General features: G+C 33.1%; 1 long non-coding RNA gene across 1 annotated transcript; it reads left to right on the top strand.

The window, feature by feature from the left end:
• Positions 1 to 34,880: 34,880 nt before the first annotated feature.
• On the top strand, positions 34,881 to 42,863 carry LOC127721887 (uncharacterized). The gene is made up of 3 exons (XR_007991508.1): positions 34,881 to 35,052; positions 35,602 to 35,956; positions 42,338 to 42,863. It is a non-coding gene; the product is annotated as an uncharacterized LOC127721887 (long non-coding RNA).
• The last annotated feature ends 28,769 nt before the right edge of the window (positions 42,864 to 71,632 follow it).

Here is a 71,632-nt window from a genome sequence, read left to right as displayed (position 1 = left end):
AAAATGGCTAAATAATAGTTTAAAACAGAAGTTATTTGACCAATTTCAACAAAACTGGCGTTCAGATATATGTAATTCGTCAAAAGGTTTATCGTACAGATTATATAAGGATAAGTTTGAATTCGAAAAATATTTAGATATATTACCAGATAGAGATAGGGTTATATTTTGTAGATTTAGAACTGGTAATCATAGATTACCAATTGAAACTGGTAGATGGATAGGTTTAGATAGAGAAAGGAGATATTGTAATTTATGTCAATGTCAAGAATTAGGTGACGAATTTCACTTTCTTCTGAATTGTAGATCCCTAGACGACTCAAGAAAACTGTTTTTGGATAATTGTTATTGTAACAGAGTAAATGTAATTAAATTTTGTAAATTATATTACAAACAACACATAGAAATAAGTTAAAAAATATATGTAAATTTATAAAGGTTATAAATTCATTAGCAGGTCTTCCTGGTTAGCCTTTGTCTATCTGTTTTTCTATTATAATAACTAAATGATCTTGTATAGTAATTGTAACATTCATATCTTGTCATGTGCACAATTTATTTTGTATACTATGTATTATTATTTCATTCTTTGTACCAATGTGTATACAATGGTTTTAAAGAATAAAATTGTCTTGTCTTGTCTTGACACCTTTAATAGTCCTGCATGGACTTTAATTATATATATCTTCTTTATTATTAAAAATAAGTGGACCCCTCTTTTAAAAAAGTTGTTCCAAATATGATGAATTTTCCCCCCTTTTAGGTTAAAAAATATACGTTTTTTCTGTTTTCTTTTCTACAACAGTAAAATGAGGGACAGTCTTTCATTTAAGGGATTATTCATTTGGAGGATTGTTCCCAACCTGATAATGTATTTAGAGTTAATACAATTACAGGTCATAGTACGGCCTTCAACACAGAGCTTTGGCCCAGACCAAACAGCAAGCTATAAAGGACCCCAAAATTACTAGTGTAAAACAATTCAAACATGTCAAACAGGAAAACCAACGATCTAATCTATATACAAACGGAGAAATAACTATGGACCACATCAACAAACCACAACTACTGAACAACAGGCTCCTGACTCAGGATAGGTGCATAGACATTCGGTCCGAGTACACAGTTATTTCATAGTGCATTTCTTTTAGACAATAAATGAAAATTAAAAAAATCCCACCTGCGCTTTCTCAATAATATTTTTACAGTGTGTTGCACTACTTATGGGACAAATTATATCAAAATTATAGAAAACTTCATCGGCTCTAACTAAAAATATGGACAATTTCATGTTAAGGGGGTCTTCAAATCTTTTGACAGCTTCCGAAGTGCTAATTTTTAACATTTTTCAGCTGGACCAAATCACTACTTTACTTTAAAATTCATGACCCAAATTTTTTTACAGTGTCATTTCACCCCCCTACTTACTATTTGAGTCATAAAACATGGAGAAATAAATTTGGAAGGGGTATAAAAAAAATCGACAAGTAACACACTGTCCATACTAGGGACTATATTCGTGGACAACGAAAATCAAAGGACGATAACTGTGTACCCGGAACCTAATAGGGTAGAAAAAGTTGACCAATCTTAATGAAACTTAGTATGACCAAAGCTTATTAAATTATAAGACTGCTTACAAAGTTTCATGGCAATAGGATTTATATTATAGACAATATGACTAATTCTATATTCAACTTTGCGTGTTAAATTTAGACGTTAAAATTGAAAATTTTCAACTATCAACATTTGGGGCTTAAAAAATTAAAATATTGCAAAAGAATACTTTTGAAATGCCTTAATATATAATATATTATGTATTAAAAGCAATAGAGTACTCATTTGATTTATCAGACTTATCTTAATTATTAAAAAGTCAAATTTATATGAGCCTGTGGCTAAAAATGGAGGTTTTCCAATGAAGGGGAGCCTTACATGAAGATGTAATATTTTCCAGCAATTTTAAATTTGTAAAGCTTTTTGGTTATAAATAATCCTTACGTATGTATTTAATGTACTTTAAATGGAAAGAAAACTTACAAATAACATATCACATTAGTTTAAAAGGGTCTTAGGCCAAGAAAGACTGAAAATAATTTAGGGTCAATTTAGGCCGTATCACATATTTACAAAATGTACATTTAAAAATGCATATTGAAGCTATAGGAAATAAAATTTTGTGTCTGTTCTATCATTTCTATACTCAGGTGACATGATACAATAAATCTAAGCACAAAAAGACTCTTGCATTCAACTTTTTTTGCAGACAGTATGGTCTGATACAAAGATTTTTCACTTTTTAGTGAAAAACATGCATGCAATTTTAGTCTCAACAGGCTTATATTTGAACCACTTGCTATCCTACAGAAGAAAAGAAAGATATTATGTGACATAAAACAGGTACAAAAGACATTGTTAAGTGCTTTTTATACAAATTAAGTGAGGTCTTTATAATGGACTTCAACTTTTATGTTCCAAGCTCCTCACATTTAACTTGATCCAAACAGGGCGTTAGACGAGGATCATATATACAACACATTTTGCACATATTGTCCGAGATAATCTTCTTTTCTGTAGATTCAGAGTTCACAAATGAGTAATACAACTGGATTGAAGCATAGAAACACAAATATTGACACTAAAAACCTGTCAGATAGAAAGTCAGAATGCCACTTATTCATCAAAATTGAAAAAGCTATGAAATGCTTATTTTGACCATAAAATACCAAAATTGGTAATTTTTGCAGAAATTCTATCATATAAAAGTTTAAATCCTTTAGTTTTATGCTATTTGATAAATTGACACCATCAAATCATTCAGGGAAGCTGCCAAAGTACAGATTCTATATTTCCTGATTTCACCTCTTAGGTCAGAGTACACAGTTATTTCATAGTGCATTTCTTTTAGACAATAAATGAAAATTAAAAAAATCCCACCTGCGCTTTCTCAATAATATTTTTACAGTGTGTTGTACTACTTTTGGGACAAATTATAACAAAATTATAGAAAACTTCATCGGCTCTAACTCAAAATATGGACAATTTCATGTTAAGGGGGTCTTCAAATTTTTTGACAGCTTCCTAAGTGCTAATTTTAACATTTTTCAGCTGGACCAAATCACTACTTTACTTTAAAATTCATGACCCAAATTTTTTTACAGTGTCATTTCACCCCCCTACTTACTATTTGAGTCATAAAACATGGAGAAATAAATTTGGAAGGGGTATAAAAAAAATCGACAAGTAACACACTGTCCATACTAGGGACTATATTCGTGGACAATGAAAATCACAGGACGATAACTGTGTACCCGGACCATTCAGTGGGTTTGGATAGTTTTGTTCCGCCTGCAAACAATGTTGCAGTTGAAGGCAACACTTCTTTCAGAAGTTCTGCATACTTTATTCTAAAAACGAAAATCAGCATGATTTTGCAGGGGAATGTAAGTAAGGGGGAAGGAAACCAATATTAATATCTTTTTACAACAACAAAAAACGGCAGGGGAAATAGACACGATTACTTTTCCGCATGCGGGAAGCGGGAATATTAAAAAAAAAAAAAAATGTTTAGAAAAAATTATGTGCGGGCGGGTCCGTTGAACAAGGAATTAAATTGGTGTGGCCTTACTATGTGATTATGTGCCTGGCTAAATTGTATCACCATTTTGTGTTTCTCTAGAAACTTACCATTATTGCAAGCATGCATGATAATTAGTTAAATCAATTTCTGGTTAAAAACAATATTGGCAACATATTGACAAGCATATTTTTAAATACTATTTAACAGCTAAAGGATAATCTTGATAATGCTAGGACTCAGCAGGACCAGGACGCGTCCCATGGATGCACAGGTTAATGATATGATGCATCTAAAAAAAATTGTGCGTCCAGGATTCATTTAAGCACCTCAATAAGTAAAATGCTTAATCATTATTTTATCTAAGCGTATTAAGGGGAGGTAACTCAGAAATTCTACAATTTTTAAAGGAATCTACAAGCAATTTTCTATTTAATGTTATTGTCGAAAAAAACGTACGATGTCCCACTTTTTCTTTTGATATTCAAAAAGCACTTTATAAGAGCTATAACCTCGTATATTATTTAAAATTTTTAGCAAAGTATGATTATTTTTTTTTCATTTTTCATTTATATACTTCCATACCGCCTTTAACATAGCTTGTAATATATTTTTTGTAATTGTTTGAACTCCCAAATTTCTGTTTGAAGACAAATATTTCAATTTTTATTTTCATTATAGATATCTACAGAAGAAACGAGAAAGATGTTGTGTACATGTTATTATTTTGTACAAGTTATTACTTCTGCAAAAACTTTGAACGAGCAATTACTTGTAGGATGCCATCATACAAGTTATTACTTCTACAAATATAATTGTACAGGTAATTACTAATTACCTGTACAATTGTTGTTAAGAAAAAGATAATAAGTTGTACATGTTGTACAACCACTATTTTTGAGGTATATTTAAGTAAAAATGTTCATTAGGCTTAAATCTATCTGCCCTGAAATTTTCAGACGAATGAGACATCTTGTTGTTGGGTTGTAAAGGACAGAAAGATACACGCGTACAATTGCATGTACAACAGGGATAGCAAATAGTCCCTTGAGGGCAAGGGTCCTGATAAAGTGAGTATAAAATAACAAGATATTTAAGCCAGATATGTACATAGAAAATAACAATACAAACACAAGTAAAACATAAGAGTTTGATATGTTCTGTATAGTTTTTTATAGGCCCTTCACCATCTTTGTGAACGTTTCAAACAAAATTCATGACTCACATGTAGTTTCTACTTCCTCTGGAAATTTCATGGCTGTAGATCTATTATAAAGATCCAGAGCCCTTTATTTTTCCTAAAATAGATTGTATGCAGTGATCCCCTGATTATGCAAAATTTATGGCAATGACCAATTGATGGAAATATCTTAGAAATGTTCTTTGGTGGACTACATGTGATTTCTAAAAAAAAAAGCAGTCAATGGTACGTTGTACAGCATCTTAACCGAGGTCACCCAATCAGCTTAAATCATAATAATCATCTTAAATTCGTAAATCTTAAAGTCACCGACCATTTATCTTTTTTGAGGGAGGGGGGGGGGCATGTTTTTTTCTTAATTCTTAAAAAAAAAAAAATTAATAAATAAAGCCCCAAAAAAGTATTTAATATGAATGCTGTGTACCTGTTGAATGAATACTGTTTCTTAACAAATATTACTTAAACTATTTAAAACCTTTTTTTGCTTTGCATTTAAAAGAAAAAAATAGACTCTAGAAAAAAACTATGCATCCCCCCCTCCTTATAATAGACGAATGGTTGATGCCTTGGTATTCCCGTTTTCTGCTGCAGAAAACGGTAATATAAGATATTCTATGTGCTGGTTATTTCAAGCTATAGGGACATCCTGGACCACAACAAACTTGGACCGTTGCAAACTGTGACTACTTCTTTATTGAATTTGATTGGCTGTTTGTTCTTGTGTAATATAAAAGAAAGGATATGTGGTTTGCTTGCCAATAAAATGAATAAGACAACTACCACCAAAGTTCAAATGAAGTGGATGTAAGCAATTATAGGCAACCGTACGGCCTTCAACAATGAGAAAACTCCATACCGTATAATGCTATAAATGGTCCCGACATGAAAAATATGGAACAATTCAATTGAGAAAAATAACAGCTTAATTTATAACAAAACAATTGACGTGGCAGGGTATTTATAATACATCCCTCATTACAACAAAAACACAAAGTACAGATCTGAGAGTACTCGCAGTTACTGATACTAGTTCAAAGCCAATAACAACGAATAAAAAAATCATGTGTCTATAGCTAAGACATTGTGGGTCTTTCTTGTCCCGCGTTAGTCTTTGTCAAATGATTTCCCTTCTTCTGGACTAACGCTTGGTTTGTCTGCCATTCATTGGTTAAGTCAAGAAAATTGTTGAGGCAATCTGACTGTGCATAACACTAATGTATAGATTTTTTTGTAATTTTGGAGTAAACTGGGGAAATGGGGAATATGTCAAAGAGACAACAACCTTACCAAAGAGCAGATAACAATTGAAGGCCACCGAAAATACATAATTGAATAATATACCTCTATACACAAATTTTAATTACGTATATACAGATTTTGAATTAAGTATATAAAAAGTATTCAAACTATACCCATCATATAATACATATATACGGAATTATTTCTGTACATATGTAATTACATATACGTTATAATACACTTTATCGCTAATCCCGCTTGACCCGAGAATCAGTCCCGCTCGAACTTTTGACGTCATACAACAATCACTTTTCCATTGTGGCGTCAGATATTTTCTATTATGACGTCAAAATTTTACGGGAACTTGTGTGATGTCCAGTAATGGCGGACAAATAGCGATAAGGTGTATACAGACAGACATTTTTTGTTTTACCCTGATGCTGCGCAATAATTATTTCTTAGTGTTGGACTAATGGGTTGTCAGATTATTGGGCTGTCGAAGCAATGGGTTGTCGGATTATTGGGTTGTCGGACTTGGGTTGTTGGACTAATGGGCTGTCAGAAGAATGGGGTTCGGACTAATGAGCTATCGGGCTAATGGGCTGTCGGAATAATGGCGTGTAACAGTAACATAATAGCATAGGCATTGTGATCTAATGTACGGGAAATAATATGAAAACAACACGAAATAATTCCATGTCTGTTCTGAACGTACCTTGAGTCGTCAACCCGCTCAAAATGCACTATAGTTTCACAAACATCTTAGTATTCTATATTATTCGCGTTCTTACCATTCGATCTGCTTTCATTTTGTACAAAATAACATGTCTTAAGGATCCACTATTTTTAACTTTTCCGTCTGCATAAACTTTCAAAAGCTTAGATGGGTATAATATGAAGACTCGGTGACGGGGAATCTTAATTTTTATCCGTATCTGTTCTGTATACAGATGAGACAGACTGTATCTCGATTTCGGGCCCTTACAAATGTTCGACTTTGAGCGTTCGTAACGAAGATCAATCCCAAAAAAAATCGTTTCGTGTACATGAAATTTATACTGTGTTATTCTAATTTTCTTAATTTTTATCTTGAACAAATCTACTGTCTGTGAACGTATCACTATGTTTTCCAGCAGAAGGATACACATATTTTAACCTGAGACTACTATAACACATAGTTAGATATACTGTTCCCAGCTCTGCTGCACATTTTTTCGGTTGACAGTTTATAATGATATTCAAGATAATAACCAAAAACTGCAAAATTTGCTTAAAATTACCAATTTAGTGGCAGCAACCCAATTGTTGTTAGATTCATCTGAAAATTTCAGGGCTAATAGAACTTGACTATCCCTTAAAATAGATAAGCTCTAAATGCTTTAATTTTTTAGATATAAGCGAAAAAACTGCATTTTCCCCATATGTTCTATGTTTTAGCCATGGCGGCCATGTTTTTGACGAAACAGAAAATAAAACACAAACTTTATTCTTGATACCCTACGGATATTCCGCTTAAGTGTGGTTTGAATTCGCCTTTTCAGAATCTTAAGGACCATTGTTCGTACACCAAAATGAAAATAACGTTACGTCATTGGTTGAATTTCCATAGTTTAGAACATCTTAAACCAATCACAACGTTTTGATGTACGCTTTTGAAAATATTACCCAGAATGCATGAGATTCTGAAACGGCGAATTGGTACAGTAGTTTCAGAGAAAGTTGTTTGGAATATGTTACACCGGACGGACGACGACGGACGCCAAATGTTGGCAAAAGCACACCTTTTCAAAGGAAAGGTGATTTAAAAAAACGAAATAAAATAACAGCATAGTATCTCTTCTGATTAATGTACCACTTTAATTTTCGTCTTTAGCGCAATATTGGATTTGAAACTTTGGCTAGAAAGTAAATATTCAATATTTATATCATTTATGATTAAGAAACTGTTTCCATCCTCAGTACTGTAAAGCGACCCGACTGTATATCTTATTTTTATTACCACATTTCAACATCTATTTCATTGCACTCTTATCACCAATGATTTATCTTGACAGCTTAATGTTTTCTTTCTCACCATGCTCACAAATACAAATTATGAATACGTGTAATGCCATACTTGCAATTATTTTAAACAAATGGTTAATAAAATTGAATTCTAGTTCATTTCGATAATCACTTAAGAACCTTTTGTTGTATTGTCGCTAATGAAATTGGCCGGAATATATTACAGGAAACTGTACACAAATAAGTCACACATTATACTTGCATGCCTTATATTTTGATTAGTAATTGTGTACTTAAAATGCTAACGCATACATGAAACCTTTTTCATTTTCATACTACACTACTGAAATTACATGAAATCTTCTCGAAAATACTAAACTTTTTGTACATATTCTGTATGCAAACTTCGAAAGTTGCTTGGTTATCATAAAATCCACATATCACATTAAATCATATCAAATACTCACATTTTTTAATGATAACGCTTCCGTTTAACAAATAAACTATATAAATGATAGCTAATTCCTTGTTTTGTGTAGCAAAATATCGATATAATCGACGAATGCAATAAATATATATTCAAATTACCAAATTTTACAAAATGGCAGAACATACAAATATTTAAAAATAATTTGTGTCAAATTCGAGGCTCCAAATTCTGGAAAAACCTATGACGCGCCTGACAACAAGTGTGAAAATACAGTAAAATTGTGCTAATTGAACATTTCCTATCATTTAAAATCTTTCCAAATGAAATACAATATTTTGATAAATATTTTACTTGAAGAAAATTATTAATTAAAGTATCAAAATGTTTCAAAAACTGGAATTAAGAACGCAACAATGAAATTTAAGGGGAAAAGGGGGAGGGTCATTTCTGTAGCCGAGAAAAGACTTATTATTTCAAATTCGTCCGTATTATTATGTCAATTTTTTTTTTACCATATATACTGACTTAATAATCATCAATATCGTTGATATTTTAAAGCATGTATTTCAACAAAAAATACTGATCCAATTTTTTGTCATTATCATTATGATTTAATACCTTCATCAATGTTCATTGCGTCTTTTTATACCGTTTATTCAAAGCGACTCATTCAATTTCCTTTCAGGCTTGCTATAAAAAAAAATGCATCAAAAACCAACGAAAATGGTCCATAATCTGTTATCATTTAACTTGAAATTTTAAATTGGCGAAAGGAAGGGAGGGTATATGTGTGTCAGAATTTGAGGTTACTATAACCACATAGAACCGTTAAAATTAGTTGGCTTTATTTGCAGTCAATATGTTACCTAACAAACTGTAAAAACATTAGCTGAGCTTTGATTCGACATAGTTACAACGTAACTACGAGTGTAGCAAATGAGATGCATAGTTTAGTACAAATTCTCAAGTACAGAACGTAAATTAAACTATATTAACCTACATGTATTTCTCACTTTACAAGTATATAATGTTGATATGAGTCCCTGTATAAAAAATATCGGACACCGGTATATATACATATAACACAGGCGGATTTAAGGGGAGCAGGCCCCTCTTTTTTGTGGGAAAATTTAGTTAGTTATTTAGGGAATCACTGAAGCATGACTGGAGCGACCCCCTCTTATGCAGTCAGTGGGCTTCCACTTAAAACAATTTCTGGACCCTCCACTGTATATTAAGCAAAACATGCTGTCCGACGTGTTTCTGTTGCTTTATATTTGTCATGAATTTCTATTCAGGATTTAATGCAAACAAAACATATATCGTTCTGGACATATATAAAAAGAAAGGGGACGAAAGAAACCCAGCGATAAAAAAAAACATGTCAAGGAAAAAAATGCACAACACATTTGTCAAAAGAAAAACATCAAAAGGATAAACAACAGTAAAAACTTTATACTAAGAATTTTATTTTGAAAGATCCCAGGTTGGAGGAGGGTTTTGCACCAACAAGCCACATTCTGCATGAGCCTGTCCCAAATCAGGAGTCTATAATTCAGTCGTTGTCGTTTGTTAATGTATATCATATCCGTTTTCGTTCATTGCATTATTTTATCAGACCGTTATTTTTCTCGTTTGATTGTTTTACATTTGTCATTTCGGGGCCTTTTATAACTGATATGTGGTTTGGGTTTCGCTCATTGTTGAAGGTATTGTACGGTGACCTATAGTTGTAAACTTATATGACATTCGAAATCTGGTGGAGAGGTGTCTCATATGCAGTCATACCACATCTTCTTATTTTTATATAACAGCATCAAATCCATTGTGTAGTGGTTAGCGCATCGGACTACAAACAAAAAAGGTTCCTGGTTCGATCTCCGTTCCGGGGAGAAAATTTTAGGGGCTGAATTTTCCGCTCTCCCTTGACACCATTTGCGAGAATGGTCTTGAGAAATGATGATAGTCCGTCGGAAGGGGACTATCAATGGCTGACCCGTGTTAAGAGAGAGCAATATATTTTGCACTTAAAAGACACCCTTGTAGATATCGAAAAAGAACAGGCTAATGCCGATACAAGGCAGCACTCGCACCAGCAAAGTGGAAAGGGATTAATATAAGTTGTAATAACTTGTTTCCCATTCCACTATAAATAAATATGTTTAAACTAAATCCGTAGATGAACTCTGATGCTCCGGATGAGTGACTTGTTCATGCTCTAATAATGGTACCCGTCGTTTAAACATGGTTAATAGTACGTACACAGGTTAAGTGGTACTTTTCCCATAGCATTAGAATAACAAGTTTACTCATGTAATGATTATATGAGTGCGAATATCACATGAAAATGTAAACTCTGACACTGGAGACGTAAACTCATTGGTTGCTGATGTTAAGTACATCGTACGAATAATATTTGAATAGAAAAAAGCTAACCCATTTAATAAGTATATGCGTCTATTGTTCAAAGCCTATTTTGGGAACTGAAGGTTGACAGTTTTTAAATTGCTTGATACAGTGCTCGACTTTGTCTCTTCGGCATTGGATTAAAAATTAAAAATTCGCCGCACTGGTTTCAAATTTCCATTGTTACGTTCCTCTGGGAATACACGATAAAAGTTGCCATAAAGAAATGTTACCATAAAAACGCAGCTAAGTGTATCTAAAGGGGTCGCATCAAAAGTTACCATTCAGTGAAATTTTCCTCTTGGAAACACAAAAATATTTCCCAGGAAAACACTTAATAAAATTAACTATTTAGTGAAATGTTCCTCTGGGGAACACATTAAATGACTAAATGATCAATATGATATCCCTCTTAGCAGTAAATATTTAATAACTTAAGACTTGCCAATTTTGGGGGAGAATATTACAAAAGAGAAATCATTGACTAGTCTATAACTCTCGGGTAAGTCATAATTCTTATACTGTATATGTAGTCTTCATTACAATGTTCTCCTGAGGAACACTTCACTCAATGGTAACTTTTGTCATGTGTTCACAGGATACCATTTCAATAAATGATAGATGTGTCCATAGACGAATATAACGCTATGTGTTCCCCAGAGGAACATTTCAGTAAGGTTAACAGGGGGAATTTCACGAAATAGTACAATAGTCATGCAATATTACTTATGCAACTAGTAGGTTCACCCACTACACACAATCAGCTAAATTAAAGCCGTAAGAAAAAAAAAATGTTGTTTAAAGACTAACAATGTCGGTGATGTGATAATAACATGTTTAATTCAACCCTGATTCGGGTTTTGCTACAGCATATTCTACCTTCAAAACCGTAGAAGCGTTGTTTAGGCTCTTAACATAGTTAGATAGTTGCTGTAGAACACAAACTCAGTCAGTGCCAATAAAAAAATAAAACGATGTGGTATTATTGCTAATGAGTCAAATCTCCATACGAGACCGAATGACATTAAAAATTAACAACTATATTTATATAGGTCATCGTACGGCCTTAAACAACGAGCAAATCTCATACCGCATAATCAGCTATAAAAGGCCCCGAAATGGACAATTGTAAAACAATTCAACCGAGAAGACTTACGGCCTAATTTATGTAAAACTAATTAACGAAAAAAAATATGATACACAGAAACAAACGACAACGGCTGAATTATAGGCCCCTGGCTTGGGACAGGGACATATAGAATGTGGCGAGGTAAAACATGTTAGCGGGCACCCAACCCTCCCCTTACCTGCCAGAGTGTTGTTACTGTACAACATAAGATCAAACTACAAAAATCAGTTGAAAAAGGCTAAACTCATCAGATGGATACAAATAGGAATACAATCTACCAACGACACGGAGTGGACATGGCAGGGTACTCATACATCCCACAACAAAAATGCAAATATGATCGGGTTGTTGTCTCTTTGACACATTCCCCATTTCCATTCTCAATTTTAGATAAACTGTTTCTGAAAAGAGGTTGATCATTTCCAAAAATATACAGTTGAAATTTGTAAGCTTCTTGAGATAGTCAAACCAAATCAATGCAAGTCTTAAGCGTTTAGCCTCTTGCATAAGTGTATTTATATATAAACATTTATTTTTATATCTACTTGATTGCTTAATGTCCAGTTGCAAATATATCATATAGAATTACGGAGATGTGATATTATTGCCAATAAGATATCTATCCGCCTAAGTGTAAAATCAGTGTATGTAAGAAATTATAGGCAACGTTACGGCCTTCAAAAATGACAAAAAAATCCTACACCGTATAGTCGGCTATACATGGCCCCTACATGAGAAATGTGAAACAATTCAATTGAGAAATCTAACGGCTATTTAATAACATAACAATTAACGAAAACAAAATATGACAGACATGAACCAACGACAACCAGTAAACTACTGGTTTCTGACTTGGGGCAAGCGCATAAGGAATGTGGCGGGTTGAACATGTTTGTGAAAGCTCACCCCTCCCCACGCCTCCCTAGCCTGAGACAAGGGTGTTACAGCAAAAAATATGAACAAACTATCCAAATCAGCTGAAAAGGGCTTAATCACCTGTCCTAAGTCAGGAATCTGATGTTCAGTAGTTGTCGTTTGTTGATGTGGTTCATAAGTGTTTCTCGTTTCTCGTTTTTTATATAGATTAGACCTTTGGTTTCCCCGTTTGAATGGTTTTACACTAGTAAGTTTTGGAGCCCTTTATAGTTTGCTGTTCGGTGTGAATCAAGGCTCCGTGTTGAAGACCGTACTTTGACCTATAATGGTTTACTTTTATAAATTTTGACTTGAATGGAGAGTTGTCTCATTGGCACTCATACCACATCTTCTTATATCTATTAGCTAAACAGATCGATACAAAGCAACAAAAAAAAAACATCTATCAAAACACAGACCAGACGTGGCAGGGTATTTATACATTCCTATATATAAAAAAAAAACACACAATGCAGTGACAAATAATTCATGCATATTTAGAGAAACATTCTAATTACATTAAGTTACTTTTGTACTGTAAAAATCATTTACTAAGTGACTCCTTTTGTACTAATATACTCTGGTGGTGCATGTCTAATGTATATGAGGGTATTGTCTGTTTGTCCGTCCGTCGTCAACATGTCGGACAATAACTCAAAAACGCTTTAACAAATTAACATGCAACCTTTGCGAATTGTTTATATTCATTAATGTAAGTTCCCTTTCGATTTTTATAAATCTTAGATTAAACGTTTACGAGTTACGGGGTTTTGTTTATTAAATTTTTCATATATTTCAAGTAATTAATAATATTGGACTTTTGCTACTTTTCACAAACAATAATAACCATGAACTGAATTCGAATTTGCTCCTTGGTTGACTAGTTCCGTGTTTTACAAGAAAACGAAGCACGTTGATATATGAAGAATTTCACAAGGAAAACAAGGAAAATAATTTGCAGACATATTCATCTAACCATGGACTCATTATCAAAGGAAAGGTTCCACAGAAAATTAACGTCCTATCAAAATTATGAACATAGACTAACTTACCTAAGGAAAAGTTCGAGGGACACACTTTACTACCAACCGTATTATCTAAGTTCCTTTTGGTGCAGGATCGAACAATTAGAAAAACTTTTCCATCACCAGTGCTGTTTCTTTCTCTGCATGCTTATCTATTAATATTATTACATTTTGGGTTCTTATAAACGCAAAACATAATCATTTCTTTCTTTTGCATCAAAAGCACACCGTAAGAATAGATATTAAATACATTTGAAGGAAGATATTCGGTGAAATTATTCATTTCCGGAATAAAAAAAAATATTATTCTATGTAATACGGATTACACTAAGCAGGAATTGCTTATCCTACTGAAGGCACCTAGTTCATCCCTAGATTTGTTGTAAATGGATTCCTATTGCTTATGTTCTACTTTTTGGAGGAAGAGTACCACATAGCACCCTATTCTACTAAGTGAACACAATAACATATTACAGTTTATTCCGTGGAGGCATATGTACAAAACAATATCGACTGGATATTTCGCGATCCGTCAAGTTACATGGATCCAATAAATTTGTCCTAACAATTTCGGGTTTGTACCGACGGTTAAAGCATTTGGTTATGCCTTGGTTTTAGTTAGACAAGACAAAAATATCCAATCTTCTTTCTTACGACGCCTTATTATACAGAATAATGACTCATCAATGGTTATTTCACGCAAGGGTTACATAATTGGTGTCACTAGTGGATTGGGAACTACTGATCCTACAGGAATATCAGAAATCCTCTTCATGAGTTTTTGGTGGGGTTCGTGTCGCTCAATTATTATTTTTCTCTGTTATTTTTGGTGTTTTTTGGTTTTTTTTTTGGTTTTTTTTTGCCTAGCTACACGAATTTTTAATAGTTTGATATAAAATGGCCTGGGCATGATCCCAAAAAAAGAATGTGTCACTAAGAAAATGTGAAAAATATCAAATAATAATAATTATGATATTATTGACGGATACAAATAGAAATTTATTTTTACAAAGAGAAATAAATGCTGCCGGGCATGCAAATAATCACACTCTTAAAATCTAATGGTCGAGCTCCTATCATGTGCCTATGGTGTATGGTCAAGTCATTTTGTGACGAAAAACATAAAGAGGTGGATTTAGGGGGAGGTGAACCGCCCCCCCCCCCCCCCCCTCTTATGGAGCTGCATATATTGTGAATGCATAGACTTTTTATTTGTCCCACTCCAAATGTTGCCTAGTTTGCCCCTTCAAAATCCTGGATCCGCATCTGACTTAAATGTAAAGTTTAATCAAGACGCCTACACTTCGTGACTTGAAATTTTACATAAATTTTACACATGACGTTTAACGCTCTTTTTTTAGTTGGGAAGATCGCGAAATTCCAAGAGTTTGGAGAACCTTTTCACGTGACAAACACCAAGGTTGGAGAATAAAAACAGAAATAATAATATCATCTATCCGAATAACGTTAAACTTAGTTTTAGAACATAAGGCATATAAAATTATTTGTAAGATTTTCATCTCCGTCTGTCATGATTTATTTTATTATACGTTTATTCAATATTAGAGAAAAACATGTATACTAGAAATGTCAATGCAAAGTGATGCCAATTTTTATACATCTTTCACTAGTAAACATGCATAAACGTCGTAATAATTCATGTTCATGAGCTGTATACAGTACATGGTATGCAATGAGCACATCTTATAACACACAAAAAAAAAAAAAAACAAAGAACAAAACAAACAAAAAACAACGTTTGTTGCATATATTATATTTGTTTTTCGTTTATTGTTTTGTACTTAAATCAGGCCGTTTGTTTTCTCGTTTGAATTGTTTTACATATTTGTCATTTCGATGTCTTTTATACGGTAAGGTTTTGCTCATTATTGGCGACCGTACAGTGGCCGATAGCCGCTAACCTTCTACCTCATTCTGGTCTCTGATGGAGAGTTGTCTCATTGACAATCATACTACATCTTCTCATTTTTATATTACCAGTAAGTTACAGTTTAGAGATTTTTTACTGGGATTTCTAAGCGAGTACTACTGACACCAAAGACAATTTGCATTAAAAGATGTGAGATAACAACCAACAACCGTGCACTGGAATAGCAAGCACCACACAGGCACTTAGTAAACGGGACAGGTTAGAACTAAATGTTAGACTATAAAATGCCAAAATTGCTATTTGGTTTTCGAGTATACCACAAAATGGTAAAAAAAAAAGGCTGATGACACTTTAAAACTCATAAGTCGAAGAGAAACTCACAGTACCATGGCAATAAACGAAAAAAAAAAAAAAAAAAAAACAAATTCACAAACCACTACATAGTAAACTTAAGACTGAGCAACACGAATCCTACCCCACACCCTTTCCCCTCAAAAAAAATCCTGCTTGATCCTATGTGCTACGGAAGGTTAGCAGATCATAAACATTTACGAATCGGACAATTATGCAAATCTGTTTAACCCTGTCGCATTTTTTATGTGCTTGTCCCTAATCAGGAGATTTCATCAGTTGTTGTCCATCGTAGCTCTCTGTCATAATTGTTTTTCTTTTGTTTTTTCTGCATACATGTTTACATATATTCGATCGTTTTTGAATAATATAAAATGATTTTTATTTCATTTCATTTCATTTCATTTCATTTCATTTCATTTCGTCCATTTTTCGTTTCGTTTCGTTCATTGTTTCTATTTCGTTTCTCATTTTAGCACAACTCAGTATCGTTTCGTTTCGTTCATTGTGTTTCTGTTTCATTTCTCACAATACATTTTTGATGCCGTTTTCTGTTTCGTTTCGTTTCGTTTTGTTTGGTATCTTTCAGCTGTCTTTTTACATTTATGCTTTTTAATGTTGAAGTCATCTGTTCATGGACTTGACGCATGATTGAGGAAAAACATTTGCTCTACTGATTTGTCCTTTCTGTAAATTTAGTGCCAATGTGAGATCTTTGATAGTCTTTGTAAGAATTTAATATATATCTATATACTAGTAGGTATACATTGATCTTGTTTAGACGAGAGGATTTAGAGTGAACATGTCTCGAACAGATTTTACATATGCATTACTGGACCTTACATCACCAGCCTTTAATTTTACGAAAAGCGCTAAAGATTACATCTCAATTAATTGCTGGAATCAATATCAAACGTAGAATTTTATGTCTCACTCAATTACTGAACGCCTCAACACAAGGCTATTTAGTACGGACCTGTTGGTCTCGTAAAATATTTCACATTTCAAGCTCTTGACTTAACATCTAAAGTACTGGAATAAACATGTCCTTGACTTTACATCTTAAATTATGACATCTCCAGCGCTAGATTATACATCGCCAATATTTGACTTTTAATGTCAAACACCGGAATTCTAATCTCACTTGACTTTACATCTCTTGCGCAAGACTTTTTTATTTCTAGAACTTGAATTTACATCTCAAACGATGGCGATGTAGTTGACCTATCTAACGCTTGACGTTTCATTTCCATCACTGTGCTTTTTCATCTTTTATGTTAGCCTTCACATCTCAAGCCCTGACGGGGGTGTAGACATGTGACAATTTATAGATTCCTCCAATTAAAGTTTATTTACTAAAATAGGGCGTCCATTACGCCATGTTGTATGCATCAATATGAATATGAAGCTACGCTCGGTCGGAATAGGGAAGGGTGAGTGTCACGCTCTCAACCTTTGCATTCGGTCTCTATAAGGGATGATCTGTGTCAATTCTAAAATACTGTCCCTATCCAACATACCTGGATTTCCAGATTCAGTCATCATTTCACAGCTTCATCCTACGTATTGTATTAATTTATTTTCGTCCTTCAAATGTATTTAATATTTGCCACTGGACGTTTAGAAAACAAATTTCAATCAATCATGCAATCCCTTTGGTCTGCTTGACTGTGTAGTTCTTCAATACAGTTGGGTTGAATTGCAGATATTAAGAAGCATCGGTTTGATTTATTTGCATCTATTCTATACTATAAGGAAAATTAAGTAAGGAGTCGTATTGTTTTATGCACACTTTTAATTACAATGCTAGACTTTACATCTAAAGTGCCGAATTGTCCATCTCAAGTCCTAGATTTTTTATCTCCAACATTGTACTATTTTTTTCTTGCGCAAGACTTCATAAGTAACGCAAGCGTGGGATTGTATACAGTCAGAGCTGGGCTTTGCATCTGAAGCTCTACCCTTTACATTAGGAGATTTATACGGATACGCTTCACTGTGTTGTCCTTCGGTAAAAGTCGATGTCAATAACAGGTCTTTAATTGGAAGTGTAGGTTAAATGTATTCGCATCATTTCTAAACAAGAGGCGGTGTAAAGTGGAATATTTCAGATCAGTGTTTGACTTAACAAATTTAGCGCTGGACTTTAAATTTCAAGTGCTGCACTTAACATCTTTAAGGCTTCACTTTTCATCCCAAAACACTGGACTTCTTCTCAATAGCTTTCATTTCTCATTTTTTGCCTTCAAATTATTGACAAGGTTGTAGAAAATGGTCAACAAAAGACTTCGCCAGTTCCTGCCAGCTTCTTCTGGTTGACAATTACCTTGAAGAACATATCCATTGTTAGATTTGTATCCTCCCTAAATATTCCTGAAATATTTCCTGCTGGATGTTCAACGAAAAGCGATTTGTTTTTAAACAATAAATCCCTTATGCTGTAATTAATAAATGTCAGACATTAGTTTTCATTATGCCGACAGTATTAGTGTCAAAATCACCAATAACTCAAAATTTAAAGCTACTTTTTATATTTAGAAATTGATAACGAATAGCAAATTTCTTCATTATCGATTCCCAAGACTTTACCAACGAAATGTTAGCAATAGATGATAGAGAGAATTTACAAGAAGCAAAACTGATCAGCAGGACAAGATCTACAAATAAGTCAGCATGTCGAAAACCTTCAGTCGATTCCTTATAATTACCGTCAAAACTATAGTATACAAAATGAAAGTAAATAACAAAAAAAAAAAAAGGATCGGCAAAATATGATTTGCAAACAAGTCATACGTAACCAAAGTCATCGATTAACTTCTTATAGTAGTTATTTTATTTGTGCTCTGATTTTACCAAGTTTTGCCTTTTCGTTAAAAATCATTCGAAATATCATATAATTTTGTGTTAAAATTCCAGGTGAGCGACATAAGGTCTTTGAAGCGTCTTCTTCAATATGTGCTGAATAGTTATACTTAGAAATTAAATGTTGAAGCTAGATCTTTTGGTTTTTGGTCATTCTTTGGTTTTTGATATAAAATATGAAGATATGGCATGTTTGTCAATGAGACATTAGTTACTATAGGCAGAGTTCAAATTACGTTGGTTTAAGCAACTGCATTTAACTAAACTGCCTCTAACGATATATACAAAAGGTCCCCCGGCGAAACGAAAATTGTGAACCAATTCAAATGAAAAATAAAAACACACAAAAAAAAAAAAACCAAAAAAACAACAGCCTGGTTTATGGCAACAAAATAAACGAAAAACAGATATAATAGACAGAAACCATGAAAAGTCAACTTAAACATAAAATAAAAGGCTGTGGACTACAAACAGGCACTTACAAGATGTGGCGGGGTTAAACAAGGTGGGTCCTTCGTTTCTGTATTCTTTATTTTTATGACATTTTTCTCTATTCTCATACTATTGTCCGTAATTATATATTCTTTATATTTTCGCACCTCATTATTCTCTATTCTTTTTTCCTTTATCCATTCTCTCTATTCTTTACATTTTTTGTCCATTATTCTCTATTATGTAAACACCCATCTACACCCTCGTTTGTATTTAAATTTGAGTTAATGGAGAGAGAGAGAGAGAGAGAGAGAGAGAGAGAGAGAGAGAGAGAGAGAAAGAGAGATAGAGAGTATTACAACACTTTATAAATGCAAATGCTTTATGGATTTAAATCCACCCGGAACACTCAAAACCGTACATTTGAAATCAACCATGTAAAGTCTTCTTTTTGTTAACTCGAGAGAGAGAGAGAGTATTACCATACTTTATAAATGCAAATGCTTTATGGATTTACCTCCACCAGGAACACTCAAAACCGTACATTTGAAATCCACCATGTATAAAGTCTTCTTTTTGTTAACGTTTATTATTTCCGAGGCCCTCTTGCGTTATAACTCTCATTGCATTACTGTGTCAATGTCAAAGAACTGTTGTGGGATGCCAGCAGCGTGTTTGCTTGTGCTGTGCAATCGGTTAAAATTTCGATCGGTGATGGATTATTTGTAAAACGAGAAGAAAAGACACCTACAGTAAATATAGTTTCATAAAACAGAGAAATAAAACAAGAATGGCAATAACAATGTTCAGAAAATAGTTTGGTGTTATATTTATATGCAAATTTAACAAATGTTATCGCTGGTATTAAAATTTCATTCCAATGGCTATTCGTACACAATCCAGATTGGTTAATTTTCTTAATGTCCAGTGGCAAATGTTTTATGTAATTTTAATACAAGTTCATGCTTACGGCAAATTTCTTCCGTTTAACCGAAGTTTCAACACCAATAAAGTCTGCATATATAGAACCAATTATCATTGATTGATTAATCTCACTAACGAAGCTTCGAACAAACTTTTAAATTCACTAATTTTCAATCATATTTTCAACTCGACAACTTTTAGTGACAGTTTCTGATACTAAACTACGTTAACGATGAGAGACTGCACTACTGGGGACTGTTCTATACATTTTCTTTTTATAGGCTGCCTAGTATATTTTCCCATAGAACACACCGTGTACGAATTAACCAAAACTTGCAAGGTTCTGGATTGCTTTATGTGCATATGGTCATCGTATTTCTTAGATACTTGAGTGGTGGTGTAGTTTTTTCTGTTTCTGTTTATTTGACATACTAATAAAAAAGGGTAGTTTAAATACCACGCAAACAACTTGAACGATTCTATGAAATAAAGTTTCTATTACGGCAGTAATGGACCTTCATTTGTGGGACTATTGGGCTGTCGGACCAATGGGACGTCGGACTAGTGGGTGTCTGTATATCAGGGCGACCCCCGTAATGTGTTTTTCTCATTGTTGAGTGACGTACGGTACCTATGTTTGCTTTTATCTTCGTCGTTTGAATTCTGGTCAATAGTTGTCTCATTGGCAACAAGAGTGCACACGCTGAAATGTCTCGCCTTCTTTACTAATCATTGATATTATGTTGATAGTCCTAAATATAAAGCTTTATTACAACTGTCACATAAACTTAACATTAACCAAGTAAACTACCATGAAAATGAGGTCAAGGTCAGATGAACCATGCTAGGCAGGCATGTACAGCTAACAATTCTTCCATACAACAAATATAGTTGACCTATTGCTTATAGTTTAAGAAAAACAGACCAAAACACAAAAACTTAACACTGAGCAATGAACCTTGAAAATGAGGTCAAGGTCAAATAAAACCTGCGTGACAGACATATAGATCATTAAATATTTCCATACACCAAATATAGTTGAACTATTGCATATAGTATTAGAAAAAAAGACCAAAACTCAAAAACTTAACTTTGACCACTGAACCATGAAAATGAGGTCAAGGTCAGATGACACCTGCCAGCTAGACATGTACACCTTACAATCATTCCATACACCAAATATAGTAGACCTATTGCATACAGTATAATAAAAACGGACCAAAACACAAAAACTTAACTATAACCACTTAACCATGAAAATGAGGTCAAGGTCAGATGACACCTGCCAGTTGGACATGTACACCTTACAGTCCTTCCATACACCGAATATACTAGACCTATTGCTTATAGTATCTGAGATATGGACTTGACCACCAAAACTTAACCTTCTTCACTGATCCATGAAATGAGGTCGAGGTCAAGTGAAAACTGTCTGACGGGCATGAGGACCTTGCAAGGTACGCACAAACAAAAAATTTAACATTACAAAAAATCTTAACTTTTTTTCAAGTAGTCACTGAACCATGAAAATGAGGTCAAGGACATTAGACATGTGACTGACGGAAACTTCGTAACATGAGGCATCCATATACAACGTATGAAGCATCCAGATTTTCCACCTTCTAAAATATAAAGCTTTTAAGAAGTGAGCTAACGCCGCCGCCGCCACCGCCGCCGGATCACTATCCCTATGTCGAGCTTTCTGCGACAAAAGTCGCAGGCTCGACAATCATATAACATCTCCTTATATTTCTATACTAATAACGAAAAAATGTACATCGTCTATTGAATTATATACTAGAGGCTCTAAAGAAAAGAATATTTGCCAGTGGCGGATCCAGAAATTTTCATAAGAGGGAGCCCACTGACTGCCTAAGAGAGGGCCCGCTCCAGTCATGCTTCAGTGATTCCCTATATAATCAACCAAATTTTTCCCACAAAAAAGGGGGGGGGGGCGCTGCCCCCCCCCCCTTTCCCCCATAAATCCGCATCTGTTTGCTGCTCACCTATGTATATGCGAATAATCAACAATGGACCCTCTCTAACATTGTAGACAAGAAGATAATTCATGACTTATTTCTTGATCTTTTAATGCTGATCTTTTTGTCTGGTTTGTTTTTCTTGATCTCCTTTAGGTTTTGCTCAAATCTTCAGATGCCTTTCCTTTAAGATCATCCATGTTTCAAAACACTGCATGAAAGATTCACAAAGTAGATATGGTCTTAAAAAGAAACAATAGCCTCAGAATGTATGTAAATTTCAAATGCATAAAAAAAAAACATGCATCTGTGATTGCTGCTTTCAGTGTAAAAGTGTTATGTTGGTTGTTTAAAAGCAAGTCCACTTGTCAGTAAAATGCAAAATGAATATTAAATACTCTTTAAATTTTATTTTTTGATCTTAAACATGATAAGGATTAGCTTCTGTCTAAGTTTTATAAAAATCTAGGAAGATTACATACTGATTATGTAAAAAAAGTGTGATGCCACAAAGAATAAAGAAATAAAGAATAAAAGAATAAAAGTTCCAATGTCCACCACGTTGCACGTATTTTATATTTCCAAGAGGCATTACTCTTAAAAAAGTCGATGGCCCACTAGTATATAATTTGTCCGAGATATTGTTGATATTAACCTATAAAATTGAGAATGGAAACGGGGAATGTGTCAAAGAGACAACAACCCGACCAATAGAGCAGACAACAGCCGAAGGCCACCAATGGGTCTTCAATGCACCCGGAGGCGTCCTTCAGCTGGCCCCTAAACAAATATGTATACTAGTTCAGTGATAATGGACGTCATACTAAACTCCAAATTATACACAAGAAACTAAAATTAAAAATGATACAAGACTAATAAAGGCCAGAGGCTCCTGACTTGGGACAGGCGCAAAAATGCGGCGGGGTTAAACATGTTTTTGAGATCTCAACCCCCCCCCCCCCCCTATAATTATTATACCTCTAGCCAATGTAGAAAAACAAACGTACAAAAGTACGCACAGTAAAACTCTGTTTAAGAGAAGTCCGAGTCCGATGTCAGAATAAGAAACAAAAGAAAATAAACAAAATTACAATATACATAAATAACAACAGACTACTAGCAGTTACTGACATGCCAGCTCCAGACCTCAATTAAACTGATTGAAAGATTATGTCTTCATCATATGAATATCATATACTATAGAATGAGTTTTATAAAAATCTGGCAAAAATTGTACTTGTGAGAGCGCCTCCATTTTCCATAAAATTCAATATTTCCAAGCCGGGGCATTACTTTTGAAAATAAGTGGGGAATGTGGCCATGAGACACAGATGATTCTCCCGCTGGCATATAACGTTAAAATGGGACATAACTCAATAACTATAAGTGAGGTTACGCAAATTTGAACTTCATCTGAGTTTTGTGGTAATAAGCAGTGTGTATACGTTTCATAACATTTAATTGAGGCAATTTTGTTTTTCATTTGTAAAGGGCATAACGCTGGAACAGTAAAAGTGACGCCACCAAAATTCGAACTTGATCTGTGTTTTGTGGTAATAAGCATTCTGCATGAGTTTCATAACATTTGGTTGAGGCAAAGAGACAGAAACAAATATTTCAGCAATTTTACTATTTGTAAACGGGCATAACTCTAGAACGGTAAAAAAAAAAAAAATACACCACCAAAATTCAAACTTGGTCTGTGGTTTGTGGTGATAAGCATTGTGTATACGTTTCATTACATTAAGTTGATCCAAACTAGAGTCACAGAACGGAAATGAAAAATTTGTAATTTTTCCATTTGTAAAGGGGCATAACTCTAGGATCTGTGTTTGTGATAATAAGCATTGAGTATAAGTTTCATAACCTTTGGTACAGGCAAACTAAAGTTGGAGAACGGAAACCAATTTTGGGACATACTTCCAAGGGGCATAACTCTTAAAATAAAGTGTTTCGCCGAGCGCAGCCTCATACGGCCAATGAGGTCAAACCCTGAACAGTTGGTGCAAGTTTGCACACTATATTGAAGCTTGATTATAACTGTCTGAATTTGGATTGTGATCAAATTTTCGACATAATATAGGTTTCTGACACAAAATAAATGTGGTGAAAGATCTTAAAAATTTGAAATGGGTTAAAATATTTGCATTAATTTTCAATTGAAGATTTCTTGCTATTGCGCAATACTGTGATATTGTGCAATACTGTGCTATTGCAAAATACTGTGATATTGTCCAATATTGGGCTACTGCCCAATACTGTGCTATTGCGCAATACTGTGCAATTGGATATTTCTTGCTATTGCATAATATTGTGCAATTGAAGATTTCTTGCTATTGCGCAATTCTGTACCTTTGGAGATTTCTTGCTATTGCGCAATACTGTGCAATTGAAGATTTCTTGCTATTGCGCAATACTGTCTAATTGAAGATTTCTTGCTATTTTGTAATATGTATTGTGCTATTGTTCAATACTGTGCAATTGAAGATTTCTTGCTATTGCCTAATACTGAGCAATTGAAGATTTCTTGCTATTCAGCAATACTGTGCAGTTGAAGATTTCTTGCTTTTGCACAATACTGTGCAATTGAGGATTTCTTGCAATTGCGCAATACTGTGCTATAGCGCAATACTTCATACAATAGTTTACACATCATGTTTGGTGTGTATCTTCTGCCATATCAGTATTTTTTGCTTCAATATAAAAATCAGAAATAATCAATGTAAAAATTGTGAAAATTTTTAAGAAAAAAAATAGATAATTGTGAAACCGCCTCCCCCCCCCCCCCAAAAAAAAATAGTTTTTAACCCCGTTTTAGTAATTACCCCCAAACTCAATCCCAGCCTACCTTTTGTGGTATGGTACCTTGCAGAACAATTTCAGAGAGATCCATACACTTAAACACAAGTTATTGTCTGGAAACTGGAAACTAGAAAAATGCTTGGTTTTTTACCCCTTTTGGCCCCTAATTCCTGAACATTTGGGGCAATTACCCCATAACTCAATCCCAGCCTCCCCCTTGTGATATGGAACCTTGTAATACAATATCAGAGAGATCCATACACTTACAAGAAAGTTATTGTCCTGCGAAACAACAAAAATGCTTGTTTTTGGCCCCTATTTTCTAACTTTTGGTATCATAACTCCCAAAACCAATCCCAACCTTCCCTTTGTGGTATTGAACCTTCCGGTAAAATTTCATAGAGATCCATTCGCTTAAACTAAAGTTATTGTCCTGAAAACAAATGTGTCTTCGGACAATGCCTACGATGACGACAACATCATACCATTATAGGACAGAAAAAAAATTATACGGTCGTATAAAAAGTTGATCATCCATCATTATAGAACTTGTCCAAGATATTGCTGATATTAGCTAATAGTATTTAGTTTTATAAAAATAATTGGCAAGATTTGAACCTGTGAGAGTGCTAGCGAGGTCATTTTCCATAAATATAATATTTCCAAGGAACATAACTCTTTTTAAAAAAAGTCGATTGTTTACCATTATTGAACTTGATCCAAGATACTGCTGATATTAAACTATAGTATAAGTTTTATAAAAATCTGGCAAGAATTGTACTTGTGATAGTGCTAACAAGACCAGACAAACAGACTGACAGACACAAGGATGGACACCCAGTATTTCCATGTCCCCTGCAATGCATTATGCAGGGGATAAAAATCTATGAAACCTTGAAGTCAAAACTACTTTGATATCCTTCCACTCTCATGGTTTGATATTCCACTAAGATGCAACAGTTGGTTTACATCCAGATAGATGTTTTGATTCATAAACTTTTAATCAACCAGAAAACATTTATCTAGCAAAGTAATCTAATTAAATGAAATATTTTATTTCACTCCATGTATTGATATGCACCCAGAACTGGAATTGGAATGCAAGACTGGTACCTAAAATCCTATAGGTTTCTGACACAAAATAAATGTGGTCAAAGATCTTACAAATCTATTGCGCAATACTGTGCAATTGAAGATTTCTTCTTGAACCTTTTCAAAAATTTGAAATTTGAAAAAAAAAAAAAAAAAAATATGAACCCCTTAAAAATTGGAAAAAAATCCCCCCTGCAATCTTTTTGAATCCCCCCTTGGAGCAATTATCACCCAAACTCAATCCCAGCCTTTCCTTTGTAGTATGGAACCTTGTAGTACAATTTTAGAGAGATCCATACACTTAAGCACAAGTTATTGTCTGGAAACTAGAAAAATGCTTGTTATTTGGCCCTTTTTTTGGCCCTAATTCTTGCATTTTTGGGGCAATTACCCCCAAACTCAATCCCAGCCTTCCCTTTGTGATATGGAACCTTGTGGTACAATGTCAGAGAGATCCATACACTTACACACAAGTTATTGTCCGGAAACTATACAAAAATGCTTGTTTTTGGCCCTTAATTCCTAAACTGTTGGCACCATAACCCCCAAAATGAATCCAAACCTTCTACTTGTGGTATTAAACATTGTGGTACAATTTCAAAGCAATCAAAATACTTATGCACTAGTTAAAATCCTGCAACTAGAAAAATGCTTTTTTTTTGCCCTTTTTGGGCCCCTAATTCCTAATTGGGATCATCATCCCCAAAATCAATCCCAATCTTCCTTTTGTGGTATTGAACCTTCTTAAAAAATTTCATAGATCCATTAACTTAAACTAAAGTTATTGTCCGGAAACCAAATGTGTCTTCGGACGATGACGCAGACGATGAAGACGACATCATAGCATTATATGAACCCAAAAAAAAATTTTGTGGTCGTATAAAAACTAGAGGCTCCAAGTAGCCTGTGTCGCTCACATGATATTTTTGTTTACGATTGATGTATGAAACAATGCAACAATTATACTTTTTTAAAAAGAATCTGTGTGGATCAAAATCTAATCTTTCGTTTGATTTTAACTGCTTTCAACCCATTTATCATTTAAAAAAAATGAATTTGTCTATAAAGTTAAAAGATTACAAAAATTTAGAAAAAATTGTTAAAAATTGACTTTAAAGGGCAATAACTCCTTAAGGGGGTCAATTGACCATTTTGGTCATGTTTGACTTATTTGTAGATCTTACTTTGCTGAACATTATTGCTGTTTACAGTTTATCTCTATCTATAATAATATTCAAGATAATAACCAAAAACTGCAAAATTTCTTTAAAATTACCAGGGGGAGCTATCCAACAACAAGCTGACTGATTTGTCTGAAAATTTTCAGGGCAGATAGATCTTGACATGATGAACAATTTTACCCCTGTCAGATTGTTCTATATGCTTTGGTTTCAGAGATATAAGCCAAAATCTACATTTTACCCCTATGTTCTATTTTTAGCCATGGTGGCCATCTTGGTTGGCGGGCCTGGTCATCGGACACATTTTAAACTAGATACCCCAATGATGATTGTGGCAAAGTTTGTTTAAATTTGGCCCACTAGTTTCAGAGAAGATTTTTGTAAAAGTTAACGGACGAGGACGACGGACGCCAAGTGATGAGAAAAGCATTGGCCACGTGAGCTATAAAATTATATTTCAAAATGCTATCTCTTTATAACACTGATGTTTCAGAGAGGTTTGATACAACAGACTGAGCATAAATTGTTGATAATGCTGTTAACAGAATGATGGATTGCTATGTCAACTCACATTGCCTCGACAAATATAAGACAACCACAGTAGTAAAACAAACACAATATATAAATAAATGGGGAATGTGTCAATTGGACACAGACGATACCCCCGCTTGCATATCATATAAAAATTATAAAGGGACATAATTGAAGAACGGTAAAAGTGACGATACCCAAATTTGTACTTGATCTGAGTTTTGTGATAGCTATAAACTAAAGTTAGAGAATGGAAACGAAAAAATTTAGCAATTTTCTATTCTTAAAGGGGCATAACTCTAGAATGGTAAAAGTGACAACACCAAAATTCACACTTGATCTGTATTTTGTGGTAATAAGCATTGTATATAAGTTTCATAGCATTTGGTTGAGGCAAACTAAAGTAAGAGAAGGAAACGAAAAATTAAGCAATTTTTCTATTTGTAAAGGGACATAACTCTTGAACGGTTAAAGTGAGACCACCAAAATTCAAACCTGATCTGTGTTTTGTGGTAATATGCATTGTGTATAAGTTTCATAACATTTGGTTGAGGCAAACTAAAGTTAGAGAAGGGAAACCAACTTTTAGACATACTGATGGACGTACAGACAAGGGTAAAACTTAATGCCCCCTCCACTATGGTGGGGGCATAAAAACATATACAAATGTATACATATGTTACTGAATACTGGAACACTATTTTATGTGTTTTCAAGTTACTCTTTGGGTTACAAATTTCTTCTTCATAAAGATCATTACTGGCACATAGCTTTATAACTTCAGTTCATCTACCATCTTGTTGTAAAATGCATACCAATGGAATGAGAAAAGTGCAGAAGATTTAATTAAACTGTCTGTCACATTGCTCAACCCAGTGAATTTGCAGGCAATTTTCATATTGTTGATTCATTTGATAATACTTTATCCTGTTCCTGAAAACAAACAAAAATCGTACAGAACAATACAAAACAAAAACCTTAAAAGTTAAAATATAATTTCTGTACTATTGCTACTACTTTTAAATTTATAAGTTCACACACTTTTATATTAGTAAAATATCAACAAGACCAAAACCAGGTCTGGACATGCTGCATGCAATTGATTGAGGTAACATATATACACGATATATACTGATGTGTAACTGGTCATACATGTAAGGAGACAAAAACAGTTTGACGAAAATTTTCCATGTACAATGAGTATTGTAAAATTTCAAACTACATGTATCAGCAAACAGGAAGTGAATCATGTCTGCTGTAAAAATCAATTGTTTGCTCACTACGACTCAACATTATCAAGCAGCAGACCAAATTTTAAACTATTTTCCTTAATACAGTCAGGGGTACTACTTGTACAAGTAATTTTTATTTACTTGAAGAAGTAAATATTAATATACTTATATAAGTAAATTTGTAGGATACTTATACAAGTGTATTTTATTTACTTGTATAGGTAAAAAAAAATTGGGCTTAGTTATGTCCCTTAGAAATTCAGATTTTTTTACTTATACAAGTAAAAAAGTCATCCTATCTTCTTTTCTTGAATTCTTAGGACTTCTTTGCTCTAATAGAATTTTTGAATTTTTGATTGTCTGTCCTTTGCAGATGTCTTTACTAATCATTTAAGTGTAATTTCATGGACAATGAAAATCTCATTTGTCTGTTATCTTCAGAACACTGCTCATTTACAAGCCCCCAAGGGGCAATTTTTGAAGGCCTTGCGCAAATACTTAAGATCTTTGCGCAATCAGTTTCTATGTTGAATTAATGAGATGAAACATTGAACTCGAATAAAAAATTATGAGCTAACCTGAGAAAAATTGTTAAAGGCATGTTTTTACATTTCAAAACTTGAGAATTTTTGTGGGATTGTAAAAAAAATTTACTTATACAAGTAAATTTTTGAGAAAATTAAGGGGAGATTATTCAAACATTATAATTAACTTATATAAGTTTATTTTATTTACTTCTTCAAGTAAATAAAGATTACTTGTATAAGTAGTACCCCTGACTGTAATAAAGACAAGAAAATTTTGCTGAAATTTTTTCTGGCAGAATGAGTCTAGTTAAATTTAAAACAATCAGCAAACAGCTGGAAGTGGATGCATGGCCAACATCATAGGTAACATGAATGAATAAAATAGAGTTTGCTGTATTTATTCTAAATACAAGAGTACACACGCTGAAATGTCTCGCCGTCTTTAATAACCATTGATATTATGTTGATAGTCCTAAATGAAAGCTTTACTACAACTATTACATAAACTTAACATGATCCAAGAAAATGAAGTCAAGGTCATATAAACCAAACGAGAAATACATGTACACCTTACAATCATTCAATACACTAAATATAGTTGACCTATTGCTTATAGTTTCTAAGAAACAGACTTAACCAAGAAAACTAAACATTGACCAATGAATCGTGAAAATGAGGTCAAGGTCAGATGAACCATGCCAGGCAGACATGAACAGCTTACAATCCTTCCATACAACAAATATAGCTGACCTACTGCTTATAGTTTAAGACAAACAGACTGAAACACATAAACTTAACACTGAGCAATGAACCCTGAAAATGAGGTCAAGGTCAAATAAAACCTGCGAGACTGACATGTACATCATAGAATATTTCTATACACCAAATATAGTTGACTTATTGCATATAGTATAAGAAAAAAGACCAAAAACTCAAAAAATTAACTTTGACCACTGAACCATGAAAATGAGGTCAAAGTCAGATGACACCTGCCAGTTGGACATGTACACCTTACAATCATTACATACACCAAATATAGTAGACCTATTGCATAAAGTATAAGAACAAGAGTGCACACGCTGATGTTTCGCCTTCTTAATACTAATCATTGATATTATGTTGATAGTCCTAAATATAAAGCTTTATTACAACTGTCACATAAACTTAACATTAACCAAGTAAACTAAACATTGACCAATGAACCATGAAAATGAGGTCAAGGTCTAATGAACCATGCTAGGCAGGCATGTACAGCTAACAATTCTTCCATACAACAAATATAGTTGACTTATTGCTTATAGTTTAAGAAAAACAGACCAAAACACAAAAACTTAACACTGAGCAATGAACCGTGAAAATGAGGTCAAGGTCAAATAAAACCTGCGTGACAGACATATAGATCATAAAATATTTCCATACACCAAATATAGGTGAACTATTGCATATAGTATTAGAAAAATAGACCAAAACTCAAAAACTTAACTTTGACCACTGAACCATGAAAATGAGGTCAAGGTCAGATGACACCTGCCAGCTAGACATGTACACCTTACAATCCTTCCATACACCAAATATAGTAGACCTATTGCATACAGTATAATAAAAACGGACCAAAACACAAAAACTTTACTATAACCACTGAACCATGAAAATGAGGTCAAGGTCAGATGACACCTGCCAGTTGGACATGTACACCTTACAGTCCTTCCATACACCGAATATACTAGACCTATTGCATATAGTATCTGAGATACGGACTTGACCACCAAAACTTAACCTTGTTCACTGATCCATGAAATGAGGTTGAGGTCTAGTGAAAACTGTCTGACAGGCATGAGGACCTTGCAAGGTATGCACATACCAAATATAGTTATCCTATTACTTATAATAAGAGAGAATTTAACATTACAAAAAATCTGAACTTTTTTTTCAAGTAGTCACTGAACCATGAAAATGAGGTCAAGGACATTGGACATGTGACTGACAGAAACTTCATAAGATGAGGCATCTATATTCAAAGTATGTAGCATTCAGGTCTTCCACCTTCTAAAATATATCGCTTCTAAGAAGTTAGCTAACGCCGCTGCCGCCACCGGATCACTATCCCTATGTCAAGCTTTCTGCGACAAAAGTCGCAGGCTCGACAAAAAAACGGACCAAAACAAAAAAACTTAACTATAACCACTGAACCATGAAAATGAGTTCAAGGTCAGATGACACCTGCCAGCTAGACATGTTCACCTTACAATCATTCCATACACCAAATATAGTAGACCTATTGTATACAGTATAAGAAAAACAGACCAAAACACAAAAACTTAATTATAACCACTGAACCATGAAAATGAGGTCAAGGTCAGATGACACCTGCTAGTTGGACATGTACACCTTACAGTCCTTCCATACACCAAATATACTAGACCTATTGCTTATAGTATCTGAGATATGGACTTGACCACCAAAACTTAACCTTGTTCACTGATCCATGAAATGAGGTCAAGGTCAAGTGAAAACTGTCTGACAGGCATGAGGACCTTGCAAGGTACGCACATACCAAATATAGTTATCCTATTACTTATAATAAGAGAGAATTTAACATTACAAAAAATCTGAACTTTTTTTTCAAGTAGTCACTGAACCATGAAAATGAGGTCAAGGACATTGGACATGTGACTGACGGAAACTTCATAACATGAGGCATCCATATACAAAGTATGAAGCATCCAGGTCTTCCACCTTCTAAAATATAAAGCTTTTAAGAAGTTAGCTAACGCCGCTGCCGCCGGATCACTATCCCTATGTCGAGCTTTCTGCGACAAAAGTCGCAGGCTCGACAATAATCATTTAATGCTAATTTAAACAGGTGGCATGATGAACATTTTAATATTTTTTTTAATGTTAAATATTTGTCATATGTTTGTTTATGTGTGTTTGTATTTAGTAACAATCCCATTGTTTGGATTTTATACTTACAAAATATCTTAAATCATCTTAGGCTTGATGGCAGAGGGCTTCATCAATAAATTACTCTTTACCAAGTTGAAAAAAAAAACCCAGAATTTCTAGCATAGACTTCAAATTGAGAATGGAAATGGGGAATGCGTCAAAGAGACAACAACTCGACCAAAGAGCAGAAAACAGCTGAAGGCCACCAATTGGTCTTAAACACAGCGAGAAAAGCCTGTACCTGGAGGCGTGCTTCAGCTGGCCCATAAACAAAATTGTGTACTAGTTCAGTGATAATGGACAGCATACTGTTCAAAAAAGAAACTGACATACAGAAATGTATCTTAGAGATTTTTCAGGGCAAACAGACGTGTTTCCAATTTCCTTTAATGAATGAAAGGGGCCTAAGTGGCTGAAATGGTCTAAGCAGTCCAACTATTGTATCACTAGCTTGTCAATACTGAGGTTCTGAGGTTGAATCTTGCATGTAACAGGCGTTAGACTCCAATCTTAATTGCTATATATATATAGATATGTACATGTACCGCCTTATTGTAGTTTTGGTAGTATAATGCAAATATTATATTCCCTGTATATACACATTTATACATGTTAACTACAATGTATGCAAAAAATTCAAAGTCAATGAACCATGACTTATTGTGCGGGACCATATAAACTCCATGCAAATGAGAAATGTTCATGCTTATAAAATTGCATACCAAATACTATTGGCTTATCTTAATTAAGTGGTGCCCGTTCCCCAAAACTCAAACTTTACATGTGATCAAAGTATAAAGTTCAAAGTCAATGAACCATGATGAGGGGAGGGGCCGAGGGGGCCATATAATTTCCATTGAAGAGACTTGCAAATGCTTATACAACTGCATACCAAATATGCTTGACTTAACATAAGCATAAGTGGTTTCGGCCATTCCTCCTTAACTTATCTTATCACAAATTTAAAACAATAGACAAGTATCAAATTTGTGCACTTTCCTGTAAATTTCTTATGTCACAATGCTAAGGTTAATACGTCTCACGGTAAGAACCAATTGTTTTATGATGTTGTTTCAAACCTAATTGTCCTCTGGTCAATCAATGTAACTCATTCATAAAAACATCTCAAGATTGGTGTATTCCACCCTGCACAACACAGAACATAACAGAATCTTTCTTCCCAAAGAATATAAACTGACTGGAGCAAACTACCCCATAACATCATTAACCCTCTTGCTGCCAGCAGTTTTTTAAGATTGCATTTTATGTGCCAGAAAATACTACAGCTAGACGTCTGTGATGTCACATGCCCAGCAATGACATCATTCCATATTAGACGTCACACTCTAAAGACAGTTACATTTGGGAGCCATTGAAGAAAAATATTAGTTTCATCTTCAGTCTTTTATTTGAAACTGAAAGAGAACAAAGGTGAGAATCTTGCATAAATTAAAACATGGACACGTGTCCCTGTGTAGATAAGGACACATATGTTCCTCCAGCAGTAAGAGGGTTGAACTCTTGAAGTTGAACCCTCTGGCAGCTGCCAGTAGTTTTACAAGGTTGCATTTCGTGTACCAGAAAATATGACAGCTCAACCTTTGTGATGTCACTCGATATTATACCACGCTCTAATGACTGCTTCATTTGGAAGCCATTGAAGAAACATACTTCACTGTTTAATCTTCGGTCTTTTACTTGAGAAGCTTGCATACAAAAAAACCATGGAGTGTATAGCTCCAGCACAGCTGATGTGGACACATGTGCCCCTCCGGCAGCAAGATGGGTTAAAATAACAATCAAAAATTTCAAAACATCAATATTAAGTCACATTATTCACATCAAACATTTGAAATATTCCTTTTTCCTTTTTTAAACAGTAATAGTAATAGTCTGTATAATATAAATCTGTCTTGTTCAGTTGTTATAAAAGAAAGGGGGTCACTATATGGAAGAAGCAGAAGTAGATGGGATAGAGTAAGGTCGGTAAAGGATAAAGTAATGGGTTTGGACCAATCATGGTCAAGTAAAAGGCCAGATTTTCAATTTCACACAAAATATTATGCCTGAAATGGATTTACTTTGAATCAAGTTGATCGACTTTTCTAAATAGTGTAGTGACAGATACTCTTACTTACTATTTAGCTAAATCATGACTGTATTAATTGATGCGACAAGTCGGGTTTTCAACTGTCCAATCATTCTAGTAAATAATAAAATATGGAGACAATGTTGTCTGAGATCAACGTTACTGTTGTTTTTTTTTGGCACATAAATGTCCATTTCCGCACAGGCGCAGTGGTAATGGTATGCAAATTTGTTGTGTCTAAACACGACCTCACGTGACCTTTGTGTGATGAAAACTGTAAACAAAAGGTAAATATGTCTATTGAAGTAAAACATTAAAACATTAAATACAAAGCAATACAAATAAATTCAAAGTCAGATTAAAATTTTGTTTTCTACTAATCTGTATTCCTCATTCAAAGGAGCACTTCTTTTGATCAGAAAAGTTCAAGTCTACATTTACACTTATTCCAAATTACATGAATTATTTGAGATGTCATAGAAAATCTATGGTACATATACATGTACTTTATTTACCATAACTCAATTCACAAGCAAATCAACACACTAGAACCTGTTTAAAATGTTTGGAAGGGAACCAAGGAAGATGAAAATATATATGATATTGCACTGTTTCACCTAACATGTTACAGTGCAAAGTTTTATGTAAAATAGTACATGTACATGTAGCACCAAAAGGGACTAGTGGAAAAGAGAAAAAACTGGATACACATTTTTATTACTGAAATATTTAGAGTTAAAACTCTCCCTAATCAATGGCTCACATGCAGTGACAGTTAAGCATATAACTCTTATAAAATCTGATAATGCTTGAGAGGTCTTTTTGTTTTGTTTCAGGAGACTAGCTTAAGATAGTAAGAAGGAAAAGTAGGGGGATTTTTTTAAAAATCAATGGACTGACTACTGTTTGCTTAAAATCCAATGGCAAATGTTTCCTGTATACAGAGGACATTAGTCCTTATATTAAATGGATTAACAGTTTGCCAGTAGCTGAACTACTCTGAAAAGAACTAAATACTTTACAAATCTTGTGTGACTGAGGCACTTTCCTGGATTGACCTGTCAACAGGAATACCCAGTGCAAACAAACCCTTTGACAGCCAATACGTTGCAAGGATGTATTATTAGTACCTGATCATACAAAGAGCATAAGACCAAAAGGGACCTACAAGAAATAGCAAATTAATCTAAGGTAAAGTTTCGACAGAGGTTTGAAACATAGTTTTTTTTTAATTAATATCAAATATTTAAAGGTGTTTATATTATTTTATGTATAAAGTTTACAATTATCTTCATCATTTTGGTTGTTTATGTTATTTATAATATAAATGAGAAATTCAACATCTGATTTATAAATGTACTAAAAATGAAAAACAAATACCATATAGGCACCCACTTAGCCTTCTGCTGAACCATAAGCTCCTGACTTAGGACAGCATAAGCACATCCAGAAAACATGCTACCAAACCTCTTAACCATGTGCATGTATAGGACTGTAAGTGTTCATAACAGTATAGAAAATCATATTTAGTTTATGCTCTCATTTAAAAAAAAACAAAATCAAGGCCAACACCAAAAGATCCCACGACATAGCTTAAATTAATAGATAACCTTTTATACATTAATAAGCATCCACCAAGGATTGACAAGTTCAAATGGATTGTTTTAAAATTCAATACATGTAGATTATATAAACAACATCACCATAAAACTCAGAATTTGTAAGTTTTGTTCATGTACAGTCAAACTTTTTAACCAAGTCTCTGAAAGAATTGAGTAAGGTTTTAAGAAATATGTGGTACCGAAATCCCTGAATTAATAATTTACAAGTGATACACAGATATATCTATTACAGGCACTGGCATAGCAAAATTGTTGTAAAAGACATAAACAGTCGTGACCCTGATAAAAGGCGAAAGGAAATTTCAGTGCCTCCAAAAAAGGAAAATTAACAAAGGGGAACAAAAATTGTTTAAGTTTTTTAAACTGTTTAACATGCTAATTTCTAAGTCCTATATAAATATAAGACTTCGAAGATTCATAAAATTTGCATTCAACGTTTTTTATCAGATATTTTTTTTTACTATCAATGTTGAATCAGTATGAGAAATTCAACATCTGATTTATAAATGTACAAAACTAAACATGAAAATCAAATACCATAGACACCCACTTAGCCTTCCGCTGACCCATAAGCTCCTGACTTAGGACAGCATAAGCACATCCAGAAAACATGCTACCAAACCTCTTAACCATGTGCATGTATAGGACTGTAAGTGTTCATAACAGTATAGAAAATCATATTTAGTTTATGCTCTCATTTAAAAAAAAAATAAAATCAAGGCCAACACCAAAAGACATGACATAGCTTAATAGATAACCTTTTATACATTGATAAGCATCCACCAAGAATTGACAAGTTCAAATGGATGGTATAAAAATTCAATACATGTAGATTATATAAACAACATCACCATAAAACTCAGAATTTGTAAGTTTTCTACATGTACAGTCAAACTTTTTAACCAAGTCTCTGAAAGAATTGAGTAAGGTTTTAAGAAATATGTGGTACTGAAATCCCTGACTTAATAATTTACCAGTGATACACAGATATATCTATTACAGGCACTGGCATAGCAAAATTGTTGTAAAATACATAAACACCCTGATAAAAGGCCAAAGGAAATCACTGCCTCCAAAAAAGGAAAATTAGCAAAGGGATTAACAAAAATTGTTGAAGTTTTTTAAACTGTTTAACATGCTAATTTCCTAGTCCTATAATATAAGACTTTGAAGGTTCATATCACAGTGGTGGGTCCAGAAATTTTCATAAGAGGGGGCCCGCTCCAGTCATGCTTCAGTGATTCCCTATATAATCAACCAAATTTTTCCAACAAAAGGGGGGCCCGGGCCCCCTGAAAAACCCTCTAAATTCGCCTCTGTATCATTTACATTCAACATGTTCAACGATTTTTATTGTATATTTTTTTTGAGGTTCAACATTGATAGTAAAAAAAAAATATTGGATAAAAAAACGTTGAATCTAAAATGATATAAACCTTCGAAGTCTTATATTATAGGTCTAGCTAATTTCCTAGTTTTGATTGAAAAGTTAAAGGAAGATTTAAAAAAAAAAAAATCTACCGGTACCTAATTAAATTTTGAGATACATACATGACATATAAGTTAGTAAAGTTAAATCATACATGTACCTGTGAATAAAAGAAGATGTGGTTTATAAATATATGTACAAATCCAACAAACAAACAAAATTCTCTCTAAGGCAATATAAAGTCTTCAACAATAGAAAGGTGATCATGCAAGTGAATATGTCAAGCTCTACAATTCTAAATTGTCCAAAGCCTAAAAAGTAAAACAAAAGCATTCAGGAAGAACACAAGGCAACCCATGACAAGATCCCTTATTATGGAGATATATTCAAATGTTGTAGGGTTAAACAAAGACACACTTACATGTACTATGTACTAAGTGGTAGGAATGAGCTATGTTACTATAGTTCATGATGTATGGATGAAATTATATTTTGTCACAGAATTTTCTAGAATTCCCAGATGGTTGCTGGGACAACCTGATTTATCTTTTTATACGCCCGTTTACGGGACGTATTATGGTATACTGTTGTCAGTCTGTCCGTCCGTAGTCAACATGTCGGAAATTAACTCAAAATCACTTTAACCAATTTGCATAAAACTTTGGTGAATTGTTTATATCTATTGACATGAGCTCCATTTCTTTTTTTATAAATTTTAGATTTTATGTTTCCAAGTTATGTGGTTTTATTCATTAAAAAAAGGGGGATTTTCCAGTTTTCGGACAATAACTCAAGAATGCTTTCACCAACTTGCAAGAAATTGTGTTGAATTGTTTATATCTATTGACATGAGCTCCCTTTCGATTTTTATATATTTCAGATTTTACGTTTCCGAGTTACAGGGTTTTATTCATAATAAAAGGGGGATTTTCTAGTTTTTCGGACAAAAAATCAAAAATGCTTTCAGTAGTTCTCATGAAACTTTGGTGAATTGTTTATATCTATTGATGTAAGCTCTGTTTAGAATTTTATAAATTTTACATTTTACATATCTGAGTTATGGGGTTTTATTCATTAAAAAAGGGGGGATTTTCCAGTTTTCAGACAATAACTCAAAAATGCTGTCAGCAATTCTCATGAAACTTTGGTGAATTGTTTACATGTATATCTATTGATGTAAGCTCCCTTTACATTTTCAAAATTTCTAATATGACATTGAGAATTAATTGAACTTTAATTGTTTATAGTCTAACAACAGATTTACTAAGTATTGCGCAACAGCACAGTGTAATGCACAACAGCAAGAAATCTTTAATTGAATATAAATTCAATTCATATAACCAATTTCATGTTCTCTGACTACATTTATTCAGAAACCTATAATATGCATATGTCAAATATTTAATACAATCAAAACAAAGCCCTGTATCAAGCTTGAATATTGTGTCCATTTTTGCCCCAACTGTTCAGGGCTGGACCTCTGCGGGCGTATCCAGCTGGGCTCAGCGAAGCAGTTTATTTTATTTGAGCATCACTGATGAAAAGATAGAAAAACAACATGTTATAAATTTCATGCATCTAAACATCTAAAGAGCTTTCTTGGATTTACCTTCCTCGGGAACACTCAAAGCCGAATATTTGAAAGCCAAGGATGTATAACTAAGAACCAAAACATTTGAAGATCTATATAAACATATACAAAATGTAAAGGAACTAAAAAATAAAAATAACATATTCCTTATAAATATTTCGGTTTTACACGGGAAACTCCACACTAAAATTTACGACAAAAGGGACAATTTTTCGTTCCCTATTGTTAATTTTCCCTTTTTGGATGGTGATGTTCCTTTGGCACCATCTTAAGGTGAATATATTTCACAACTCGTTCGCTATGCCCGTGTCTTTTGTGACGTTTTTGATTTTAAAGAACGTAATCTATGTATTGCTGGTAAGTTATTAAGCCAGGGATTTCGTTACCACAAATTACTTAAAACCTTTACTAAATTCTTCCACAGATATAAAGATTTGGTTTTGAAGTTTGGTTGTACCTGAAGAAAACTTATTTCAAACAGGATTGCACATTCTCATTTTACGGCACTATTGTTTACCGTGCCCGGAAATTTAGAAACAATCCTGGTAAACTTATTGATCCATTAAATAAACTCTTTCTAAAAGGTTACCGATTCAACACTGTAATTAGATCATTAAATATTGTTTTTATTGGTACTAATATTGATTTTGTTATCAGTAAATTAAAAGCAAACTAAATATTATTGTTATATACATATACACATTCATGGATCTACAATCTGTAGATACCATTACCTGTATCTTGGCATTGCACAAGGTCATGTTTTTCTCTGACTGTTTATGACGTCTTTACACTAAATCCATTGGATGTTGGATGTGTACGGATTGATAATTTAGTCTTAGCTGCATGATTATTTTTTATTAGTTGATAATAGTGGCTTTGAACTAGCTGTCAGTAACTGCGAGTACTCTCAGATCTGTTCTTAGTGTCTTTTTGTTGTTTGGATGTACAAGTACCCGGCCACGTCCACTTGTATTTGTAGTATTTGTATTTTTATCCATCTGATGAGTTAAGCCTCTTTCAACTGATTTTTATAGTTCGTTCTTATGTTGTACATGTTGTACTGTTACACCACTGTCCCAGGTTAGGGGAGGGTTGGGATCCAGCTAACATGTTTAACCCCGCCACATTCTGTATGTATGTGCCTGTCCCAAGTCAGGAGCCTGTAATTCAGTGGTTGGTGTTTGTTTATGTGTTACATATTTGTTTTTCGTTCATTTTCTGTACATAAATTAGGCCGTTAGTTTTCTCGTTTGAATTGTTTTACATTGTCATTTCGGGGTCTTTTATAGCTGACTGTGCAGTATGCATGGGATTTGCTCATTTTTGAAGGCCGTACGGTGACCTATAGTTGTTAATTTCTGTGTCATTTGGTCTCTTGTGGAGAGTGGTCTCATTGGCAATCATACCACATCTTCTTTTTTATATTTGTAACATAATTTCATACTGTAAATTCAGAAATTATTGCAATGTTTTTATTATTGCGAAAAATGCAACAGGGTTATAATCACAATAATTTACACTCGCATTTTGAAATTTTTTTATGAATTAAACAGGATTTTTCTCAATATCGCGAAAATTAAAATCGCATTTGAGTCCAAAATGACAAAATCGTAATAATAAATGCACGCAATAATTTCTGAATTTACAGTATCAATTAACATGTAAATCTATCAGAGGTCAATTCCAATTTTAACATTATTTTAATATTTATTTATGAATATTTTAATAAATCAATGTGAAGATGTCACTAACATGACCATGTCATGACTAGACAGCATTAGATCTTTGTAAAATATATTAAATCTCTTTATGAAAAAGACTAATCATGATAGTTATAGGTCTCCTTGATGTAAAAAATACATGATAGGATATGTTTGTTTTAACATTTAAAATATATGAAAAGGGTTGGGTGTTGGATGTCTCAGCTGTTCAACCCTACCACAAAAGCATTGAAGTGCACCCACCAAGTACATAAAGTACAAAGACAACCCAGAGTCACTGAAAGCAACATTGGGTTTTAGTTTTTATTAAGCAACTGATCAAGTCTATAGGTTGAGATATCCAAAATCTGTCTAACCCCACAACATATTTTGGTCATGTTCATGTCCAAAATCAGGAACCTCATCAATAGTTGTGTTAGTTGATATCTTAATGGTCTTTTGTTGATGGCAGGTCTTACTCTTAGACTCTTATTGTTAGAATGATTTACAATTTATATAGATTTGGTGCGATATAGGTTTTGACAGATTATATATACTCTTGGCTATTATTAAAGACTCTATGTTGTTATCTTAATGTCGATTGGTTATTTGTGTGGTTCAGTAACCCATGTTACTGTCTCATTGACATATACACCACATTTTTTACTTATTGAATAGGGAATGAGTGGAATAGTAAGTTTATTGTCCCCTGAGGTGCAACTATTGCCCTGAGGCATAGCCAAGGCCAATAGTTGTATCTGAGGGGACAATAAACTTACTATCCCACAATTACAAGTTAGTAAATGTATTTTTATTAGGAAAGACACAACAGACGATAAATGTGGGGGCTAAATCAACTATAGCAATATAAAAATCAGAAACACAACCACTGTTTTTAACGTTTAATCATATATAATATTTTGAAATCTATAGCTACGTCCCACACTAACATGAACCCTAGATACAATAGGTAAAAGGCGACATTGCAACTCCTGCGATATTCTCAACATTCAACATCCAATCCCGTGGCTGCATTTGAAATTCTGCGAATAATAATGATGCTTGTGGTCGAATAGTTTCACTGAGGTCCAATAGTTGGAAACTATTGACCGGTCAAATAGTTCAATGCTTGCAATTTAAAAAATAGTGAAAATATTGCTTACTTATTTTATATATATATATATAGAATATGATATCTGAGGTATAATAATTACTATTATTTTGTAGTTACATGTACCTACATGTACGATATCAAATTGGGTTATGGATGTCTCAGCTGTTAAACCCTACCACTAAAGGATTGAAGTGCACACACCAAGTACAAAGACAACCAACATTGGCACAGTCACTGAAAGCAAGCTCAAAGTACTTAATCTTTTGATAGAAAACATGCAGTCCAGTATTAAAATGTGCAATCTAACCAGGAACATATATAGATATACTGTCCCCAGGTCTAACATTTGAAATTGGTTGCTCATTTTGAAATAAATGAAGAACATTGTCAATGCAAAATATACCTGGAGTCGGTTTCACAAAAAAAAAAAACATACGACTAAGATTGATAGTAGGTATTCTGAATTGTTCATGACTTACAATCAATCTTAGTCATAAGTTTTTTTTTTTTGTGAAACGGACTCCTGTGACCAATAAACAATCATTGACAATATGTACCTCCCAGAAAATAACAAAGACAAATGTTTTCCAATATCGTTTGATATGATAAAAATCACTGCAAGAATTGTTACTTAGTTAATGCCATGTTTTTATTGAGATCAGTTGTGATTAACAATTTTTACTATTATTGTTCATTTTAGTCTGGTCTATTTTCATAGAACTGTAGAAATAAGATCACATCCCAATCCCAATTTAAACTGTTTTACTTCCAAAGGTGCATACATTTGGGGATGGGGGCAGGGGTCCCGGGTTCTGTCCACATTTTTGAGCTACATTTTTGGTTAATGCATAGACTTGTCTTGTAGCTATATATATATAGACGTTGCATTGTTTGCCCCCTTTCAACGGTATTATACTCTTACTGACACTCGGTTATTATCGCAATGTTCATCCCTCCCCCTTTTTAATAAAACGCAGCATATTTTAATGCCGAAACTAAATTTGCCACGTTCAATGATTGTCTTCAGTTATTTAATAATAAACACGTCGAATTGAGATGCAATAAATAAGGGAACGTACAAACCAAGAGTGGGATAAGATATCAAAATACACGAGGGTCAATGACATTGTTGTTTTGGTTATGCAATACTTATTTGAGACTTTATTGGTATTGCTGGAATTCTACAATGAAATAAAATAAACTTACCATAAAATTAAGAATTCACAGTTGATAAAAATCACTTTCCAAGGCAGAATATGTGAAATAGGTCACCGCTTCAGGTATCCGCCATTATCACTCATATGTAAATGCCCGTATGTTTATATATGTTTTTAAGCTTTCTGAATTCTTAGTGCGAACATACACATGCTCGATATATATCCTTTTAATTTCTTAAACGCCTTAGGTCCGGAATGGTTTTTGTTGTCCAGAAATTAAAGAATACATTAAGATACAATTATATACTGTAGAAATTAAGATATATGTAGGTTTTCTGATAAATAATCATGTTTAAAATTGGTGGTCACCTTACTATCGTTTGTACCAATTCGGATATATACGAAATTGAGGGTGGGTCCATTAAAAGTTTAATAACTTTTTTATTCTAAAACATTATAAAGTAATTTTTGGTGTTTTGAAATTCTTAAATGTTGCTCTTTCGAATGGTACATTTTTCAAGCTCAGAATCTTAACAGTTTTCTCTGTAGATCATCTCAAAGTTAAGGTAGCCAGTCCAAAAGGTGACATTATGTCGAGGGCTACATAACTGATCAAAATACCCCCCAGCCGGTGACTTTCCTATGCTAAGATAGCTATATATATATATATATATATATATAAGAAAATTTATCACTTTGCTGGTAACATATAAGAAAATTGATAAAATATAATAACGGTTTCAATTCATCACTTTTAAAGTGATGAATTGAAACCGTTATTATCTTTTATCAAGAAAAGTACTTAACTTTTCTCTCTCTTTATATATATATATATATATATATATATGTATTCATGAAATAAATAGTAAAATAAGTAAAGAAGTTAACAGTTCCAGTTCAATCGATTTCATCCTTCCATTGGGACTCTTCAGGATAACTGATTTAGCGTCTTTATGGGCGACGTCGTTAAAGAGGCTTGTGACGTTCCGGCATTTTTCATAATTAAAAGTTCTCGGGATTTAATTATGAATAATGCCGGAACGTCACAACGCCTATAACGACGCTAAATCAGTTATCCTGAAGAGTCCCCACTGGAAAGATGAAATCGATTGAACTGGAACTGTTAACTTGTTTACTTATTTTACTATTTATTTTATAAATATATATATCTGCACATGTGAAAATTATTTTTTTACGCATATATATGTATATATATATATATATATATATATGACTTTCTGACACAACCCGAATGTTAACAAAATCACCATAATATATATTGTACTTACATGTATTTCCTCCTACTGTGTGATTCAATGGTCAGTTATTGTAAGCTTTCTTATGAGTAGCACAGTTGTTGTTACCCTCGAGTTATGACTTCATTTTGTTAACTTCTTCAAAGAAAGCGGTATGATAAGAGATCCTTTATTGTGGTCCTAGAATTACATAAAAAGTAAAATTCTTCAAGCCTTACAAAAAGTTAATTTTATTGATATAGGGATAGGATGATGTACTTGGGACATTTAAGTGCAATACTAAATACTAATGATGTCATTAAAATTTTATAAATATGTCGCAATTGGCATATTAATGACCTAATATGGCATTGTATTAATAGATAATGATACAAGAAGATACTATGTAAGGTATTATCCCCCCATAATACCAACATTTAAATTTTGTTTAATATATCTTGTAACACTATATCTTTCGAGGCAATATATTCGCTCATTCCAGGATCATTTCATCAGCGCCTGCATATGTGTATAGAGTATATAACTTATATGTTTTGCAATATTCCAGGAGTTCCGTTCCCTCTCATGATTTTCTTGATAGAAGGTTTTTGCTTATTCAAGTTATTCCTGATTTCACGTTTTTTATATTCGTTAGTTTCATTCGTATATGTGAATAAGTTGTTTAAATATGTATTGATGTCTTGTACATTTGTACGTTCGAAATGGCATTTTTGCGTTTCTAGTTGTTTTCTTTGTCTTGGATAATTAAATAAAACTAACACAACTTATAACACGAAGAAGTTAACACACACAAGCCAAAAATTCCTTTAAATGAGCGTACTTGTATATATTGTACAGATAATTGTGTTGAGGATGAAAAACATTTTTTGTTAGGGTGCGATTTTTATGCAGATTTAAGATATGATTTAATGAAGAAATCTGGTGATATTTGTGAGACTTTTAACGATCTTGATTTACAGGACAAATTTATTTTCTTAATGTCAAATGATGCAATTCAACCATTTTTAGCAAAAACTTTATATCACATGTTTTATCGAAGGAGGTATTGTGTGTAATAATATTTTAGTACATTAGTTTTAATTGTTTTATAAAATGTGTTATATTTTTAAAGTGTCTCATAAGTCAGTTATTTGGCTGGGTACCAATATTCTAATTGTAATATTTAATTTTTAATTTTTAATTGCATATTATGTAATTATGTATTCATTGTGTTTTATATTGGTATGTGACACTATAATAAATTATTCTGATTCTGATTCTGATTCTGATTAACATTTGATTGTGATAAAACGGTGAGCAAAGAAGGATAAACATAATCAGCTGAATAAATTATCATTATCAATGGAAGCATTTTTGTAAATAATTATGTTGGTTTTAGCTTAACCTTAATTCACTTAGGTACTTTGTTGTGTGTTGTTGTACAGAGTCCCTTGTTGGTATTACAATGTATTTCAATCTTATTTAGTAATGTCTGTTTGAAACACTTGTTGTTTTTGTCAAATATATTTTAATGTGCATTTGCAAATAAAAGATCGTGAGATCAAATAACTGCCCTCGTTTCTGTTTTTTGTACACAAATGCAAACCCTAAAAGAAACAAAAAACACGATTTATAAATATAAATTCATACAGTGCATATTTTAGGACACAAATGCCACATCAGATAATTATGTCCTATTTTAACTCAAAGTTTAATCTTTCACTAAGAGCATTTAAACAGGTCTGTGATTTGCCAGGGGTAACCACCCTTTCACAATTTACAAGATGACTGTCAAATACTTCAGGCTTTCCAAGATGTTTTAGGTATATGGTGTCAAATTATTTTCTGCTTATATCTTTAATTTTGGAATATGTCTTGTTTTTGTATCTCAATTGTATAAATGTTATAAAGCGTCTTATAATGCAGGTGTGAAATACAGTAAAAGATGGATAACTCCATCTAGATAATACAGTAGAAAATGTGCGGCTTATGAGACTTAAAGATAGCAAGCATATATAAATATCATAACAGTTTAGGGTCTGGCATGTACTTGGAGATTACAGTTTGCTTGTAATCAAATCAAGGGAATTAATGATAACTGTGAATTCATTTATTTTCCTGGGTACCAATTTCGCGTATCGTGGAAAAATAAATTTTTCGTCGATACTTGATTTCGTTGTTTTGCCAAAATATGCATACAAGACTATAGAAAATGTACATTTCGTTGACTTTTTAAAATTGTGATTCACCTTTACCTACGAAATCCACGAGTATACAATGAAAAATAACAAATCCACGAGTATACAATGAAAAATAACGAATCCACGAGTATACAATGAAAAATAACAAATCCACGAGTATACAATGAAAAATAACAAATCCACGAGTATACAATGAAAAATAACGAATCCACGAGTAAACAATGAAAAATAACGAATCCACGAGTATACAATAAAAAATAACGAATCCACGAGAATACAATGAAAAATAACGAGTATACAATGAAAAATAATGAACAGAAGGATTTTCTACATGTTCTACGATAAATTAACACTACGATTGGATATCGTAACTTAAGTAATTCAGTTTCTGCATATCAGTCCAGATCTACATCTAACTTGCTTTGCTTCGTCGAAGTTATGAACATAGTAAAATCTCCGATTTATATTTCAATTAGAATGTTCTAGAACAGTTTAAAAATTTGTCATCACAATTGTTAGTTATATTGTACAAAAAATGTATACGGGAGCTACCGTTTGATCCTGCCTTTTTTTTTTTAGTGTATCCTGACTTTTTTTTTTACATAAATTGTCATCCTGCCTTCTTTTTTTGGCAAAGTGTCTCATCCTGCCTTTTTTTTTTTTTTATCAAATTTCATCCTAACCCCTCCCCCCCCCCCCCAAAACAAAATCAAATGGTAGCTCCCTAACTATAATGTGAATCTTGTGAAATAGCACGTGAAATTTCAACTAAGCGTGACTGACTACCTTGTAAAAGCGACGGTTCTATTAATACCTGTTGTCAATTTCAAGATCTGTTCCGACATGCATAAAATATATATCACTGGACGTTAAAATTCCATCAATATCATCTTTGTCAAATATTGCTGTTGGTTTCTTTTTTTACATGTACATGCATACACTCTAAGTTATCCAAATGTAATCTCATTAAGATATTTAGTGCAAAGAAAATTTTAAAGATGAAAGTGCAATATGCTGAATGCTTCGAATTATATAACCCAAATCCCCGACTTCAGTGGTTCATTTGTGTAATAGAAGAAAAGATAACAACCGGTATCTGAGTTAACCTACGTCTCAATCAAGCATCATAAATTGATTACAGAATATTCAAGATTTACGACTTTTCTTGAATGAATAGATGTGGGCTTTGATTGCCAATGAATTAAACAATGCAGCAGAGACCGAATTACCACAATTAATTTTCGTGAGTATTATAACTACTGAAGCCGTAATTCCGCTGTAGTGCACGTCGATCATATCTGTTACAACAGGAAGGTGCATGGAAACCATACCACCTAACTAAGTTTAAGAGTACATAACAACACTATCTTTGTGCATTATACGCTCAGGAATATACTTCTTACTATTTTGCATGGATTGTTCGCAAATTCTACTTTTCAACTCTAGTCCTAAACCAAAGCGTGGTTTTTTTTTTTTTATCTGACAAGCATAATTTCGGATTAAATGATAATACAAGTAAGGAGGCTAGGATTTATAATTCGAGTAGTCTGGCTGACTTTCTGTCATACCCCCGCTCCGTATTCGTTATTTTTTACATAAATCATTTAAATTTTAGATCCTTCAGATTGCATATAAACATCATTATTTAAATTTCGTTTAAAAACTTACATACCCGAGACGAATAGTAACGTACGACTCAGTACAACATGCAGACATTAACCCAATGCACCAAATTAATTTTATAGGATTTAGTTTTACATTTTAACCTGTTCAATGAATGTAATACTGGACAAGAACAATTTAAATGTAGTACAAAATCGGCTTACAACACGAAATTTGTTCAAAGAATAGTACCAAGCATCTGACAAAGTGACGGGTATGTAACAGAGGAAAGCGAAATTGCAGATAGATTGGTGGATATTTGCCGTGTGTTTAACGTTCAGTGGCAAGTATTTCATGCATATTCAGGACCAAACTAAGTTGGACAGACGACAAAAGCGAAATGGTGACAAATTTATTGTTCAAAATTTATTTAGGAATATATATATATTTATAACTAAACAAAAACAATATTATTATGGAAATAAATTTTACTATTACTTATTAAACACAATAAAGAGATCAAACCTGCTAACAGAAAAAAAAAACCAGGCCATCGGGGTGATCTTACACTGACACACCGCGTCCTCATGTGATAACTATTACTTACCTACAATAAACATTGGCCACGCACGACATAATCCGATGAAAGACACGTGCCGTTACAATGTCATAACAAGTTTTCATGCATCAGCGCATACAGGTTTGTCGAATAGGCCAGTTGATTGGAGGAAAGTTACCAAAAAAACACGCCTACCTTAAACTAATACTCAATCAACCGCCTTCAGAAACATAAATCAAATAAATCAAACATGGATAAGGTTACAGAGATTTGGTTGCGTATTCAATATTTGAAAAAGTTTAGACTCTTTATTCAAACTAAGAAGTATAAAATATGACCGTAATGCAAGTTTCGCGATTTTAAAACAAATTTTATACATCATTTTCACCTACCTAGTGCAGAATTTTTGTTTTAATAAATTTTCAAATTAAAACAATTTCGAATTGTTCTCTTTTCGTAAAAAAAAATCACCAGCAATTATTTTAAATCAAAAAATCAAATAGTTCTTTTACCTGTATGCAATCCCAAAAATAAATTATGCTAGTCTTTGATCTAGATGCAAAAGACGACAATGCGAAAAATGAAACAAAATAAAAGATTATTATGTAGACGAGTAACAAATTGAATTAGGAAAGACCGAATGAATGAAATAAACTTTTTAAAAAATCAGTGCACATCTTTCTAGTGGTGAAAAACACGCATATAGAGTTACGTAAATGAAAAAGGATAAGTATATTAATAATAATTATGATGTCAATTTCATAAATTCAATGATTATAACTAGAAAACAACCTTAAACACGATTCCTGATTTCCAATGTATATAAATTAAAACATATTTATTAATTTTTATCCTTAAATTAAATTCTGAAATACACAGGCATGGCTCTGATCCTTGGCAGTTCAGCGAACAATATTACATGAAATGCACGATGCTATTAATCAAAAACAAAGATGAAAGATTCAAATTGTAAAATCAGCCGCTGGACGTTAGATAGTAACCAATCAATAAACGACGCTACAACACAATCAATGTGTTTCTATCAATCATTTAATGATCATTAAAGACTTTTGAAAGTAAAAGTATGATAGAAATACCTTTAATTTATTGTAATTACATACTTTTTTTTAATCAAATGAACATTTTTATAAACTGCTCCTGGTTATTAGTAACTGTCAGTTTATTGTGATATTTCATAGCTCTGTAACAAATTTCGAAAAAAAATAATAAAGAAAAAATAAATGTTCGCATGAGAATGTAAATGTTCCCAAGGGAAAAAGATGTTCCCATGGGAAGAAACTATTTACTAATGTTTCTATAGGAAATTGTAGTTCCGATGGGAACTTTAAAATTACCATCGGAAAAGTACTTTTTCGATGGGAACTTTAAAAATTGGGAATTTTTAAATTTCCGTTAATCAGCTTAAGTGACAACAGTGACAACAGTGACATGTTAAGACATATGGGGAAATTATATTTTTTTTAATTATCTATCACTTGGCCGAAAAATATTTTTTGTTATCTTGTAAAACAACAAAGTCAGATTTGCCAATTCTGGAATGGCAAATTTGTCCCGCACAGTGTTTTTTTCTCGGACTGTTAATGACGTCTTTACCCTAAATCCATTGGATGTTGGAAGTGTACTGATTGATATTTTAGTCTTAGATACATTTTTTTTTATAAGTTGTAATTTGCTTTGAACTAGCTGTCAGTCACTTCGAATACTGTAATATCTATACGTTGTGTTTTTGCCACGTCCGGTCTGTGTTTTTGTTACATGTTTACTGTAAGCCCTTTTCAACTGATTTTTATAGTTTTTGTTTTTTTGTTTTACTGTTACACCACTCTCCATGGATAGGTTGCACCTTCTAACATGTTTAATCCTGCCACATTCCATATGTGCCTGTCCCAAGTCAGGAGCCAGTAATTGAGTGAAATTAAGAGATAACTGTATTGTATTAAAACTTTTGCGACGTCCATCGGTAGTTTTACTGTCGCAAATTTAGTTTACCTGGCGACGCGTAGCGAGACAGGTAAACGGGTATTTGCGACAGTAAAACTACCGATGGACGTCCGCAAAGCTTCAAATACAATACAGTTATCTCTATTCTAATGCAAAATAAGTACATAATTCAATTTCAATCATTATCTCAGTGTAAAATTCTCATTAAAGAAAATTCCGCGAAAAGATGTTATCTTCTTTGGCCCCTAAACTAGGTGACGTCATAGGTATGCTTCCGGCGTCAAACGTAAACACCGGGCGTTTTCTGGCTTCTTGACCGCTTCAGAATGTAATTAAATTTGATAAAAGATGATTTCTAGGTGCAACATGTGAATTTTTTTGCTTATCATTGTAAAAATTGCATGTCAATACATTTCGCAATTCAAAATGTCGGCTTCCTTAGTTACAGACAAGGAGATAGAGAATTGTACGCTTACTGACATCCAATCAGAACCACTGATACAAACTAATTGCATTAGAATTGGTTATTTGTTGTTTCTCCTATTTGTTTTTTGTTTATTGTTTGTCACATCTGACTAGTTTATCCATTTGGAGTTTTTGTGTCAATAACTTAACTGAATTTATTTAAACATACCTAAGACTCTGGTTGCGATTTATACTTAAGAGCATGGTACATTCTATATGTATCCATTATAAACATTATTATAATGAAGACACTCATTAATCTCGTCATGCATTTTCGTTATTTTGTGTCGTGTGGTTGCTATGTCACTGTCGTATACTTGGGTGACAATTATTTTTGTACAAACTCTTATATTCAAACTACAAAAGAAATCATACAAAAACTTGAAACATGACATTTTAGAAATTCAATGAAACTAGATTTTGATATTTAAACATCCATGTTCTATTCTTTCTTGATACTTGTATTCCCATACTTATACGGCAGTGGTTAATCTTCCGGCTAGCCGGAAAAATAGCAATAGAACAAGCCGATTCCCCGTAAATATAAACAGCTTGTTATAAGAGTTCAAAAGAAGAATTCAACATCGATTGATGTACAGAAAATACACTTTTGAATTAAAGTCACTTGGCAAAAAATTGTGCAAAAAAGTTTGCATTTATTAATACATATCCGAATTCAAATGAACTTACTTCATAGTATACAGCATATTCAGATTTATTTTATTTTAAGGGAATGGGGGCAAAAATGCCTCTCCTCTTTTTATGTTCTACCTATGAAATTCTTAAAAGGTTAGGAGTCGGGCCACTGATTAATGGCTTCAAATGACATCTTTGATTCCTAAAAAACATCCTGAATTTATCATTCCCTTGAAGTTTGGTTCCAATGAAGTCGTCATAAAGCCATGGATGCATTAATGGATGACGTCATTAGCTCAATTACGTCATTAATGTGTACTGCACTTTTTTCGTACTTTTCATCTTTTCACGTTTTTGAGTTTTTTTTAAAAATTTTTGTTTGCGTTTTTTCTCACCCGTTCTTTGTAAAGGTATTTTGTTCTTATTTGAATAATTTCTATCTTCTATATTTTATGTATTTACATTTTTACTTATATTCTTTTTACTACGATACATTTTTTGAAGTAAACCCTTGAAAATTTCTGGAAAGTAAGCCTAAAATGCATATATAAAATATACTGCAAAAGCGCTGAAAAAAAGAGAGTAAATTTGAGACTCTATACTTCTAAATATAATTAAATTTTTATATCTATTATTCTATAATATTTATAAAAGAATCCTTACATAATTTTATTTTCATAAATTTTATAATCCATATTTTTTAATATTGGTAAAAAAAACGCGCGAAAATTACAAGATGGAGGAAATAAATTTAGCGCAAAAACGGCGACGTCATAGTACATTACGTAGTTCATAACATTATTTGAATTGGCCGATGAATCGGCCCTTTGGCACTGACAGGAGTATGACTTTGGGCCGATAATCGGCCCTGTGGCACAGAACTCGTTAAAATGGTCGGTGACTTTTAATACGTAAACAATAAGAGAAATGGTAGAAACATGTAAATTTACCCAAAAGTAAGATTGTGTTTATGATAGCAAAAACATGATATTTTTTATTGAGAAAATAAATAAAACATAATAAAATAAAAAGGGGGGTTTATACCCCAGTTCTGGTATACTAATTTCCCAGTCCAGGCATATCAATGCTTTTTCGTAGATCTCCGTTGTAGTAAAACTTAGAAATAATGCATCCAGGTATATTTGATCTAGTCGCTTTCCTGTATATTGTTTTTATTCGTTTTGTCTCCATTGATGCATATATTAAAGATAATAGAAAGTATTGGATGTCAAAAAATTATTTAATGTGCGTTTGTCGACTTAAAACGCGTGGATTGAGGATATTCCCTGTCATTGTGTTTGTATGTTTTTGTTTGAAGGAGAAAAACGACCAAAACGGTTCACGGTAAATCCAAATTTTCTTATGGATCCGAAAAATTAACGACTAGGTCAGTTTATATACTAGTTTTAACGTGCCTACTTTTTAATATATTACTGATTATCGGTGTTGAACTAAATCGCGGACCTAACCGCTTAGACGAAAATTCTGATAGTACCGTTAGTGGAAACTCGTTTGATCTCACCTCACTCTTTGAAAATAACATATCCTTTATTAATTCAAACGTCCAAAGCTTAGTCCCTAAGCTAAATAGATTATCAATAGAATATTCTGAATACGATTTGATGTCATTTACTGAGAGCTGGCTTAATCCATCTGTAAATGATACCAACATTTCAATTCCATCATATAAATTGTTTCGTAATGATAGAACTAATCGCGTCGGCGGTGGCGTGGTAGTGTATATAAAAGAAAATATTTACTGCGTCCATAGATCCGACTTGCAGATAGGTAGTTCAGAATGCGTCTGGTTAGGATTAAAATAAAAAAACAAATCATATTTATATGGAACATTTTACATACCCCCAAATAGTTCACAACAAACATGGGAAAATTTTTATCATTCAGTTGACCTTGCTTTTTCTACTAATAAAGACATAATCCTTACAGGTGATTTTATTATAAACTAAAATAATAATAATTCCAATCACAAAATTACAAACTAAATTGCTCAATATAATTTTAATAAATTAATTGAAGAAAACACTTATTTTACTGAATACAGCTCATCAATTTTAGATTTAGTCATTGTAAGCAATCCAAATAGTATTCTTTACACCGATGTCGTTCCATCTCTACTTGAACTTAGAATATAGCAAAGTGCTCTCGACCAATGAAATTGTAGGATTTGATGCTTATTAATTTTGAAGAATGAGTGTAAATCATGTTCTTAGTAAAGGATTATCCTATTATTTGGGTCTATCTACTGTTCAAAACAAAGTGTTTCTATAAATGAGTTACAACTGCCCCGAAGCACATTTATCAGATTGAAAGGATTTATCACACAGTGATTGAAACTGACTAAAAGTTGAATTGTCAAACAAACAAAAAACTCAAAATAAGTTAAAGTTTACTGTGCAGTAAATTTGGTACCGTGAATATTATTATGAAAATATTAATAACTTCAAATCACTAAATAAGTAAACAATATCAAAGCATTTGCAAAAAAAGAAAAAAAAAAAAAACAGCTTTAAAATAAAAAAAAATACCTTAATCTTTAGTTTTCCAAAAAACTTTGATCACTGGATCAGCGGTTGGGAAGAATAGTTATTTCCAATATTTCGATAAAATAAAAAAACAAAACAAAACAGGAATTAAACTTTTAAAAACTTTTAAAGGCACTTTATTTGAACATTTCCCTGATATAATTAAATAGTTTTTGATGTAAAATATTACATGATTTACATTCATACTCACAATCAGGAAACATATACAATTCCTACATTTTCTTTGTTCTGTTGTGCTACCTAATATGTATAACGCATTTTTTAAAAATATTTCCCAAATAATAAGAAAGTCCTTACATCACTAAAACTAATCCATAAATGAAATGCCTAAAAAGGAAGTCATGCATTAAATATAAACATTGCACTGACAATGAAACTAATTATTAAATACAACCAATTTAGAGATCATTTAAGCCTTGAGCACTTTACAATATTCTAAGTTTGTAAGAGAATGATATTATTATTTTTATAAACTGAATTCTCTGATATACCTCGCACTAATTGAAAAAAACAAACTTTTTGGAATATCTGTTTCACAGGTAACGACGGATATATTCCAGTTGTCGTAACCACAATCCCGTCATCTTTTCCTCGAATGTGTACTACCCAATAAAACCAAATCACTGGGTTTGTACTTTCACGAATAACACGACTGTTGCCACACGTTGAGCAGAATCTGCTTACCTTTCCGGAGCACCCGAGATCACCCCCGATGGATTTATATTACCCAGTCATACCGATCTATTGAGTTAAGCCAATTGAAACTGTTACATTTTTTTTCTTATGTTGTGCTGTTACACTACAGTCCGATGTTATGTTAGTGTTTAGCGCTCACATACATGTTAAACTCCGCCACGTGCACTTTCTTTATGTGCCTACCCCAAGTCAGGAGCCTGTAGTTCAATGGTTGTCGTTGTTTCATGTGTGTCATATTTGTTTTTTCGTAGATTGTTTAGTTATGAATTACACCGTTAGTTTTCTCGTTTGAATTGTTTCACATTTTCACGTGGTGGCTTTTTGTAGCCGACTATACGGTGTGTTGAAGGCTGAACGGTTACCTATGATTGCTTACATCCACTGCATTTAAACTCTGGTGGATAGTTGTCTCATTGGCAATCACACCCCATCTAACTTTATTTCAATTTCTATGTTGTGTTTTGTATACAGTAATATTGTTTATCTTTTGTACGCATACCTCTGAGCCCTCTTTTCGGAAGCCCGAGCAAAAGCCCTTGATCCGCGATAGAAAATTTAAATACGAACTCATGTTGTCTGTTCTATGGTCGGGTTGTTGTCTCTTTGACACATTCCCCATTTCCATTCTCAATTTCATATTAGATAACTCGAATTTCAACTCGAAATCTTGATCTAAATGAGACTCAAATTCGAGTCTAACTCGAACTCTACCTCAAAAGGTGACTCAAATTCAAAGTTGAAGTCGAATTGTAACTCTAACTCTACCTCTAAATGTGACTCAAACTCGAAGTTCAACTCGAAACTCAATGCTAACTAAAACTTTGATTCTAATAATGGCTTGAATTCTAACTCGAAATCGAAGACTAACTCAAAGTTTAACTCGAACAGTAACCCGAACTTTAATTTGAACTCTAACTCGATGGATGGCCACACTCATCCAAAGCACATAAAACATAGAAATCTATTTAAAAATAGAACTAGTTTTTCCGAATTGGTTACGTGGTTTTACCTATTCAAGTATTGTGATAACCACATCAAAGAATGACAGGACCACATCAAATAGTGAAACAAACACATCATGTAGTGTAAAATCGTCAAATTTTGAAACATCATTACGTAATGTTAAAGCCGTATAAAGAATTGGGAAATCATCATTACGAAATAACAAAACCACATCATGTAATGAAACAACTACATTACGTTAAATCACATACACATCAAGTAATGTTAAAACCACATTGCCTAATGACACAACCACATTGAATAATGGTGAAACCACATTGAGTAATGACAAAACCATATTAAGTAATGACAAAACTATATCAAGTCAATACGAAACCATATCGTGTAATATCGAAATATCTTTAAGTAATGACTATTCCAAATTGAGTTATATCAAAACATCATTACGTAATGTCAAAACCATATTATGTAAAGACGAAATATCATCAAGTAATAATAAAACAAGATAACGTAATATTAGAGTTCCACATAAGACAGCTGTGGCGTTCCATACGATTGCGTTAGTCCTTTGTTATTTGAAGGAGCGAGTAATATTGTTAAACGTCCTTTTTGTAAATTGTTTAAAATGTCTATTTCTGTTGGCAGGTTTCCCAGTGACTGGAAACTTGCCAATTTTATTCCTGTTTTCAAAAAAAGTTCTTCTACGTAAGTATCAAATTATAGACCGATTTCCCTGATAAGTGTTCTCGGTAAAGTTATGGAAAGATGTGTATATAAGCATATTTACAATTACTTAATTGAAAATAATATTTCGACGGACAACCAGTGAGGATTTACACCTGGTGACTCGGCTATCAATCAATTATTATATTTGACAAACGAATTTGGGAGGGCTTTAGACGAGGGTAAGTAAATTCGGGTTATCTATACTATTAAACGAGAAGACCTCATTTTGTGTGTCGCTTCTCTTCCTTCCGCAATAAATTAATCATCATGCCTCTGTGTCCTAAGGTACCATGCATAGTCGCATTTGTCATCCATTCTTATGATTATTCAGTTTGGGTTATTTTGGGAGAAAAACGGAAAAAAGGCGTCCGGATATTGTTTCCGTCATCAGACCGACTTTTATTTATAAACAGGACTTCCGGTTTTAACTTAAAACATAATTTTCATAATTACTCCGGGACAGGACAATTATTTTCGCGTTATTCTGCATGTATACTATGATTATACTCCTATGATATATAGAGACTCTCTATTTAATATATATTATAATATATAAAAAGTAGCAGTGATCGCCGTGGAGAAGAAACTTGGAATTGATAGTTATTTTTAATATACGTATGTTCATAGTATACAGAAACGGGAAAATCATGGAATTTAACAGAAAAAATGGACTTTGGAAAAAAGGGAGAGGGCTTCAAATAATTGTCCTGTCTCCGAGTACCTATGAATTTTGATATTTTACGGACGCCATCACGAGTTGGTTTACCGTTATGGAATAACCGTCTCACAGATGATATCGGATATGTTCCTTTTGTCGTAACTACAATACCCTTCCCTTTTCACGAATGTGACCTACCGAATTAGACTATTTACCGGATTTGAAATAACATAAGTAACACGACGGGTGCCACATGTGGAGCAGGATCTGCCTACCCTTCCGGAGCACCTGAGATCACCCCCGGTTTTTTGTGGGGTTCGTGTTGCTTAGTCTTTAGTTTTCTATGTTGTGTCTTCTGTACTATTATTTGTCTGTTTGTCTTTTTATTTTTTAGCCATGGCATGGTCAGTTTATTTTCAGTCTATGAGTTTGACTGTCACTCTGGTATCTTTCGCCCCTCTTGATACCTTTTCTGAAATTCCCCAGACATAATATCTTTTACAAAAAATCATCCTACAGCTGTTAACATACTTTCGACCAAGCTCTAAATGCCCGCGATTTCGCGGATGTGTTCTAGTATTTTGTGATATTAGTAAAGCTTTTGATCGAGTTTGGCATAAAGAGGTTGATTCGTAAATTAGAAGCAATTGGTATAACAGGTCAGTTGCTTCACTGGGTCAAAGACTACTCAAGAGGCACGAAACAACGAATAGTTATTAATAATAAAACGTTAGGATGGCGAGACATTAATGTTGGTGTTCCTCAGGGATCAATCCTTGGTCCTCTCTTCTTTTTAATATTTATTAATGATATTGCAGCTGAAATTCAGTCAGAAATAAAACTTTTTGCAGATGACACAAGTCTGTATCTTATAGTTGACAATCCAGTAAATGATGCATTAAAGTAAAATGAAGATTTAAAGAAAATTCACTCCTGGTTTAAGAAGTGGTTGGTTAATTTTAATGCAAATAAAACTGAGAGCATGACCATATTCCGGAAACTTAAAAAACCAATTCATCCACAGCTTTTCATGAATAATTTCCCTTTATAAACTCTGTAAATGAATACAAGCATCTTGGTGTGATACTGTCAAACGACGGTAATTGGCACAAGCATATCGATATGATAGTTTAAAAAGCTTATTCCCGCTTAAATATACTTAGAATATTTAAATTAATTTTGAACAGAAAAACTTTAGAGCAACTTTATTTTTCTTACATAAGGCCGGTTCTTGAATATGCTGATGTAGTTTGGGATACATCTACATTGATTTTAGTTCAAAAAATAGAAAGCGTCCAAATAGAGGCTGCAAGGATTGTGACTGGAGGAACACGGTTAACATCTATTAATTTACTTTATAAGAAAACGGGATGGGAAAAACTAAAGGATAGACGAGAGACCCACAGACTTACATATTTGTACAAAATGTCTAACAATATTTCTCCGTCTTATCTTAACAATATTTTACCTCAACGGTTCCGTAATATATATGAATATAATACGCGTAATGCGAATGCTTTTCAACCTATTGCAGCAAGAACAACATTATACTCTTAACTATTTTCTCTCGTCAACAGTAAAATCCTGGAACTCGCAGACTATTGAACTACAAAATAGTCCGTCCCTTCTCGCCTTTAAAAATAATTTTAAAAGTAACCGTGAAATTAAGCCTGTATTTTATTATTGTGGTTCCAGATCTGGTCAAATATATCATGCGAGAATAAGAATGAACTGTAGTGGACTCAACAAACACCTCTATGACAGAAACTTGATACATTCCCCGAAGTGTGTTTGTGGAGACCCTGAAACAACGGAACACTATTTATTAAAATGCAAAATATTCAATGTACCTCGCCAAAGACACATTCACAATCTACAGATTCCAATCTAAATTTCCACTTTTTGGCTCCGATAGACTCACAGTAGAACAAAATATACTGATATTCAAAGCTGTGCAAAACTTTATTTTAAGTAGCAATCGATTCACATCCACAATCAAATAATTCTAATTACTCACTCCTCCCCTATATACAAAATATTGTTTCATTCTTTAATAACACTCTCATTTTTCTAAAAACACCTTTCACACCCTTCCTTTGCTATATATTTTTGTTATGAATTTTTCCTTTCGTTATTGTAATCATTGACTATTTTGTTACATATTTATTCGTTTGCTATTCAGCATGTATTCATAGCTGGTAATTTTATTTTTGAATTTAGGGAGACGGATTTATATAAGAGCACTGCTCTTGTTTCCTATTCCCAATTATTGAATCTTTTGTATATTTCGTATTTATGTCTTTACCCTTGTAGCTATATATATATAGCGATTTCTTTAATAAAATATGTTTACAGTAAAGATAATAGGGTAAATTAGGAGGGTAGGAATGCTCTTTACAGTCAGGCGTCAAACGGTCATTTTCGGCTACCGTCAGCGTCAAATTGGTTAAAATTTTACCGTGATTCGTCAAAATATCCTTATCGTGATTCGTCAGAGGTCTCAAATAATTATCGTTATCGTTATTTTTGGAAAAATTTTACCGTGATTCGTCAAAATATCCTTATCGTGATTCGTCAGAGGTCTCAAATAATTATCGTTATCGTTATTTTTGGAAAAATTTTACCGTGATTCGTCAAAATATCCTTATCGTGATTCGTCAGAGGTCTCAAATAATTATCGTTATCGTTATTTTTGGAAAAATTTTACCGTGATTCGTCAAAATATCCTTATCGTGATTAGTCAGAGGTCTCAAATAATTATCGTTATCGTTATTTTTGGAAAAAATTTAACGTGATTCGTCAAAATATCCTTATCGTGATTCGTCAGAGGTCTCAAATAATTATCGTTATCGTTATTTTTGGAAAAAATTTAACGTGATTCGTCAAAATATCCTTATCGTGATTCGTCAGAGGTCTCAAATAATTATCGTTATCGTTATTTTTGGAAAAAATTTAACGTGATTCGTCAAAATCAGTCTATTTTTTTATAGTCTAAAAGAAAGTGTACTTTTTATCGTCATGCACCAAAAATTACCGTTAACGTCATTTGGCAAGAATTTTTATCGTTATTCGTCATGAAGGTACCCCCCATTACGACCCTCAATTAGCAATTTCAGTTTGATTTCATGCTTTATTCTTCTCAGTTTACGTACACACACTATTGTTCTGGTGTTTGACTGTCCTATAGAAATTTGTTTTTAAAGCAATCACATTCTCTCTAATTTTCTATAGGACATCTTTAGATAAAATTAAGATCGCGAATTCTCAAAAGTCCATTGCATACGCGCATTTGCAATCCGACACCTCATCCGGGACACTTTCCGCATAGACGTTTTGAAAGAGAGCTATGATCTTTAAATATTATTAATTTTGTTATCAGTAAATAATAAAAAAAGAAACAAACTAAATATCATTGTTATATTCACATTAACTGTAACTCATCATAGCACGAATTCATGATTTTCTCTGACTGTAAATGACGTATTTACACTAAATCCATTGGATGTTGGATGTGTACCATGTGTACTGATTGATATTTTAGTCTTAGATACATGATTGTTTTATTAGTTGTTGTTGGTTTTGAACTAGCTGTCAGTTACTGCGAGTTCTCTCAGATTTGTAGTTAAAACCTTTTTTGTTGTGGGGATTGGTTGGCGCAAGCAAACTAGTTTAGCCCCACCACATTCTGTATGTGCCTGTCCCAAGTCAGGAGCCTGTAATTCAGTGGTTGTCACATTCTGTATGTGCCTGTCCCAAGTCAGGAGCCTGTAATTCAGTGGTTGTCACATTCTGTATGTGCCTGTCCTAAGTCAGGAGCCTGTAATTCAGTGGTTGTCGTTTGTTGCTGTATATCATATTTGTTTTTCGTTCATTGTTTTGTACAAGAATCAGGCCGTTTTCTTTCTCGTTTGAATTGTTTTACATTTGTCATTTAGGGGCCAATTATAGCTGACTATACGGAATGGGTTTTGTGTATTATTGAAGGCCGAACGGTGACCTATAGTTTTTAACTTCTTGGTCATTTGGCCTCCTATGGGGGTTCATAATTACAAGAAACATTATTCTGACTATATCAGTAATTGTTATTAAATTAACGTCCAGTGGCACATATTTTTATATCACTTCAGCATAAATATAGTGAAATATGATACGAGTAAATTTCAACTGAAGGACTTGCTAGCTAGTTTTATGAATGTAAAAATTTTGCTAAAAGTTTTTTTTTTTTTTTAATTTAATTGCACAGTTAAGAACAAACTAAAGGGCATTCTTGATATGAGCTCGAGTTGTTTTGAATTATTTCCTTATTAAAAAGTAATGGAAGAACGATCAACTTGCTTTATGATAAACAAAAAAATTCCGACTGATGCATTTGTTCTGCAAAGGTTTTATCACTTATCGTGCTTATAGAACGCACATTGTCCGTTTTATAATATCAATGATGTTTAACCATGTCTGTTTGTAAATGCGGATATAAATGATAAAAAAATGATATGAATAAAGCGTTAGAATCCAGAAAACCTCTTAGGTTTTAATGATTGTTATAAACATTTTTTTTAAATGAATATTCATAATAATGATTTTATAAAAAAAATTTTGAGACCTGATCACATGTAGTTTGAATTTATAATATTCATATAGCCCTAAGGGACATAACAGTTCTGATGGGGTGTGCTTGAAAACACTGTGGTTAAAAATCGGAAGACTTTGGGAAAATAAGATTACCAGTAACAACTTGAAAATCAGTCATGTAAAGAGCTTATCATTTTATATATATATATATATATATATATAGCATGGACACAGTGCAGGCGGTGTTGTCTCGATATCCCAATAGCATGAGTTCGAATCCCGGCGAGGGAAGAACAAAAATTTGATTCCGCAAATTTGCAGATTTAACATTTTTTTTGCTGATATTTAGAGTAATTAAATATGTATAAATATTTTCACTTTTTTGATCTTTTGGAAAATGTTGTTTGTGCTGTTTTTAGACCCCTCTACCAAGAAATTTGTTTTGCATGCACACGTATAAACATTGCGGTTTTTATCCAACGCAATCATAGGTTTGAACGTTGTTTTCAATTTAGACTTATTTATATATATATATCATGTTACAACGTTCTACTAATTAGAAATGTATAGCCACACATACGAAATACTGTGGATTCATTATTATTCGTTGGATACCAATTTTCGTGGATTTCGTGGGTACAAGTAAACCACGGATTCAAATGTTCAACGAATCACAAATTTGTCATAGGCTTTGTATGTAGAGATTGGTAAAACCTTAAAATGAAATATCCACGTAAATGCAAGTTTTCCTCAATCCACGAAAATTGATATTAAAGCTATAACTTTGTCCATAAGTAAAATATTTTGATTTATTTTGGTATCAAATGGAAGATTAATGACTTGAAATCACTATATGACCCTTGTTGAAAGTCTTTCTTGAATAATTAAAAAAAAAAGAAATTATAAAGGAGGGCATATTTGCCCTGTTGATCAGATTTTGCTCAGTACCTGTTTTTGTACTTCCAAATTTCCGGAAACCAGTGCGCACATAAAGGTATGTTGATTTTTTCCAGGAGAAGTAAGGATAATGTATAGTTTGACAAAAAATAACTGTCACATTATTTGAACTTATGGTAATTGTTATTATTTTAACGATACTGGGTAAAAACTTGCAATCCCATTATGAGTGGGTAAAAACGTTTCCGTAGGGAACTGTACACAAAGACTTAAAAGTGTGCCAATACTCATAATTGATAGGTAACTTAGACTTTGTGTGGCCAGTGAAAATTGAGAAATTTGGTATGTTGTTGTGAGCTTCCGGTGCACTTTCCAATCCGGGCATTTTCATGAATAAAAGGTCTTGGGACAAGCTTTCAAACCCACTAAAATGAAATACATATATCTATAAGTTATTTGGAAGAAATATCTTCTATCAGACTTAGACCTTACATCAAGTACATGAAGAATTTAGTTCGTTGGAAGACATTTCTTCTATCAAACCAATAAGAAATTCCATGAATGTTTTCGAAAGTTATAAATGTCTTAAAAAGTAATTTAAAAACCTCAAGAGTCTATCAGTAATTTATCAGTAAAATACGAAAACGTGGGATTAAAAATTTGTCATGAAGAAGCTTTTATCAAAGTTTCACCAAGGGTAATTGACGCCAAAGACTCACAAAGGGTAATTGACGCCAAAAAACTTAAAATTTATACTGTAGCTATATCATGTATATGTTAAGTTAAAAAACGTTAATCAATAAAAGTTGGAAAAATTACCTGGAATACTATAGATGATCATTCTGTCTCGTGGTATCATGTGAGTGTCAAATTTAGGATTATGTTAAGTATCTTCCCTCTTAGAAAAAAAATCTTTAAAAAGAGTGAAGCGCTGTGTCTCCAATATTACATTAAAATGTTATTTGTGAGTTAATGTTATAAAACTACATATATATAAGGTTCAAGGACATCTTGTGATAATTTCGGCAAAATCTGAATTTGGAATATTTGCTATAAAAACAGGTGTTATAATGTTATCATATATTTTGACCACTTACTGAAATTAATTCCCTTTTTTATCTTAATATATACTCGTAATCACGTCACATAAATAAAGTAATGAGAATATTACCCACTGAGTACCATATTGTAGTTCATATTTTAAAACTTCTTGATAACTATATTGAATTGCAGCAATGGCGTTTATGTGGTACATTTTGTCAACCACCAATATATGTATTAGACACTGGTTACTTAAGAAACTACACAGATGTCATTTAGCTACATGTAGAACAGTTAATGCACATGAACAATTTATTTGATTATGTAAATTAAATTAAATATTTACATTTGTATTTACAAATATTGCATAAGTCATCTAGATATTATTAAATAAGATATTAGATAAAATAAGGTTACAATGTAACTCCAGAATGTTTTTATATACTAGAGCTATTTTCAAACAGTCATTTAATCATTTAAAAATTGATGAAAATCTAATTTATAATACATGCTGAAAAATGGTTCAAAACTACCATCTTAAAAGTTTATCATTGCTCTTGGTTGAATATTTAATATGGAAAACAATGAATAAATGTGACATTCAGTACAACAACAAATCTATTGGAAGTAAAGTGGTAAATTATTATTTTTTTTAAATAAAATTAAATATGGGTTACTGTTTTATTGAGATGAATGCAACTTCCATTTTATTCATACTGATAATACAAAGCGTTACATGCAAATGTCCTCATCAATAAAACTGACTGATGTGAATTGTAGGAATTAATCTTTTTGGGACCCTACATTGTATAGCAGGTGGAAAATTCCGTAAATTTAAACAAAATTCAAATTGTTAAACAACCTCTGTGATTACGGACATTATGAACATGTTACATGTACAGTGATTTTAAACGTATAGAAAGACATGCTCATTTGATTTTTGCAACAAATGATGTAATAATTTCTATTTTCAATTTTTGTCGAGCCTGCGACTTTTGTCGCAGAAAGCTCGACATAGAGATAGTGATCCGGCGGCGGCGGCGTTAGCTAACTTCTTAAAAGCTTTATAGTTTAGAAGCTAGAAGACCTGGATGCTTCATACTTTGTATATAGATGCCTTATGTTACGAAGTTCCCGTCTGTTATATGTCCATTGTCCTTGACCTCATTTTCATGGTTCAGTGACTACTTGAAAAAAAAGTCAACATTTTTTGTAATGTTAATATCTTTCTTATTATGAGTAATAGGATAACTATATTTAGTATGTGCGTACCTTGCAAGGTCCTCATGCCTGTCAGACAATTTTCATTTGACCACCACCTCATTTCATGGATCAGTGAACAAGGTTAAGTTTTCGTGGTCAAGTCCATATATCAGATACTATAAGCAGTAGGTGTACTATATTTGGTATATGGAATGATTGTAAGGTGTACATGTCCAACTGGTAGGTGTCATCTGACCTTGACCTCATTTTCATGGTTGAGTGGTCAAAGTTAAGTTTTTGAGTTTTGGTCTTTTTTTCTAATACTATATGCAATAGGTCAACTATAAATGATGTATGGAAATATTTTATGATGTACATGTCAGTCTCACAAGTTTTATTTGACCTTGACCTCATTTTCACGGTTCATTTCTCAGTGTTAAATTTTTTGTTTTGGTCTGTTTTTCTTCAACTATAAGCAATAGATCATCTATATTTGATGTATGGAAGGATTGTAAGGTGTATATGTCTGTCTGGCAGGTATCATCTGACCTTGACCTCATTTTTATGGTTCATTGGTCAATGTTAAGTTTTCATGGTTAAGTTTGTTTCTTAGATACTATAAGCAATAGGTCAACTATATTTAATGCCTACATTGATTGTAAGGTGTACATGTCTGTCTGGCATGGTTCATCTGACCTTGACCTCATTTTCATGGTTCATTGGTCAATGTTAAGTTTTCTTGTTTAAGACTGTTTCTTAGAAACAATAAGCAATAGGTCAACTATGTTTGGCTTATTGAATGATTGTAAGGTGTACATGTATTTCTCGTTTAGTTTATCTGACCTTGACCTCATTTTCTTGGATCATGTTAAGTTTATGTGTTACTTGTAGTAAAGCTTTGTATTTAGGACTATCAACATAAAATCAATGGTTAGTAAAGAAGGCAAGACATTTCAGCGTGTGCATGCACTCTTGTTGTATACAGCTGTCATTACTTCAATTGATTAATCAGCATGCGTTCATGTATACATTTATTTTCTCATAACAATATTGTATTTCAAAGCTTTAACATTTTGAGTATCTCTGAGAGAAGGTAATGCAATTATATATTCTTTTGAACATTTTTTTTTTAATTAGAAAATGTAAAGTGGACATGTCAATTAAATTCAAGGGATTTTAATATAAATTGCCATACAGATACATCTGACCAGTTCATGAGTATTATTGTGTTACTCACAGTCACGTTATTTGCTTCATAATTGATAGCTTTTCTACCAATGATCTAACTTTATTATAGGCTAGAAATGTTTCCTACGAATGAAGTGCTCCAAATAATCTAATCCAGAATTTATATTTAAGTTCTAAGTCTGAAAGTTTGTTGGAAGAAATTTCTTCCCACTTTCTAATAGCTACATGTTTTTCATTTTAGATCTATATGTAGGTCTGATAGAAGACATTTCTCGCAACTTACTAACTGCCACAAATATTTCCTTTTATGTCTATGTCTGATAGAAGAATTTGTTTCCAACGAACTAACTGCTTCAAATATTTCATTGAAGTTTGATAGAAGAATTTTCTTACGACTAACTTACTGCCACAAATATTACATTTAGGTCAGGTTTGATAAAGAAATTATTCCAACGAACTAACAGCTACATGTATTTCATATAAGATCTAATTGTAGGTTTGGTAGAAGAGATTTCTTCCAACAAACTAACGGCTTAGATTGAATATTTCATTTTAGGTTTAAATCTGATAGAAGAAATGTCTTTCATCGAGCGATCAGCTCAAAGTAATTTCACTTTCGTTTGATACAAGAAATTTCTTCCAACGATCTAACTGTCATAAGTATTATATTTTAAGCATAAGTCTGATAAAAGAAATTTCTTTCAATGAACTTACTGCTCCAATGATTTTATTTTTGTATCGAATAATAGAAATTTCTTCCGTATTTGTGTACAGTTTTTACCCACTCCGGGCCCTTTTATTCACGAAAATACCTGGATGGTAAAGTGCATCGGAAACTCACAACATCATACCAAATTTCTTATTTTTCAGCACAGGGGTGGTGACAGGTATTGCTATCCTCCCATTTCCCTACGACAAAGTTCTTGACCACAGGTGGTTAGATTGACAGCTATTATCTATATATGCAACTCATATGAATGCCTGGGTGGGGAAGTGCATCTGAAGACTTTACTGACCACCAAAAGTCTAAGTTACCTTTCAATTACGGGTATGGGCACACTTTTTCCGTATTTGTGTACATTTCCCAACGGAAAGGTTTTTACCAACTCCTAATGGTTTTGAAAGCTTGTTCCCGGTCCTTCTAATCATGAAAATGCCTGGATTTGAAAGTGCACCGGAAGTTCTCAGCATCATACCGAATTTCTTATTTTTTAGTACAGGGGTGGTGGCAGGAATTGCTATCGTCCCGTTTCCCTACGGCAAAGTTTTCGACCACGTACATATAGTTAGATTGAGAGCCATTATCTATATCTTCAACTCAAATGAATATCTGGGTGGGAAAGTGCACCTGAAAACCTCACTGACCACCCAAAGTCTAAGTTACCTATCAATTACGAGTATGGGCACACTTTTCCGTATTTCTGCACATTTCTTTACGGCAAAGTTTACCCACTCCTAGTGGGTTTGAAAGCTTGTCCCAGGCCCTTTTATTCATGAAAATGCCCGAGTGGGAAAGTGCAACTGGAAGCCCACAACTTCATACCGAATTTTTTTTTTTTAGCACAGGGGTGGTGGCACGATTTGCTATCCTCCCGATTCCCTACGGCAAAGTTCTTGACTACAGATAATTAGAATGAAACCTATTATCTATATCTTTAACTCATGTAAATATCTAGGTGGGAAAGTGCACCTGAAGACTTCACCGACCACCCAAAGTCTAAGTTACCTATCACTTACGGATACAGACGTACTTTTCCGTATTTGTGTACATTTGCCAACGGCAAAGTTTTTACCAACTCCAAATAAGTTTAAAAGCTTGTCCCAGATCCTTTTATTTATGAAAAATCCCGGTGGGACAAATGCATCGGAAGCTCACAACATCATACAAAATTTCTTTTTTTTTCAGCACAGGGATGGTGGTAGGAATTTCTATCCTCCCGTTTCCCTACGCCAAAGTTCTTGACCACAGGTGGTTAGATTGAAAGCTACTATCTATATATTCTATTCATTAGAATACCTGGGTGGGAAAGTGCAACTGAAGAATTTACTGACCACCCCAAATCTAGGCTACCTATCAATTACGGGTATGGGCACACTTTTCCGTATTTGTTAACATTTCCCAACTAAAAAGTTTTTACAAACTCCAAATAGATTTGAGAGCTCGTCCACGGTTCTTTTATTCGTGAAAATGCCCGGGTGGGAAAGTGCACCTGAAGCTCACATCATACACAATTTCTTATTTTTCAGCACAGGGGTGGTGGCAGGTATTGCTATCGTCCCGTTTCCCTACGGCAAAGTTCTTGACCACATGTGGTTAGATTAAACGCTATTATCTATATCTTCAACTCAAATGAATACCTGGGTGGGAAAGTGCACCTGAAGACTTCACTGACCACCCAAAATCTAAGTTACCTATCAATTACGGGTATTGGCACACTTTACTGTATTTGTGCACATTTCTTTACGACTAAGTTTACCTACTCCTAGTGGGTTTGAAAGCTTGTCCCAGGCCCTTTTATTCATTAAAATGTCCGGATGGGAAAGTGCACCGGAAGCTCTCAACATCATACCAGATTTCTTACTTTGTTAGCACAAGGGTGGTGGCAGGAATTGCTATCCTCCCGTTTCCATACGGCAAAGTTCTTGACCGCAAGTATTAGATTGAAAGCTATTATCTATATCTATAACGAATATGAACATCTGGGTGAGAAAGTGCATCTAAAAACTTCACTTACCACCCACAGTCTAAGTTACCTATCAATTACGGATACGGGCATACTTTTCCGTATTTGTGTACATTTCCCAACAGCAAAGTTTTTACCAACTCCAAATAGGATTGAAAGCTTGTCTAAGGTCCTTTTGTTCATGAAAATGCCCAATGGGAAAGTGCACCGGAAGCCCACAACATCATACAACATTTCTTATTTTTCAGCACTGGGATGGTGGCAGGAATTGCTTTCCTCCCGTTTCCCTACGGCAAAGTTCTTGACCACATGTAGTAATATTGAAAGCTATCATCTATATCACTACATTAAATGGTGCATTTAATTGGATATTAAATAAATATTTAAGCTAATATAATTTTCAAATTTCAAAATTTTGTATTAGTTTAAACAATTTGTAAATATCTAATTTACACTACATTTACCCCTCAAATTTTTTTAACCAATAAATTCCTGAATTTAAACCCAATTTAAAGTAGACCTTAAATTTATTAAATTTAAAATTTATTTTTTTTTAAATTGCAGGAAATGTCTTTAAATTAAAAAATTAAATGACCGGAAAATTTAGTTAAATTAGAAATTTAAAGCATAAAATAATTTCTTTAATTTTCTGATTTAAACATTTCACGATAAATTACATTTTACGTTTACAAATATAATGATTTATAGAAATTTCTGATTTACTAAATTAAGTTTCGAAATTTTTGTAAATTTGAAATTTAAACATTGGTGATTTGTATAAAATTTCACATTTATACTGATTTTTAAGCCACAATAAATTGTTTTATTGTTCCAATTTGAATCGTTGTAATTAATTTACATTTGTTATATCCATTCTTTGTTGAGGGTTTTTGTTTGTTTTTTCGTTCGTTCTTTTGTGGTTGTTTTTTTGTTGTTGTTTTTGTTTATCCTTCATTGCTATCCGTGTGAGAGGGGAGGGAAAAGGAAGTATATAAAATATATTAATGGTTTGATGACGTACAGATCTATGAAGACGAGATTATTTGTTTTGTTGATACAGCTGCGAAAGCGACAATCTGGTCAGGGTCTCATCATCAAGGTCGCTGTAACCTCAGCTTATAAAGTTTCAAGCCTTTAAATCTACATTGGTATCGTGTTATTCTTACCAGCTCACATGCCTTTATGTCATTATTCGTTATTGCTTCCCTCCACTAACAGGTCAATAAAAGCTGCATTTTGTTACACAAATTCTATATTAATCTAAAAAGATACCGACACACTGGCCGCTGCAAAACAATTTAATTAACCAGAAGACTAATGATTATGAACCTAAAATAAGTATGCAAAGAAGCGACGACAACGAACCAGAATGAACAAACAAGATCACTAAATTACAACGATAATCACCATCGAGATGCACAACTGCACAATAGTTCCGGATAAGTTTTATTTTTATATTCGTTATACTTATGTTTAATTGTTATTTTTATTTTCTAACTGTTGTGACTGTGTAACTTATTTCTTGACATCTGTCTTGTTCTTTCGCAATTTTAATTTCAAAGTCATAGAATAATTAACTATTATGAATTTACATAATTCCTGACATCTTCTTCTAATGTGCTATCTTGAAGGCGTTAGCCTGAATGGGTGTATCTTATTTACATTAAGATATTATTGTCAATGCAGAATGATAATTTTCAATAATTTACATCTGTAGGAGGTAGTCTTTCAGCTATTTGACCATATGCTATTGAAAAGTATGATAAACGCATAGTTTCCAATTTCATGTTATCTTGGTGTATATGAAAAGAGTTAAACCTAATAGACATTTAAATTTAATATATTATCGTACATCCTGTATACCGTCATTCAAATGCGTGTCATCAATTGTTTTACTTTTTACCATTTAAATTCACATTCGAAAGAAATAGTTATACTAATAAACTAAAAGGTCAAACAATATTTATACCGATCTAGTGGCGTATGGTACGTTAACCAGAGACGCATTACTAAGTACTTATAATAAAATCTACATTCGGCACAATATGTGCGAAACCCATGCCCTGGATTCACAACAAGGTATAGATATTTAATAGAAAAAAGGTATGATACAGACGACAATTAACATCCTTTACTTCTTAACAATCTGGAACCAGTATGATATACTTGGTAGACATTTATTATATGTTGGTACGGTTTTGTTTTAAAATATTCATATAAAAAATAAGAAGATATGGGATGATTGCTAATGAGACAACAATCCACCATATACCAAAAGACGTAGAAGTTAACAACTATAGGTCACACGTACGGCTTTTAACGACGAGTCTTTTTTAACAAAATGTTTTGTTTTACCCATACAAAAAATACAGAAAAGGCAATGCTATTTATGGTTTAACTTC

The sequence above is a fragment of the Mytilus californianus genome, unplaced genomic scaffold (assembly GCF_021869535.1).
Source record: "Mytilus californianus isolate M0D057914Y unplaced genomic scaffold, xbMytCali1.0.p SCAF_12, whole genome shotgun sequence".
Classification (NCBI taxonomy): Eukaryota; Metazoa; Mollusca; class Bivalvia; order Mytilida; family Mytilidae; genus Mytilus; species Mytilus californianus.
This window is presented reverse-complemented; position numbering and strand designations above follow the sequence as displayed.